Source organism: Ostrea edulis, chromosome 8, assembly GCF_947568905.1.
Source record: "Ostrea edulis chromosome 8, xbOstEdul1.1, whole genome shotgun sequence".
NCBI lineage: Eukaryota > Metazoa > Mollusca > Bivalvia > Ostreida > Ostreidae > Ostrea > Ostrea edulis.
In genome coordinates this window covers 51,129,857-51,201,945 of record NC_079171.1, presented here as the reverse complement: position 1 = coordinate 51,201,945, position 72,089 = coordinate 51,129,857, and the positions used below count along the sequence as shown (strand labels likewise).

At 35.4% G+C, this 72,089-nt stretch overlaps 3 protein-coding genes across 3 annotated transcripts; all 3 read right to left on the bottom strand.

Moving 5' to 3' along the window:
- Positions 1 to 17,265: 17,265 nt before the first annotated feature.
- LOC125661452 (eppin-like) lies at positions 17,266 to 25,777 on the bottom strand. The gene is made up of 4 exons (XM_048893460.2): positions 25,644 to 25,777; positions 23,816 to 23,957; positions 21,115 to 21,186; positions 17,266 to 18,218 (listed from the first exon to the last, which is right to left on the bottom strand). Exons 1-4 carry the CDS (start codon positions 25,677 to 25,679, stop codon positions 18,043 to 18,045), a joined length of 426 nt encoding a protein of 141 aa, XP_048749417.1. The 5' UTR covers positions 25,680 to 25,777; the 3' UTR covers positions 17,266 to 18,042.
- A 7,015-nt stretch (positions 25,778 to 32,792) lies between these two features.
- LOC125663312 (papilin-like) lies at positions 32,793 to 50,873 on the bottom strand. Its single transcript, XM_056147687.1, has 11 exons — positions 50,762 to 50,873; positions 50,346 to 50,487; positions 49,929 to 49,994; positions 49,628 to 49,750; positions 48,375 to 48,557; positions 36,875 to 36,939; positions 36,464 to 36,605; positions 35,776 to 35,847; positions 34,722 to 34,844; positions 33,540 to 33,736; positions 32,793 to 32,954 (listed from the first exon to the last, which is right to left on the bottom strand). Exons 1-11 carry the CDS (start codon positions 50,798 to 50,800, stop codon positions 32,793 to 32,795), a joined length of 1,314 nt encoding a protein of 437 aa, XP_056003662.1. The 5' UTR covers positions 50,801 to 50,873.
- Positions 50,874 to 60,877: 10,004 nt separating this feature from the next.
- LOC125661447 (perlwapin-like protein) lies at positions 60,878 to 65,808 on the bottom strand. The gene is made up of 5 exons (XM_056146422.1): positions 65,562 to 65,808; positions 64,982 to 65,102; positions 64,510 to 64,575; positions 64,230 to 64,352; positions 60,878 to 61,147 (listed from the first exon to the last, which is right to left on the bottom strand). Exons 1-5 carry the CDS (start codon positions 65,598 to 65,600, stop codon positions 61,110 to 61,112), a joined length of 387 nt encoding a protein of 128 aa, XP_056002397.1. The 5' UTR covers positions 65,601 to 65,808; the 3' UTR covers positions 60,878 to 61,109.
- Between the last annotated feature and the right edge of the window lie 6,281 nt (positions 65,809 to 72,089).

Genomic DNA, 72,089 nt, shown 5'->3' with positions numbered 1-72,089 from the left:
GGATTATCTTTCACAAAAGGGACGATATCTTTTAGCCAATCAAAATGAAGTATCGCTAAGTGGTATCATACGGGGTTCTGTATTGGTAAATAATTGAGGTTCACCATGGGTAAACAATCATATGGTACGTACAGTTGTCAGCATAAAATCATTTATTACATAAATTGCATTTACGGTAAATCATTGGTACCGTTTTTCATGGGGTTTAGAAGGGAGTATGTTTATGTTAAAGATCTATACATGCTATTTACACTTCAGGTACTTGTTTCATAGTCAAGCAAACAAATGAAAGGTAATGTTAACAAATCATGCAGATCTTCATATCAAACATAATTTACATTCAACCTATTTACTAATGAACACCAATACAATTAGCAAATCTTATGTGTACAGTTTACAAGCATATGACAGGAACAGCAACCTCCACCCATAGACATTCCTGATCCTTCTGCAGTACAATGGCCAGTCAGTGGATATAGACAGCTTATCCCTGAACATCGCCAGATAGACCCTTGTGCATAATATAACTTTTTTCAGTTTCATGTCATTTATGATCAAATATTTTTTGCAGTAATTATACTTTGTTTTTACTAAAACCAATTACATGAGCAAAATATTGTAAACTCTATCATCGACTGTGAAATCTTCATTTCATATTCATTATAGACATGTTCAGTGGGGATCCGGTTTAGAGTAGTTCCTCGGTACCCATCGTTTGTCATAATAGGCGATTAAATGGGGCGGTCCTTCGGAGGAGACCGCAAAAACCATACCAAGGTCCCGTGTCACAGGAGGTGTGGCACGATAAAGATCCCTCCCTGCTCAATAGCCATAAGTGTCGAGCATAGGCCTAAATTTTGCAGCCCTTCACCGGCAATGGTGACGTCTACATATGAGTGAAATATTCTCGAGAGGGACTTTAAACAATATTCAATCAATCAGTATGAATATAAATTCATTAACATGTCATGTAATTGGATATTTATTTGCTTCAGGGGTTAAGCAGGTGAATGGGGATATCGAGGCTTTGCAGTAAGGCAGGTAATTCTAGGATAGCAAAAGGGTTCGTCCTTGTTCCCTTTTTATACAAGATGTATATCTTAGTGGCAGCCATGAAAAAACGTCTACTATGTGCATGTTGATGTTTTAGATTTTTTTTTTCATTGAAGTAATAATCGTACATCGCAAGTCTTTTAACTGAATACAAGCCAAGTCGACCTTTACGGTCAGAATCGAAGTCGCGACTTGTAATACCAAAGATCAGAACACAACAATACGGACAAATTCAACTCAGCTGGGCTGCAGCACTTCTCTGGAATGACCTTCCAGATGACATCAAGAAGTCGACATATCTTGAAATCTCGTTTTTATAAATTAGCTTTTAAGGTTCAGACCATTTTAACATGTTTCAAACTGTGATTGGTTTAGTGATCAACAAATTCTGCCTGACCTTTGCAACGTCTAGGTTTGCTTGTTTTAACAGAAAGCTGCTTGCAGTGAAAAATTGGGATCAGTGGGATCTGATGCTATGAGATTTGTGCAATCCGTAATCTAATGTCGTTGGTACTCCTGTGAGAATGGGTTTCTTTTGTTCACTTGTTCTCCTCAAAATTTCCTCCTCAACAACGTAGAAAACTTTTGTCTTTCACTGTGTCAGTAATGAGGCGTTGTGTTGACTTTTCGTATAAACACTCAGATGTACGCGTATCTTTTAACAAGAGGCCCAAGGGCCTAGAATCGCTCTTCTGATAAATTGTACAACCCCACAATTTCTATTCTTAGCCTCTTAGTATTCTAAATCTTTAGTTAAATCCTAAGAATTCTTAAAAAAAAAAAAAGTAGGTCAATGTGACCTACTTTTTGGTTTATATATTTTGAGAACCCAAGAAATATCAACTGACAAAGTTTGATGCTTTTAAGCCAATTAGTATCTGAATATTGAAATATAGCTGTCAAATTCCAAAAGTAGGTCATGGTGACCTACTTTTTGGTCAGCGAACTCCGAACATGCAAGACTCATCAACTGACAAAGTTTGATGACTGTAGATCAAATAGTATCTGAAATATATAAATATAGCCGTCAAATTCCAAAAGTAGGTCAAGGTGACCTACTTTTTCGTCAACACTCTTCAAACATGCAAGACCCAACAACTGACAAAGTTTGATGACTGTAGGTCAAATAGTATCTGAATTATATAGATATAGCCGTCCAATTCCAAAAGTAGGTGAAGGTGACCTAATTTTTGGTTGACACCCTTTGAACATGCAAGACGCATCAACTGACAAAGTTTGATGACTGTAGGTCAAATAGTATCTGAAATATATAAATATAGCCGTCCAATTCCAAAAGTAGGTCAAGTTGACCTACTTTTTGGTCGAAACCCTTCGAACATGCAAGACCCAACAACTGACAAAGTTTGATGACTGTAGGTCAAATAGTATCTGAAAATATATAAATATAGCCGTCCAATTCCAAAAGTAGGTCAAGGTAACCTACTTTTTGGTGAAAACCCTTCGAACATGCAAGACCCATCAACTGACAAAGTTTGATGACTGTAGGTCAAATCGTATCTGAAATATATAAATATAGCCGTCAAATTCCAAAAGTAGGTCAAGGTGACCTACTTTTTAGTCGACACACTCCGTAGACTCAAGATGCATCAACTGTCAAAGTTTGATGATTGTAGGTCAATTAGTGTCTGAAATATATAAATATAACTGTCAAATGCCAAAAGTAGCTCACAGTGACCTACTTTTTGTTTGATACACTCCGAAGACTCAAGATGCATCAACTGACAAAGTTTGATGATTGTAGGTCAAATAGTGTCTGAAATATAGTAATTTAGCTGTTAAATACCAAAAGTAGGTCACGGTGACCTACTTTTTGGTCGACACAAACCGCAGACTGAAGACGCATCAACTGACAAAGTTTGATGATCCTAGGTTTTACAGTGCCCAAAATATGCATCTAAAATTGAAAATGTGAAATTTGAATATCTGCAAAATTCAGAAAGTAGGTCACTGTGACTTATTTTTTTATAAATATGTTTCAAGGCCTCAAGATGCATCAACTTACAAGATTTGATGATTCTAAACCTCTCGGTATTTGAAATAACAAGTTAAAATATATCTATAAATGATAAGCCATAAAATTCAGAAAGTAGGTCACGGTGACCTATTTTTCAGTTGACGCATTTTAAGGTCCCATGATCCACCAACTGACAAATTTTGATGATCATAGGCTTCAAAGTGTGCAAGATATGCATCAAAATTAATTTTAAAATAAATACCTGCAAAATTCAAAAAGTAGGTCACCGTGACCTATTTTTGAGACAACTTGACACAAAGTCCTAAGATGCATCAACTGTCAAAATTTGATGATCCTAGTCCTTATAATGACTAAAATATCAAAGATTTAAGGAAATATAAATTTAGGTCAACTTTGAAGTGACCTTGAGACCACGCCCTTTGCCCCAGGGTAATGCCTTGAACAATTTTTAATCTACAACATATCCTCATCCTTATGTGTAAGTTTGGTGATAATCTGCCCAGTGGTTCTTGAGAAGAAGATTTTTTAGCAACCACTACTTTTGTATTTTCCTGATTATCTCCCCCTTGTTAAAGGGTCACATCCCTCTATCTAGTATGTATGAAAGCCCTTGGACCAATGATACCCTGTAACAAATTTGAAAAAAGTTGGCCAAGGGGTTCTTGAGTTATAGCCCTTTTTCTAAAAAGTTTACGCACACCGCACAAATGGCCATAGCATTAGCTCTTTGAGCCTTCGGCTCAGAAGAGCTAAAAAGTCATTGAGTTCCTTAGAAGTTTGGTCATATTTAGATGCCTCATTTTCAAAGTCTATTTTTATGTTTCGCAAGGCATGAAAGCTAATATTTACAGGAAAGCTTTCTGACATAGTGCAAATTTGAGTTTGTTTAAATCATGACCCTCGGGGGTAGGATGGGGGCCACAAGGGGGGATCAAAGTTTTGTATATAAATATATAGGGAAAATCTTCTCAAGAACCACTGGGCCAGAAAAGCTGAGATTTACATGAAATCTTCCTAACACAGTACAAATTTAAGTTTGAATCATGACCCCCGGGAGGATGGATGGGGCCACAATATGGGATCAAAGTTTTGCATACAAATTTATAGAAAACATCTCAAGAACCACTGAGACAGGAAAACTGATATTTACATGAAAGCTTTCTGACGTAGTGCAGATTTTTTGAGTTTGGTAAAATCATGACCCCCGGGGGTAGGATGGGGCCACAAGGGGGGGGGTCAAAGTATTGCATACAAATATATAGGGAAAATCTTCTCAAAAACTACTGGGCCAGGAAAGTTGAAATTTACATGAAAGCTTTCTGACTTAGTGCAGACTCAAGTGTGCTAAAATCATAACCCCCGGGGGTAAGATGAGGCGACAATAGGGGATCAATTTTTACGTACAAAAATATATAGGGAAAATCATTAAAAATCTTCTGATGAAAAATCACTGGGCCAGAAAAGTTTACATTCACATGAAAGCTTCCTGACATAGTCCAGATTCAATTTTGGAGAAAAAGCATGGAGTAGGTTGGGGTCACAATAGGGATCAAAGTTTTACATGCAAATATATAGGAAAAATCTTTAAATATGAGCTCAGGCGAACTATGTGGCCCATGGGCCTCTTGTTTGTATTCTTTATAGCTTTTTACCACATTTACCTTTGTTGCATTTCCCGGGAATATGTTTTGCTTTGAACAAGATATTCTTACATAAAAAAACTAAGACTTGTCTGCGGACCATGGCCATTAACGTTTTATCTTTGCTTGACTGCTTATTGATAATGTATACAACAGAAATGTTATCAGAAAAAAGAATTCTCCTATTTTGTAAACACGAGCCCAAGATTTCCAGAGCAAGATCTGTGGGATAAAGCTCTTTGAATGCAATCTGACAATGTTGCATGTGTTCTAGCCAAGTCTGAGCAAACCAAGAGGCGCCTAATGTAGCAGCATATCCCTTAGTTCCCGATGCATCAGTGTATAACTGTAAACAGTCAGACGAATCCCAATCCAATGGCAGGAAAACAGATTTGCCATTAAAATGGGAAAGAAAAAGTAACCATGTACCATATCCGCCCTTGCTTCCTTAGTAAGGCGGATCCAATGAAAGGGTTTTAACATCCTCCACCAGATCAATCAGACGTCTAAGAAATGCCCTACCAGGTACTACTACAGAACAAGTAAAATTAAGTAATCCAATGAGTTATTGCAAATCACGAAGTTGAACTTTTTTCCTATGAGCAAAATTTTGTACACGCTGCGTCTTTTTTGTTATTTTGTCAGGAGGAAGCCTGCATTCCATGGCTACTGAATCTACCTCAATGCCATAAATTGTAACTGTTGTTGTTGGCACTATTGTCTTGACCATGTTGATGGGAATACCTGTTTTCTTGCACAGGTACAAAAAATTTGTAAGATCATCTTTGTACTGGAATATTTTGCATGTGGTATGAAAAAGAAGTCATCGACAATGTGAGAGATGCCAGATGCATTATACTTGGTATACATAATCCACTGCAAGGCATTGCTTAATTGTTCAAATATTTGACATGAACTGCTTACCCCCATAGGTAGACATTTTTCATAATAATACGCAGAATTCCAAACAAAACCTAATATATGATAATCTAAGGGATTGACAGGCATGATCCTAAAGGCATCCTTAATGTCAGATTTAGCCATAAGTGCATGTTTCCCGAATTTTTGAACAATTGAGATAATTGTGTCAATGGAGTCATAAGTAACTGCAGCGGTCTCTGGGGGATAAGGGAATTTATAGAATGACCATGTGGATAAGAAAGGTCATGGATTATCCGGAATTTTCCAGGGTGCGACTTAGAGACCACCCCCAAGGGAGAGGTTTTAAATTTAGTAACATGAGGAGAGGGAAATGGACTATGTATTCTCTGAGTGTCTAAACCTTTTTAAATATATTCCTCTATCACTTCCGGTTGTTGTAATGCAGATTTATGATTATGAGGTTCATACGTGTCTGGCGAGCCAATGCAGCCTAAACGAAAACCATGGGTAACCCCATGTATCAAAAATTCTACTTTATCAATGGGGTATCCTTGGAGCTCACTTTGCAGGTTTGTTGGGTGTATAGGCGTTGGCAGATTGTTTTTGCCTGTTGCCTCCTTTGAAATGTTGCTTTTCCCTTTGAAAACATTTAGATTTTGGGTGTTTGCCGGTACACTCTTGACAAAGGTGAGCATATTTACAGGGGTTTGATGGGCATTGTTGCCCTCTGTGATATGCGAAGCAGACTTTACCCGAGAAGGGGTGAAAAGGATTATGTTTCCCATAAGTCTGGTTAGCTGGTTTTCCAGAAACCTTAAACCCCATAGAGGCTGCCTTGAGTCTTAATTCTGGGACATAATTTCCCCAAGGCAGTGTGTGAGATTCTCTGAGCCGCCTAAAACTCTCATCATAGCCCCTCCAGGCTGAATCAACGTACATGCTGCTCATCTCCCTCACTGAAAAACAGTACTTAGCAGATTCCCGGCCTCCTGGAGATTTTTCTGTAAGTAAATGGTGGAGAAAATCAAAAAAAAGCATCAGTCCGCTGAGTAATGCTGAGGGGTGATTTGTTTTTAGATGTTTGCTCCACATCAATTTTACCAGCTTTGATGGTGATAGAGAGTGGTTCTTCAGATTGATCAGGACAAAGTGAGCGCAAATCAACAACTCATTTGACCAAATCTTATTTTTCAATTTAACCGAAATTGTAGCACCTAAAGGTACCGCATCTAACATCTTGATTGGTGGAGACCTTACTGACTCACCTGAGAAAACTACATCTAAAATCGAACCCACATTAGAAATATTGGGGGTATCCATGGGAGAAACAGACTGTGGCCCAGGTAGGACATTGGTAGCCCCCGCACTATGGGTTCCACCGGATAATGTTGTTGATGTCATTGTGGGTGTTGCAGCTTCTGACTGGCTCCCCTGTACATTGTTTTCGGTAACCAACTGTTGTTCCGACTGTCCTTGGATTGCTTGTTGCACACAATGTATCTTGCCAGCTCCACATAGTCAATCATTGGCACCACACTGGACAACGGATGATGGTCTCGTTCTGTAGAAGGTCCAGGAACATCATTGTTTTTCCTTGCTCTAAGACGTTTTCGTTTTGCAGGGGACTTTGACATTTTCCCTACAATACATATGCATGAAGTATTTGCTCTCAACATGTTCAACTATATTTGCATTATCATCAACTGATTTTGAAAATACTATTTCAATAAATATCAGAATGAGATGATTGATCTTCGCAAAATTGTAAGCTGCACTGACTATAACTAGATGTGCTGTAGAAGAGGAATGGGTGTTATCAACCATCTTCACAGTTTGTAGTATCATATACATAATGTAATGTAAAAAGGAACTAACATCATCCATAGATGAGAGTCAGCTGCTGTGCTAACAAATATGTACACCTTTTTAGACATACACACTAGCCTCATCAGCAATGAACACCGAGACTTGCGTCCAAGGTAGAAATGTGAAGGGACATAAATAAACAGCAGCATCATACAAAATGTTGCATTAAAGCGACTTCATTAAGAAGAAGCTGAATATACCACTGATTAGCTATATAGCTATATTATATATACCCTCACCAATGCACACCAGCATGAATTCACTTCTAGTGATGAAAAATACTGTAAATGTATTACATTTGGCTGTGTATTCTATTTAGCGCCTTTGGTGGAACGCAGCTTCCGCAAAATCAAGTACATCGCTAAATGCCATCCGTAAATCTAGATGTTTAAAGTAATTCAGGAATGCGCTAAATCAAATCTACGCTAACTTGTTGAAAAAATGATTTCCGCCAAATATCGTACACGCTAAATATAATACGTTTACAGTATCTTGCTGAACAATAGAACAATTTATAAAATGTTCCCTTAGCATGTCTTAAATTTGCAGGTTATGTTATAAAACTTCATTGTTATTTCGGATTTCAAACATTTCGGTTGAGCATCACTGAAGAGACATTATTTGTCGAAATGCGCATCTGGTGCATCAAAATTGGTACCGTATAAGTTTTACAGGGGATGCTTACTCCTCCTAAGCACCTGATCCCACCTCTGGTGTGTCCAGGGGTCCGTGTTTGCCCAACTATCTATTTTGTATTGCTTGTAGGAGTTATGAGATTGATCACTGTTCGTTATCTTCACCTTGCATGTATAACATATATCATACATATATGAAAAACCAGGTCGTGCTACCCAAAGGAACTCAAATGTAATGGGTCCAGTTTCAGCAAAATTATACTGAAAGTTACCATAGAGGGAATAATATCCTTAACCATTGACCTGCCTCTTAAATGTGTAGTAGTTCCATGACAAGTAGTCTGGTATCCTAGAACATTAAAGCCTTAATGTTTCTAAACACTACTAAATATCCATCATGTAATGTATTCACCAGCATTAATGCACACTTTGTATGTTAGCTGTCTGCTACAGAATTTATACCAGATTTTAAGGCAAGCATGCAGTATATATTTAGGTAAACATTATACTGAATGTTTACCAGCTAAAATGCAATGCTAGTAGAAGGATAGCAACAGAGCAAGGGAGATGAGAATACTTATAGATGTATACATTATACTCGAAGTTTCAAATGACCTTCAAGTACACACGTACTGACTATTCACAAAGCAGTATACCTCAGTGATACACATGACATGTAAACATACTTAATGTTTAATAGGTGATGTAAGTACACATTATACTAAATGTCTAACACTTAAATGCACTGCTCGGTTGAGGATAGTACCAGGGTAACATATCAACAGTATAATGCATTTACTAGTAAACATGACACTGAATGTTTACTATAGTGTAGCACCAGATGACAGACTTATAAAATTTAGAAATTCATTTCAAAATTAAGGATTATCTCCCTCAAGCATAGCTCTTATCCTTAGACGAATTTGGCTCCACGTTTTTGGCACGCTGTTTTTTGACTATATTTAGCTCTAAAACTTCATTGTTATTTCGGATTTCAAACATTTCGATTGAGCATCACTGAAGAGACATTATTTGTCGAAATGCGCATCTGGTGCATCAAAATTGGTATCGTATAACTTTTACATATATAACTACCTGTAAACACACTGAATGCTTCAGTGTGAGATTGAAGTCAACATTATACTGAATGCCTCCAATGAGATTCAGGTGAACAAACTGAAATACACTGAATGTTTCAATAATCTATGAGATTCAAGTGAACATTATACTGAATGCTTCAATATAGGATTTAAGTGAACATTATACTGAATGTTTCAAAATGAGATTCCGATGAACATTATACTGAATGTTTCAATAATCTTCGAGATTCAAGTGAACATTATACTGAATGGTTCAGTATAGGATTTAAGTGAGCATTATACTAAATGCTTCAAATTAGATTCCCATGAACATTATACTGAATGTTTCAATAATCTATGAGATTCAAGTGAATATTATACTGAATGGTTCAGTATGAGGTTTAAGTCGAACATTACATGAATGTTTCAGATATATATCATCAGCTGATATATTTAAATAGGTCCTTAGAAGTAATGTCAACAATTGCTTCCGACCCTGACCTATTGAAATTTGAGTTAATGCTGCAAATTTTAATATGATGATACTGGCCGTTGTTTTTTAGCTGTTATTATAACAGCATTCCTGATGCTTCTCAAGAACTTTCTCATAGGTTGGCAATTGGAGGGCGTTGATAATAAGTGAACTCCGTCAGGTCCGAGGAAAGACCGATCCTGCCAAAATCCTCGATGGGGCCAAAATATCAACCTATGTAAATTATCTGTCATTGCACGTAGATGGCTATTAATGGCGATGACTTGGGAATTGAAGCGCTGACCCGCAACGTATGGTAAACGACGCAGCAGTTGACCAATTAACACATGTTTAACTCCAACTCCTTCGTGTAAAAATTTTGTACCAGCGACAATGTCCGTGGCAATCTCAAGAGGGTCTGAATTCATTTTAATGTCATTTTCCCCGATTTGAATAAAGCAAATATCTGGGATGGCGGAGGGGAAACTAAGTACTGTAGCATCCTGGGATAGATGTGATAAACGTAGACCTCCTTTACCCCTCATTGTTACGGAATATGCACCCGCATCCAAATTCAGATTAGAAATTTTATTTCTGATTGTGAATTCATCCAGTCGCCTGATGAAGGAATGTTCCAAAATCACAACATCCATAATATGACCATTAGACATTGTTTACAAAACGCACGCCACTCCAACGCCAACACTATAGGAAAGTTCACCGAAAATACCAGCTCAAACCGAGCGAATAGATACGTAACTGGGTTTAACGAATCCGCACAGTCATTCAACTTACTTGTTGTTATAGAAATTAAATTTGGATCCTTCGATTTGAACAAAATGAAAAAAACTTTGATCCGCTTTGCAATTTGTATTCACTGAATCCCATGTATATGAAAAGGCTAACGTGTGCAAAACACAAGCTATCGCGTGCCTATCCAAGCCATTGATTGGCTACCAAACTTGAGGCCCCCAACGGGGTAAAGTTATACGAGGTCCCCAATAGGGTAAATGACACATATATACGCTTTAAACATAAATGTTATTATGTTCCATAATATTGATTTATCATGTTTGTCAGAAACGATATTAAAGGTGCAAGAGCAGTAACTCTGGAGGAATCGGCTCCGAGGTTATTGACAAAATTTGTGAATTTTTAAGTATAGATGTAGCTAGATTGAAATTGCTATACATTCAAAATAGAGACGAATATTGTTTAAAGCTGTATGGTCCGAATTACAATATCTTTTTCCATCTCGTAAAAACGCTATTAAATCATCGCACGTGTGTAGTTATGAGACTGTACGGCCTATCATAAATTATTTCACCTGTTTTAACCCAAATAATTTGATTTTAAATCGATGTTTACAAATAACCGCGTCACTCTGTCATTTCAAGTGACAGTCACGTGACCAGCTCAAACTTTCAGATCATCGGTGGTCTTATCTGTGTAAAGCTGTGTATTTTGTTATAACAGTACCGTACCATAAGTTTAATAGAAATAAAAATATCAAATACCTCCTAGTAATTCGTTTTTACGCTCTTTCAGCTTAAACAGTTGCGTATGAGTTAATACATCATGTTGGGATTCCCCTGACGCGCGTGGGTCTATTTATAGACGTCTATTATGGGATGATTTATATATATGTAGCCACTATGTTTACTTTCTAAATAATATTCGCACTGTTTTCATTTACATGCAGATGTTTTCAAGCATTTAATTAAGGGAAAGTTAATAACTTTATAAAGTAATTAATCTGCTTTAAAGTTATTATGTACTAAAATAATACAGATTTAAGGGTTTTATACAACATTTGGTGTTCATTTATTATCATGATTTAAAGATACGCTTACTAATACATGTCTATACGTGTGTACAAAAGGCAACTTGATTTTTTTTTTGTCTACCACGTTGCGTTAATTTTACAACAAATTTTCATATAGGATCGCAAAACTCGGATTCTTTTATCTAAGCGAATTTGCATCAATAATTTATCAGATCAAAATTAATCGAGAGAAGCTGTTCTGTACTTTTGTCACGTACATTTACTTTGCCTTTTCCTACTCACAAATATAAGTGCATTTTAATTGGATTTGTTTAACATTTTGATTGGAAAACAATTCAGTTTGAAATTCATTTTATTGACCAGAATATAGAGAAAAAGATAAAATCGTTTATATGATGAAGAAATTTAGGAAACCATCTTTCTAATAGTATTAGAAAATTTCTTTCCTCAAGACTCAGGCCGATCTTTTCTTTTACAATTTTACGTAACTCCTCTTTCAAATTTTCTCCCCTGCGTTCTTGCCAGTTCAGTATCTTGATGTTAGTCTTTTGAGAGTACTGCTGGTTAAAGTTGGCCATACTGATTGCTCGATTTGCCAGATAAGATGTATCCTTGAGTTGTTTTTCAAGTGATGAAATTTGTTTTTTCAAGTTTGCAATGTTTGTATCGTCATCCATCACCAATGCATCAACTTTATCTGAAATTTGCTGTCTCATTTTTGAAATCTCACTGGTGTGCTCTTTCTTCTGTTTTGTGAGTTCTTGTCGGATGTCCTCCTTCATGTCAACTAACAGCTCCTCCTTTCCTGAATCTTTTATTTCTTGCCCGATTTCTTCTTTGATCTCTTTAAATTCTGTCACAACACTTTTCACTATATCCCTGATGTCATCTTTTGTCACAAGGTCTTCCAGTTTATCCCGTATAGCAATCAAGACACTCTTTATGTTCTCCATATCATCCACATCGGAGGAGCTGGAAGTAACTCTTTTCTGTTTCTGTTCTGGACTGTTTGAAACTGCCAAGCCCTTGACCTCTCTAGATATTGCTGACATATTCAACGCAGTCTGGTTGTGGAATCTTTGTCATTCCTTGTCGTACTTGATCTGGTTCCTCGTTTCTTAGCTCCTTCACTGTCCTTTGTTGCTTTATCTGCCATTGTCAGACTGAACAGGTACACACTACACACACTGACACAGGTTGACTGCTTTCCCTGGGTGTTCACTGAACACTATTCAGTCTTATCCAGGTTAAGAAATCAAATCAAATCAAAAATTCCAAATCAAGAAATTTTACAGAAATAATGTTACACAGTGGTAGATAATCCATAGAATGACAACATTCACACTTTTTTAAGGACAAAAACACATTATAAATGACTTAAAATTAACTTAACCCCTTCTCAACCGTACCGGTCAATTTGACCGGTGGCGCGTAAAAACAGGGCCACGCAAAAGGAGTGCCTCTAAATCTTTGAAACTACGGTCATAAGATATATGATCTATATATCATATTTTTGGAAATTTCCTCTATTTTTTGACTATCTAAAAATCAATAAAGTAAGTAAAGCCATTAAATTAAAAAAAAGCATTTAAAGTGAAGGATGGCTTCGTCTAAATATGACGTAACGCTTTTTCGCAAGGTCATTTTCCCCCTCGATATGATTTTTTTTATTTTCCTTATGAATTCAATATTTTTTATATTTTTGAAAAGCATATATTCCCTGCTTTCAGAAGATATAAAGATTATTTTTAATGCCTGGCAAAGTTATAAGAAAATAGCAATTTTTTGCACATGTACGTTTTCTTACGATTTTATTTCTCAATGTTTAAACATATCGGCGTTTTACCTATATTTATATATGGAAATAGGGAAAAGTAAATACAGCCTGTAAAAGTAAAGGACATTTCCATTTTGATGGGCCCTTATTCGTGTTATAATTCTCGGTAGTTTTTATATTACGATAAAATGAAATTGGGACATGCTGCGCGGTTTTCTTTAAAATTAGCGACAAAACGTCGTCGCTAAAAGCGATCGACGCGCGTCGCACAATAAAGTGGTGAAAACTATTGTCATCTTTTAGTAAATTCAATACCTCTTGATACACTAAAGCAATATACACATATGTATGAAATAATCAGCCAGGTATTTTCTGCTTTTTTTTAAAGCATAAAACGAATATTGGTATATAACAGTTACACAACCTACATGTAACTTCATAAAACACCTATTGACGATGTTACATCGGCAGAGTAAATTTAAATTTCAGATATAAACGTTATATTTGTTCGGAGTAGTAATAATTTTCCCCGTGCCAAACAAATAAAACTAAAAAGAAGTTCGCATATAGCCTATAGGCCTATAGTTTTATTTTTCCGTGATCGAGATCGCGGGTCCCGCGGGGTTTTCGGAAAGTGTGCACTGGCAACACACGTGTTTCCGTTTCAACGAAAACAACAACATAGTTTCACTGTCACAGGGAAGGCTTGTATTTTACATCTTTAAAACGACCTGATGTCAGAAGAAGATGCCCTGGAATTCCTGTTGCAGGATGACCCAAACGATCATGCATTCAGTATAAACATGTACATGTAAGTTGATGTAGCCACATAGGCCGACTAGAAAAAAAATTGCAGATTTGTTATGAAAAATTCACGATTAATCAACGCGATTTGATGCCATAATTTGTAGTTTCATGAAAGAAAATATTTATATTTTATGATATCTAAACCAAGTGAATAACACCCAATTGTTTATTAAGAGCTGACATCATTTAATCTGTCCTGGTCCGGCATCAATCCGTCTGATTAACACCCCCCCCCCCTTTCCAGAATTCTCTCCTTACCTGACGCGCGAGTGTAAGAAGTGGGTGGATTTAGTGTACAATGAGATGGGGGAGGGTGTGGTTTTAATCAGACTGGGCATTCATGGCCGCTGGTTAGAGGGCTATTTTCCAGGATTTTTCCATGTTTATTAAAAATTATCTTTCTATGAAAAGAAAACACAATCTGTTAGGAAAACACATATTACGTCATTATAATGATAGAATTTATTATCATAATTTGAATTATTTTCTTCATATTGTAACAGAAATATAAACGAAATGTGTGTTTGGGCCGAAATGGGGGTGGGGGGGGGGGTACGTAACATCAAAGTCTGATTATGACAGGCTAATGAAAAATCATATAGATTTCTCTTTTATCCAAATGCATGTATTTTATATACACTGAGTAGCTTATGACCATAAATTACATGTGATCCATACATGCTGGTACTGGTATACTATGAGCTATGATGCGTTTGTAGTATTTTCAAAGGCACATCAGCTCATACATTTAGAATTTCCTATTTTTGACTCTAATCTAGTGAGAGGTGTCGTAATATATATATTTTTCAGACAAAAAAAATTGCAAAAATATGCACATATATGACCTTTGACCCCGTAGATCTCTTTGAGGTCATGGGATACCTTGACAAACTTTATAAGAAATTATTCCCTGTCCAATTCCTAACAAAATTATATGTCATATCCCTATCCCAAATCGTGATACATGCAGATTTTATTCGATGTAAAAATATTGTCATGTAGTCTTTAAAAATCTCTAAAATGTGCCGGTAGAGAAAGGGTTAAACTGGAGAACCTACAATGTTGCTACTAGTCACTGAGCATGTCCTTGACCTTCCTTTTCAGAAAATTTATTTCAATATTTAGCTCTTCTGAGCCGAAGACTCAAAGAGCTAATAATATGGTCATTTGTCTGGCGTGCGGTGTGTAGTGTGCGTCAACCTTTTGGAAAAAAGGCTATATCTCAAGAACCCCTTGACCAATTTTTGTCAAATTTGTCACAGTGTATCCTTGTCCCAAGGGCTTTCATTTGTACTCAAACTAGGGTTGTGACCCTTTAACAAGGGGAGATAATTAAGAAAATGCAAACAAAAGTAGTGGTTGCTAAAAAATCTTCTCAAGAACCACTAGGCAAATTACCACCAAACTTATGCATAAGGATGGGGATAGGTTGTAGATAAAAAAAAATTGTTCAAGGCATCATCCTTGGGCAAAGGGTGTGGTCTCAAGGTCACTTCAAAGTTGACCTTAAATTTTGTTTTGTTAAAACTTTGATATTTTGCTTAGTATAAGGACTAGGATCATCAAATTTTGTCAGTTGATGCATCTTAGGACGTAATATCTTTTTTTTTTTCAAAAGTAGGTCATGGTGACCTACTTTTTGAATTTCGCAGCTAATTAATATTAAACGGATTTTGATGCATATCTTGGACACTTTTGAGCCTATGATCATCAACCGTTGTCAGTTGATGGATCATGGGACTTTGAAATGCATCATGGGAAAATTATGTCACCATGACCTACTTTCTGAATTTTATGGCTAGTCATTTATGAATACATTTTAGGTGTTATTTCAGATACCGAGAAGTTTAGAATTATCAAACCTTGTAAGTTGATGCGTCTAGAGGCCTCGAAACATTTATTTTTTAAAACGTAGGTCATAGTGACCTACTTTTTAATTTTTGCAGACATTCAGATGTCACATTTTCAATTCTGGATGCATATTTTGGACACTATGAAAGCTAGGATCATCAAACTTTGTCAGTTGATGCATGTTGAGTCTTCAGAGTGTGTTGACTAAAAAGTAGGTCACCGTGACCTATTTTTGGATTTTGACGGCTATATTTGAATACTTCATAAATCATCAAACTTTGTCAGTTGATGGGTCTTGAGTCTTCAGAGTGTGTCGACCAAAACGTAGGTCACTGTGGCCTTCTTTTGGAATTTGACGGCTATATTTGAATACTATTTGACTTTTCGGTTGATGCATATTGAGTCTTCAGTGTGTCAACCAAAGGTAGGTCAACGTGACCTACTTTTGGACAGTTACATTTAAATTTTCAGGTACTATTTGACTTAAAATCATCAAACTTTGTTAATTGATGAATCTTGCCAAGTGAGAATTTTTGCCTGTTCTACAATGTATCAGAAGAGCGATTCTAGGTCCATGGGCCTCTTGTTTATTAATCAAACCAATGTTATTTCGCGATAATAAACGGTTTAGAAAATGTAATATCTTTGCTTGCAAGAATTAAATCAATTTCAGATGAGAAAAGGTAAAAGAAATTTCCTGAAACAGTGATGTGTACAAAAAACATTGATATTTAATCTGTGAATAGATCCCGTGAGAATCCGGGTTAGAATAGGTCCTTAATACCCCTTACTTGTAAGAGGAGACTAAATGGGGCGGTCCTTCGGATGAGACCGCAAAACTCGAGGTCCCGTGTCACGTCTGATGTGGCACTATAAAGACCCCTCCTCGCTCAAAGGCCGGGCATAGACCTATATTTTGCAGCCCTTCACCGGCAATGATGACGTCTCCATATGAGTGAATTATTCTCGAGCGGGACGTTAAACAATACACAATCAATCAGCTGTAAATTGAAGTACGTGGTAACGCCTGAAAGTTACAGTGTCTCGCATTAGCTGTATCTGTCATGTTGACCGAGACAACAGAGATGTTAAGAGAATTTCGAAATCTTTATTATTTACATACAAACATTCACAAAACATTTACAAATGTTTTTCATACATCAACAAATCTACAACTTTTCTTTTCAACTTTGCACCGCTGGTTACAAATCAGAATTTCGGTATTTTTAGTGAATCTGGGAAAATGTTATAAAACGATGCACAGGACAGTGATAATTGCACATGTTTGATTGTATATACCATTCAGTTAGTGACCTGTACATCATTTAGTTTCCACGCTGTCACATTTGGATTTTTGATTGTTGTCACGAATAGCTGAGCTATTGGTGGTTTACGTGGAGACAACCCAAAGAGAACAAAAATTTGTAACACTTTACATATTTAATGGAATTAATAATCAAGATATAAGTATGCAAATAAGATGTTGATTGGTATGGTTTGTCACTACTGGTTTGTCTTTCCTGTGACGTGTTCCACAAGAAACGGTCCCTGGTTTGTCACTGTTTTGTGCTTTATACACTCCGTCCTTGCTACAAGACGTGTTCTACGAAGAAACGATCCCTTCAAACACACACGTCTTACGGGTCCACAGGTCGGACACCACACATAACCGAGCTCCTCGGGATAGCAGGTTGTTGGTAAATCACAAGAAGGAATACACAGGCGGACATGACCTCAGAAAAGCAGGACCATATAGCTAAAAATTGTCATCACAGTGCCAGCCATGTAGATAGAAAATTCAAAGGTGATACAATTTAGATGTAACTAGAGAATTATGTTGACGTCCTTCTCCCTGGACTACCGTGTCCAATATGATTTGTAGCACGGACTGGCGGTTTAAAGGTCCAGTGAACTGAGGTTACAAATGGGATATTTACAGTGATAAAAACTGAACTGACAGGGGCTCAGTACGGGTTATATGATACTAAGACTAAAATATATCTACAGAACACATTTTAATGTGACAATTGTGATTGACAGCTCGTTCGCCCCCAGCGCTTAAAAGTACACAATAATCAAGAAAAAACTCTTTATTTATGAATCAGAGGGAAGGGCAGGTTCTCTGTACAGAATTTACATGTGCATTTTGAATTTAAACACCAAAGAATGCAAACTGCGTTAAGCAGCTTCGTTCTCCTTCAGGGACAGCGTTGTCGGCATGCTTTCCTTGTTGTGAAATTATTTTTATTTCCTCTGCATCCTCCGTAGGTGAATCTCTCACAGCGGTTGGTCGCTTTGTTGAACCACCATCTACGCATATTTGCTTTACAAGGACCCGTTACTTTTGGCAAGGAGCAAACACGTTTTGATGGTCCTACAAGTAAAAAAAAATCGAGGTTATATATCATTTTCATCTGCTAGGTTACCTACATGGTACTTTTCCATTCATGTTGTTAATCTAGTGGGAAGACCTAATGTGACTTTGACCAAATACCTCAGGAGCAAAAGAAAGAAATAGATGTATTCCTTTAATGATGTATGGAATAGCTCTTTGGAATGTTTGAGAACCCACATTTCATTGCATGTGTTGTGGAGTTCAGATCTTTTCTTGCTAACCCAGTGCATGGTTTATTTAATGTATAAGCACGATGACAATGTTTACAACTCTAAGCAACTTTTATATATAACATGGAAGACGTGCAAGTTTGGATCAACGAGGGGTGTAAGCTGCATTTCGAAAATTTGTAAGTGACATTACAGAATATAATTTAAATTACTTGGTTCGAGTACAGTGGGGCCTCGTTAATCCGGACACTTTGGTTCCCAGCAAAATCGTCCGGATAAATGAAGCGTCCGGATAATTGAATCGCATATTTTCTAGCTTTGCATAAGTAGCCAATATGTGCCTACTTTATTGATGCATAGTGAATTAAACACATTCTATCATTGGATTTAACCATTTGCATTAGTAAATAAATTATGATAATGTTAACATTTACATGTATTTCAAAGCACTAAAATTTGATGTACGTGTTCAGTGTATTTGCCTGTGCTTACATTGTACATACATATGATCCCTACAAAAAAATATTCAAAACTATGTACTGTGCCGGTAATTTCCATCTGTCACGATTCACGGGTTCGGCGGTCTGTTAAAACAATCTTCATCGTCCAAAGTTGATATAAGAATTTCGTGATTATCATGTCAGTTGACAACATTCTTTAACCAAAATCCAATCTGCCAGACTTTATATTTCTTATTTCATAATTTTCCAAGACAATATCAGGAGAACAAAATCATTTAAGCTCGTAATATCAAGACCTACTACTGCTTTGATCTAGTCACGCGCACCTATTATTTTCATGATGCAATAATAACGGAACAAAACTCGGGTGAAAATAACATTACAGGTACATACAGAATTTAATTGTCATTTTCCTTAAAATGGTAATTTTCTCACTTCTACCCAGAGTTTAAAAATTCAAAAGCAATAAAGCTTTACAACATCGTAACAAGAATCAATCGTACACAAGTACATTCTACATGTACATGCGCGACATTCTAAACGTTAAAAACTTATACTATATATACATGTGCATGAACATACATGTATATTTCACGCCAATCAACAGAATAAAATCCAGAATCTAGAAGTATAATCTACACTCTTTAGATTTGAATAAGCCGATATCAATTTACCAATCAGTACAACTGATACGTGTAGCAGTTAAAAAATTATCATTACGGCATGATGTTTAATTTATTAATACTATTAGGGTATTGATCAAGACTATAAAATAATATGCTACAGATTTATTTACAAAATTCAACACAAAACACAATAAAGATCTTATGTGCGAAAATTGGCACTACAATGTCTCGATCGGCACGTGCTGTATAACTGACATATCACACACCACCTAATTAAAGGGAGGTGTTGACAGGGTACAGGTAATCGCTTCAATTAGACAGTTTGGGTTGTTTTCTTTATAATTTACGCCTTGCTAAAATTGTCCTAAACAAAATTACCGTCCGGATTAACGGTACAATTTTCAATGCATTATAACGTTTTGTAGTAAAAAGTGACCGTCCGGATCCGGAACGCGAATTTCCGGATTAATGATGCAAAATAATGTATAAAAATTCCGTTCCCTAGAAAAATCGTCCGGAAGGTGAAGCGTCCGGATTACCGAGGCTCCACTGTAATTGGTTTATTTGACTATTGGTAGGTACATATACTTCATTTTACAACAAAATTGGATTTTTCAGTGACATAGATTTTGGGAAAAAACATAAAACACCACTTTTTGTCGTTTAAAACGTGAACAAATTCTTTGTCATTAGTACAATATACACGTAATACACTAGTAATATGTTCATTCATAAAGTTTTCTACAACGCCCTTGCTGACTATCAGTTTCATAGTTTAAAAGAATATTCACAGAATACAAAATTATGGTAGCCATGTCATTGGAAAGTCCCTATGCAATTCGCGGCAAAGCCAAGATGCTTAAAAAAGGGGCGTAACTCTTCTTCCGTAATCTCCCGGCATTTGAATTGAACGCCAGAAGAAACCTTAACGAACAGAGGATGATATGGATGAATCAATAAAATATTCGTCTGTTGAGGCTTTGAATACCAAGCGTAGGTCTAAATCTTCTTACATTAACGTCAGCTTGTGACGTTCCTATTTGAAAGGCGAAGATGACGAATAGTGATCAATTTCATAAATCGCAACAAAAATACAAAATATTGAGTTGGGTAAACACAGACTCACACAGGTGGGGTCAGGTGCCTAGGAGGAGTAAGCACCCCCTGTCGACCGGTCAGACCCGCCAGGTGCCAGGAACGGCCTAACAATCAGTATGAAACACGTCAGACAGCATTTGATCCAATGATAGGTTGTATTGACGAACTAGATCGTTATTACGACCATATATTTTGCAAAATGTTGGCTTTAAACGAGTCTGTTGAAACCCCTGTAACATCAACTTGTTTGTCCGTAGCCTGCCTCGATTTAAAAACTGATCATACACAGAACAAGCTCTTGTGTATCGAATCAGTAGAGATATCAACACCATATACAGATGATAATGCAATATTGCTACATAAATATGGGAAGTTAATGATTGAGGAGCTGAAATCACGTGACAACGTTTGGAATGAATCGTGAACCAGGAAAACAATACTGCCTATTGTTACATACTAACAACATCAGCTTTACCTTTCCGTGGGGTCTATCGTTACATACTGTCAACGTCAGCTTTACCTTTCTGTGGGGCCTTCTTTGGCTTCACACAGTGTCTTCTACAACCGCAACCATAGGAACAGCACTTCTTATCTACAACACAAACACTTCTCTTTAGTCACGTAAGACAAGCACCGCTGTAGTCATTTAACCAACTTGTCAGCTCACTATCCATAATCATTTCCACAATTCAATTGCCTATTATTGAAAAATATTTTTTAACATTATTTGTCTGAATTCAGTTCGGCGGTAAACCAGCATCGGAACTTTCTGAACTTTACATAGACTTACTGCGAGTTAGTAAATTTTTTTCTTTGACATTTTTTCTATAAATTAATGGATAAATCTGAATTGCTTGTGATTAATGTTTGCTGGTAATGTTAAGGGTTATGCTGACTTATAACATTGGCTTGTCTCCAATTACAAAATCACTTAATCTTTAGACATTGTATTGTGTGTCAAAGTCTTATTGATGGTGAAACTGTTGGGACAAAATTAATTTCACATTTTCATCGGATAGTAATCTTGGATCCGCTCAAATATCAAGCATATATACTCCTAGATCAATTAAGATAGCCCGTATATATATATATATATATATATATATATATATATATATATATATATATATATATATATATATATCGATAATAGGTATGGAGGTTCCGAATTTATTATTTCGTCCAGTGTTCAATAAGAATTGTCCCTTCCTCTCGTATTTTTAATGTTCTAGGTAAATTTACATTTCATTCTCTTAGCGAGGAAGCAGTTTGTCGTCTAGCAATCCAATTCTCGCAATGTTTTACTTGCTCGCCTAAACTTGTTCGTGCAAGACCTACAATTGGAACACCGCTCGGCTTTCTCCATTTTATCTGTACTTGACGGAAAAGTCTTTGTGGATGTTCAGATTGCAAGACTTGTTTGATAGTAATTAGAGACGCGAATATTCATTGGACGACCACAAAAATAAAAACCTATTGTATCTTCTTTTTTTCTTTTTCAATCACTTTGATACGTAAATAATAATAATAATCCTTATTGTCAAAGTCAGATATGCAAACAATGTACATTAATTATATGCTAGTTACTTACCGACTTGCGCGGATGTTGATTTAGCCTGGATGATGTTAGAGATATCAAATGTTATAATCACCTCGAATGCCCATGCAGGTGAATATAACCTACTTTCCCCCTAGTTTATGAGTTTTCAGCCTATCATAGAGCTCAAAATTATTCGATCATATGATAAGTTGAATTATGTAATACTTAAGATTAACATACATACAGATAAACTTATCACAGAGATTAACATAAATACGGATAAACTTATCACAGAGATTAACATACATATAGGTAGCCTTATCACAGAGATTATGTTAGATATGTACATTAGATATGTAAATATACAATAAACTCTCATTAGGTATGTAAATGTATAAATTCTCAATAGGTATGTAAATATATAAACTCTCATTAGGTATGTAAATGTACAACAAACTCTCATTAAGTATGTAAATGTACAACAAACTCTCATTAGGGATGTAAATGTACAAACTCTCATTAGGGATGTAAATGTATAAACTCTCATTAGGTATGTAAATGTATAAATTCTCATTAGGTATGTAAATGTACAACAAACTCTCATTAGGGATGTAAATATACAAACTCTCATTAAGTATGTAAATATATAAACTCTCATTAGGTATGTAAATGTATAAACTCTCATTAGGTATGTAAATCTACAAACTCCCATTAGGTATGTAAATATACATATCTTATTACAGAGATTAACATACAGATAGCCTTATCACAGAGATTAACATGCATACAGATAAACTTATCACAGAGATTAACATGCATACAGATAAACTTAACACAGAGATTAACATACAGATAAACTTATCACAGAGATTAACATACAGATAAACTTATCACAGAGATTAACATGCATACAGATAAACTTAACACAGAGATTAACATACAGATAAACTTATCACAGAGATTAACATACAGATAAACTTATCACAGAGATTAACATGCATACAGATAAACTTATCACAAAAATTAACATACATAAACTCATCATATAAATTAACATACAGATAAACTTATCACAGAGATTAACATACAGATAAACTTATCACAGAGATTGACATATATACAGATAAACTTATCACAGAGATTAACATACATACAGATAAACTTATCACAGAGATTAACATACATACAGATAAACTTAACACAGAGATTAACATACAGATAAACTTATCACAGAGATTAACATACATACAGATAAACTTATCACAGAGATTAACATACAGATAAACTTATCACAGAGATTAACATACATACAGATAAACTTATCACAGAGATTAACATACAGATAAAGGTATCACAGAGATTAACATACATATAGATAAGCTTATCACACAAATTAACATACAGATAAACTTATCACAGAGATTAACATACAGATAAACTTATTACAGGGATTAACATACAGATAAACCTATCTCAGAGATTAACATACACATAATCTTATTGCAGAGATTATCATACATACAGATAAACTTATCACAGAGATTAACATACATACAAATAGACTTATCACAGAGATTAACAGACATACAAATAGACTTATCACAGAGATTAACATACAGGCAGTTGAATACGCTCTCACACATCAGTAAAGCAATAGGTATTAGTATCATAATCAGCTTACTTCCGGGGCATTCCTGATCTCCGTCACACTCCAGATATTCAGGTCTACAATCACAAGCCGTGACGATTGTTGACACCGGACATTGACCAGGTTTCCTCACAGGGCGTTTCCGTCCAGTTACTACATCAACCTGCACGCATGCCTAGTAAGAATTTTAAAGTAGTTATACAAAATAAATTCATTACTTATTAATTGAAAACGAAAGTGCAGTGGGGGTAACTGTTGTTTCTTATTCATAAATTTTGCGTCAGATTAAATCTACACTACATTCTACAATTATATTGTTCTGGTGATAAATTCTACACTGTAATACACTCATTGTTTTAAATTCTGCACTTACCATAATGGATTCTACATTTATTCTTTTGTTATATATTTACAGTTATTGTGATATATTTACAGTCATTGTTATATATTTAACAGTTATTATATATTTTACAGTTATTGTGATATATTTTACAGTTATTGTGATATATTTACAGTCATTGTTATATATTTACAGTCATTGTTATATATTTAACAGTTATTATATATTTTACAGTTATTGGGATATATTTCACAGTTATTATGATAAATTGTATATTCAGTGCAATTAACGGAAAATAGAAAAACAAAACTGATGGACGGAAGGAGCAACTTTTGAATATCACCACGCTTCGCAGGCAACATTATAAATATCACCACGCTTCGCAGGCAACACAATATCACTATGCTTCGCAGGCAACATGATAAATATTATTATTATACTTTCATGTAAAATACTCGAATCTGATTGGTCGAGAAGCATTTGAAAAAACATATTGTTACCCTCTGAGAACAGAAAACACGCGCCCCAGGGTGATAGTATTTAGCAACGGGTAACAGTACTTGACAACAGGTGATATTATAAAAAATTATCACATGCGTCATGCGCGCATGGTTAGCCGTAGATTGCTAGACGACGTCGTTTGAGCGTTTGTAATAAACGCGAGTACCCGAATCGAAATACGAAATATCGCATGACAGTGATTGATCAAATGTCAACAGACGTAAGTTATAGGAATGAGAGTACCAAACCCCCGTATGCGTAACCCGGACGGAGTTTACCCAAGATTATAAGTGTCTAGGTGTTGCGTGATTGGCTAATATCAAGAGTGAAATTATTTGGAATTGAAAGAAATATCATAGAGGTTCAAATTAATTGTCAGGATGAAAAATTATCGCACAAAATCGAGAAATGACTGAGGAAATTACCATGGTACGGGTGTGCTTAAAATGAAGTGTGTAATTTACTGTAAATTGTTATGTGTTGTAAAAAAGTACAAATATGGCCTATAAAAGGCACGGGACCCTATATAATTTTTGTCATTTTTTATCAGCACTTGGAATGAACTTAGAAATGTTTGCGGTCATTTGTTTAAAATCGATATAGTTAATTAGTGAGAGGGCCAAAGGTTAACATTGAGGTCTATGGGAAATGAATTGGTAATATTTCCCCTTTTCTGCTTTCCAGTTTACATAACATTCAGTATAATAAAACAAATATTGCATGTATTTGAGAGTAACATTGAAATTTTCACCCCTCGAGAAACCATTGTCAACCTCGGCTACGCCTCGATTGACAATGATTTTCTCGGGGTGAAAAATTTTCAATGTTACCCTCAAATACATGCAATATTTATAGACTATGCTTCGCAGGCAACATAATAAATATCACTAGGCCTCGCAGGCAACATAATAGATATCAGCATGTTCCACAAGCAACATAATAAATATCACCAAGCTTCGCATGCAACATAATAAATATCAGCATGTTTCGCAAGAAACATAATGAATAAATGATACTCACAAAGACAACCAAAAGAAGAAGAATTTTTAATTCCATTTTACACAACTAATCTGGACATTAACCTAGTCCAAGTAAATGAAATTTAACTGTTCCCTGCGCTGCATGCCTTTTTATATGAACACTGATTATGCAACGCTGTGGAAACAGGATGTACATGTATATACATAATTTGGGGAATTTTCCAAAATTCTTCAATGTTTCATTCACCCCTACGTAATTTGTACCTTGCAGTACCGGTCGAAGTATGTCATCAAGTCTAAAAAATTAATAACAGTTTCATTTTTAAGGACGAAACAAACGAATTAATGATATCATGTCTTGGATGATCAACATTCTTGTATATTTATACTCACTAAATCCTTTCTCTTGTATTTCTTTTAAAATTAGCATTGCTTTCATCTGCAACAATGAATGTATGTTTTTTTTCGCAAACTAGTTCAATCCAGGTTTAATCCCACCTGTCCGTGTAATCATTGCCAAATATGGAGCGTCATCAAGATCAAATGTTGCATTGCCTGTTTCGTTTAACGTAACGAAAAGGTCAACCATATGATATTTAAGTATTTAAATCTAGTTTATATTTATATTTGAAAACAATGCATAACAATATAAATACAAACAATAAAATGTCTTTGTTGTTTCATCGGGTGATGAAGTTAGCAATCCTTGCAGAAATTTTTGTTACATAAGTCGCCTACGCGGGTTATGATTTTTTTTTTCTGCAAAGCTAGCTACATTCATCACCCAATGAAACAACAAAAAAGCATTGTATTGTTTTAATGACTATCAGAAAGATGTGTATATACAATTCTCATAAAAACTACCTTTCTTTTTAAAAAAAAGTTCATCTAGTATTTAAGACGCGCCTTGTTTTCGTTAGTAAATCTCGGCTTGTGTTTGTCCTGTCATCCCTCGTTGTGTAACAGTGATATATATGATTAATGTCTCTGTGTGCCATGTACATGTATAGTTTTGACAACTCAAATATGTTACGTATAAATCTGTTTCATTCTGAAATGTATCTGACACCTGTTTCATGCTTATGTAACACCTAAGAATAATAATCATGTGCGGTTTTCAAACATTACCTTCAGGTCATGCCAATTTGTAATCTAGTTCGTCGGATTCGCCGTTTCTATTTGTAACAAATCCAAATTATAATATTATCAAAAAATAATATCCGCCCGCGTGTTGAAAAATATCCGTAAATATTTTTTTTAGTTTTTACAATAAGCGCACAAATAACTTTGATGTATATGCTGACAAATGACAGAAGCGCGGGCTCTCGAGAAATTTCCTAACAGTGTAATTACGGTTAAGTTATTCATAATGTCTATCTTGATATGTACGATACTTCATAACACTGGATTGGAAGTTGTTCGTTATGTTGGAATCGAACTGGAAGCCGATGAAACTTTTGAAGCGCTATTCGATGCCACTATTTAGAGAGCATTGATAGCATATGATTGATTGTTTGATTAACCTATATATTGACTGAAGTCTCTCTTGAGAATATTTCATTCACATGAAGACGTTACCATTACCAGTGAAGGGCTGCAAAATTTAGACCTATGCTCAGCGCTTATGGCCCAGAGGGATCTTTATCGTGCCAAACCTGCTGTGACAAGGATCTCAGTTTTTGCAGTCCTATCTGAAGGACCGCCCCATTTATTCGCCTCTTACAACAAGCAAGGGGTACTGATCGATGACTATTTTAAACCGGACCGACAGTTAACGACAAATTCATAAAAGTTTTGGTGATGTCATATCAAAATTCAAGAAAATGCTCAAAGCGATGCAATGGATATTGCATTTGCAATGAATGTCAAAACTGGATGTGTCCCTAGCAATCTGCATATCTCTGAATCGAAAGTTTGTAGAAATGAAACTTAAAGGACACATCTCATGTTTTCAATGTACACAACATTACATGCATTTTGTCTTCTTTATGTTTATAGTAATTAATTCTAATAATTCGATCGCCGAAATTTTGCGATATTTAACCACAATACAGACTTAAATCTAAGCCCCGATTTCAAAAAGTCAAGTTAATTAGGTAGGTAGTCACGTGGTACAGTGACGTCACATGCGCCCTTCGGATTGTGAAAGTTCTGCGAGATATTATTAAAAACTCAACTTTTAGGGGCCTAATTAATTTACCATGGGCAACATTTAAATCGATGTTGATAAATTGTCCGAGTTTTATATGTGTTCGCCACCAATGCACACATATAACGATGTAAATACCCAAATATAGCGAGTAAAGCGTGTATGAAATCGGCAAAATTGTGAGTAAATAATGTTTATATGGGCCGCTGTCTACAAACTGTTTGGGGATGTTTTTCCTTTATACATCTGTAATTGGCGCTGTTTTTCTAAAATAAACAGTGCAACCATTATTTATTTTTGGATTAGACAAATTATGATACGTTAAATTGTTGACAACTAGGCCCTATGCCAAGCTATTGTCACGCGTGCATTTCGCAAAGAAAGAAAAAGACAACACACACACAAATCAATGAAAGTATTCAAATTTAAAGTGGTAATCACATTATTTTATTTTGATAAAGCAATCTTATTACTATTTTTGAATTGTGATCTGCACGTCTTTAGGAAGTACGAAGTGGGAGCACGGCGTTATAACCTACTGACGCAATCAAGATGCTACGAGTTCAATAAAGAAATAATTTCATAATTCAATTTAAAGTTAGGAAATACAATATTCTATTATTTGTATAATTAAAAGTTCAATTATTTTGTATCTTTATTTTTTGTCGTTGTAAATCTACCAGTTGGTAGAAGTTACATGTACATTGTATCGTCGATATATGTTGTTACAAGGTGAAGGTCAGTTGATCCGAGTTGAAGAGCAAAACAATGTATGCTATAGGCCTACCAGTGCTTATAGCTTCGATATATCCATTTTCTCGCAGTTTATCAGGGTCTCTGTCCAAGCGATCTTTGAAAAGGTGACTGGGTGTGTTCTTTAAGGTAAAGTTCTTGCTCCAACAAAAAAATTATCCACGTCTTTTTTCTCGTACCTTCCTTCGAAAAATTGAAAAATACTCAGTCTAAATCCTTTCTACCGACAACTAGTACACCCGAGCACGGCACAAAACATCTTAATGCATTATCATTTACAAGCCGTTAACGTGACAATTGGTTTCTTGTCGATTAAATCTAATCTGTTTATGAAATGGCTAATAGATGTTTTCAAACCCGAGGGCGCATATGACGTCACACAAAATGGCGCGTAAACTAGCGAAAGAAAATATGCATATCGCAAGATTTGAATTTCATCGCTTTCAAACTCGAAAACTACGCAAAATATTTCATTTAAAACACATTTAAAGTAGTTTTAGGCATAAAAAGAGTTAATTTTGCTGAAAAAATGAAAAAGTTTAGAAACATGCGTTGTGTCCTTTAAATAAGATGCTTCAAAAAGACCTTATCAGTTAATGTTGCAAAGTACATGTATTAAGTATAAAGAAAATAAGTATTTGAAACCTGAAATACTTCTTATTTATTGTAAACTATATCAACAAAGTTGAAAAATATTGAGTTTATGTGGTAAACAAATGATATCTGATGATTTTAGATCTTTATTTTTAGGCGCCCGCTTTTTAAAATCACACTTAATTCAATTAAAAATATTTATATTTCTTGTATTCGCTCGCCTCATAATTTTTATCTCCAAAATTAAAAATAATATTTGTAAAATAATTTCGCCCTCTCGCCTCACTTTTTTTGTTTGAAAATCCGAAGAACTATTTTATAAATTGATGTGGCCTCACGGACATTTTCATTGCCGCCTCAGAATCCAAGGACATTTGTTAAAAGTACAATGTAATTCCATGTGATCATCATAATGTGGTTCCTATGGTCTGGTTCCTTTACCAGCGTTTACCTCGTCATCACGATGTTAGACAGACAAGCAGGTATAACATGCTTTAAGTTAATTTTCGTTTAGTTCCATCTGCCACTTTTCCCCGGCTTTGTAATTTTCTGACAGCCCTCCACGATGTGACGTTACATTAATTCACAAATAAAAAAGATAACATAGATATACTGAAACACTTATGATTTAACCTTTAAGGATGTATGCTACACCAGAGAAATTTGATGTAGATGAAAAGTGGAGGATATGTACAACAATATTTTGAAGTTGAAATTTTTCAAATTTACTTTATTTTGTCAAAAAATACAGTTTTAGTAGAAGGTAATCTGAAAAAAATTTAAAACCCCAGCTGGACTCGAACCTGCGACCTACAGTTCAGCAGTCGGTATTCTAAACTACTGAGCTACTCGGCTAGGTATTTAAATGAAAAAGGAAAAGTCAAATATTGCTGATATCGATTTTTTCATCCATGTTTTTAAAGGAAGTCAGCCATTATGACGATGTAGAGTACAACCTTAATTTATTCCAATATTCTGGCTGCCGCACTGAGAAACGATTTTATGAGCCTATCTAATGAATAAGAGGTTTTTACAGACCCCCACCCCGAATATCACATTGAAAGAGATTTTCTCAAGTATTTCCCCAAACATAGCCCGTTTAAATCGATCAAGATATAATTAAAGATAATTGAACTTAAATATGAATTTATTTATACACCTTGTATAACATACATGTATGCATCACATCGAATTTTAATGTGAACGAGTCCGGTGAGTTTAATGGGAACGAGTCCGGTGAGTTTAATGGGAACGAGTCCGGTGAGTTTAATGGGAACGAGTCCGGTGAGTTTAATGGGAACGAGTCCGGTGATTTTAATGGGAACGAGTCCGGTGAGTTTACTGTGAACGAGTCCGGTGAGTTTAATGTGAACGAGTTCGGTGAGTTTAATGTGAACGAGTCCGGTGAGTTTAATGTGAACGAGTTCGGTGAGTTTAAGAGGTTTGCCTCATTTGTGATCAATGTAAAGTGGAAATTCGTACACGTGCGGATTAGTGTTGAACCTAAAGAGATACAGTCTGGTTAAAATCAATTGGATTGATGAAAAGGTCATTTCGTTGTGAGTCTAAATGAGAAGATAACAGTATACAAAAATGACTTCTATATATCTCCACAATAAGAGACTATAGAAGTTACGTATTATTTAGGTAGTATTCAACGCGCACAAGGATTTATAGAGTAACCTGAAGGGAAAGATACCTTGTTGGAAAATAAACACGAAGTCGGAAGTGCATTACTTTCTTTTCAAATGATATTTTGAGACCGGGAGGGGTGTTACACTTCAAACAATAAAGAAAACATAAACCTACATGTATTACACATGACATCAAGATGTAAAATGTCCAATATTCCCCTTCACTTTAGCAGTTTTTGCAATAGAGTCCTTGAAAGTTAACCCCGTCGACTGTGGTAAAAAGTGTCAAATAATACTTGTATTTTCTAACGTTCTGGGATCTGCACCTGTCCTCTATAATTACGAAATGTTTCAACCAGGAGTATCTGGATTTTAAATAAGTTTTAGTATAGGGCACTCGATCATATGCTATAATAATACATGTATACATTACAGAAACATCGATGTGCTCGACACTGTACAAACTTGTGTAAAACGATTAGTGCTTAACCCGTTAACAAACCTGGACGTCCATGTTTTTCTCTTTCCTGACTATTTACTTGAAGTTGACGCGCATGGGCAAGAGTTCTGAATGCCCCCCCCCCCCTCCAAAACGCATTTTGGTTGTTACCTAACTATGTTACTTTTATAAAATTTAGTAATCTTTTCACTATATCCGTTTTAAAAGGCTCATACTTGAGATTTGGAGTCATGTCGATTTTTTGATAAGTGTATTTTTTATCTCTATCTTGAAGGATTATTACTGTAAAAGTGGTAGTTTATGCTGGGAGTTAAGAAAGTTAGCTCCTTGGCTTTTGAGCACAACTGCGCAGGATGCTACAACTAAGTATTTACTGGTTCAATACTGATAAAATTGCCGCAAACATATTACACATCTATTGCTGAACCCTATCCAGTGGAAATATTTTGTGTTAATTCAAATTTTGAAAGGGTTTGGTAGGGACTATATTTTGTGGCGGAGAGATTGATTAATCAAAAAATTCAAAATCTACATGATATTACAGTTTCTGTTTCATCCAATATATCTTCTATTTTTATACTCCTATACGTGTATTTCAGTTTTATAATTTATGATACAAGTAGTTGAGACTTAAAATTAGTTCGAATGTTGTAATTTATTAAATTTGGTTGATATATTTTTCCAAACGCAACACCAATTCTTTATAAAATGTCAATTAATTAACTCGAAATGGGGGGGGGGGGGGGGGAGAGAGAATTCAGTATTTTCACCAACAATTAATTTTTTCTTTAACTCCAACCCTCACTTTTTTTAGTTTCATTTCAAATTTTAAGGCAAGATCTTGAAAATTATGTATTATTTTAGAAATTGACATTACTCACAATATGTCTTTTTAAACTCTCAAATTTTATATCATGATTTTTTTTTTCGTATATCAAGTGCAAAAGGTCATACATTCATTTCCATTACTTGTACTATTATGTTTATCTCTGTATCGTTAGAAGACATGATTATGTATCTGTTTTACGTAATGATTGATTTGTGTTGCATATGTTGTGTTCACACCAACAGACAAATCAAGTTTACTTGAATAAATCCTGAGTCAATTTTAAGTGCAAAAAGGTCATGTTTAGAACATTGTAGCTCAATAACAAGTATTGCGACCCCAGTGTTTCGTCTTGATTTCCCAATTCTTCTTCAATGTAGAAGTCAAAGATACACTTTCTAAAAAACTTGACATTACTCCAAATCTCAGTGGCAAACCTCTTTAAGTGCATGTTTTCACCGATATGATTTATAGAAAGTTGAAAAATTTCTGAAATTAATTCAGGTGTATTAGAATAATTATTTATGCTGTGGAAAATAAAAAATTACAGCTTTAGAAAGATTTTCAATTAAATGACGAACTCTTTACTAGTATGGAGATCCTTCAGAGAGAACAAAACGAAAGTTTGTAACAAACAAAATATATTTACTCTGGAACAATTCCTAACAATAAACATACACATTCGTATCTTTCTACGCAGTCAACCAATACAGCCACTCATCATGTAACAATAACTAAAGTAATCTTTACTATTTTTAGACATACAACACATTTTAACACAATGCTTCTGGATTAGTGCACCACATTTTTGTGGCGTTTTTGGATCGTGGCGTCTCTGTGGTTCTCTGTGTGGCGTTTTGGATCGTGGCATCTCTGTGGTTCTCTGTATTATACGAAGAGGTCAATGGGGCGTCGAACAGGACGACCAGGGATATCTGTAAAATAAAATAGACAGTAATTAGCAAATAAAGTGTTACATGCCATTCACTCACTTAATTTCTCGCAATTTGCGTGGACGTATGTAAATGAACGCGGGCTGGCATTTTGCAAGGCTGTGTATTGGTCATTTATTTCCATTCTCTTTTTCGAAATAAAACTTATTATGATGATTATACGAAGAGTGGAAAATCCCCTTCTCTAACAAATCGAAAGATAAATCTACGAATATTATGTTAAGATTTAAAAATATGTAATGCAATGAATTCACTGCAAATCAATTTGGTCAAACTGACGCGGATACCGGAATCATGACATCAAAAAGATGTCATTTAGTGACCAGTAGAAGTAAACGCAGGCCTGGACTTTATATACATACGATATATTTATTTTTCCAACATAGAAATGTCAGAAAATTGTGCTGGAACTTATATTTGACATGGGTTTTTTTAAAAATGAAATACAAGAACATTTTGTGCTGTAAATCACTACATTAGTTTTTTTTTTTTTTTTTGTTTTTTTTTTAGTTTTATGGGGCTCAACAGGCTGTTATCCTGAGTAGTCCTTTCTTGACTTGACTGAACTCTGATGTACTCACATGATCTCCTCTGACAGCGTCCGCGACACGCCCACTCCGTCTTGAAATTATTTTTGTTCCCCCTGCATCCGCCGTAGGTGAATTTTTCACAGCGATTGGTCTTGCTGTTGTACCACCATCTACGGAAGGCTGCTCTGCATGGACCGGTTACTTTTGGTTGTGAGCAGACGTCCAATACGGGCGCTAGAAGAGATGTCATTCTTTCAGTCAGATGTAAGCTAAAGACACTAACAACCATTACATATCCACTTTTACCTAAGGTGTATTTCCAATGTTTTTGCCTTCAATATCTTTATCAAGTAAAATGATAGCAATTTCCTCGTGAATGTGAACAATGTGCGTATGAATTTTGGTAAAATATACTACGACTATTTCAACGACTTGGAAACATCCGACAAGTGTGAGAATAGACTATAAATAAGAAATGAATTTCGTATTTATGAAACCAACGCAAACGCGTTTCATGAAATGGCAATGCAAGCGTAGAGCGTCACAATTCCTATCCTCATGCATATTTCATAAATGAAATTTTTGTTTTGATTGGCAACAAAAGCACTTATTCTATTCGTCTAGTCATTCTAATCTTCTTGAGACTGAAATTGATGACAAATATCTTCAAGAAGTTACTACGTATACCACTACGCCGCACTTAACATGTGCATTTGTATATAATCAACAATTTCAAAATTAATGTGTCCACTTTTTTTCTACTGAGGCACTCGAATATTGGACAGGGCATCCCACTATAAAACTAAAGAGGATGGATCTGTGGTTTTGGAATACTTTACTAGTTCACATTACAATTGGTTTCAGAATATTTTCCTTCTTAACATTACTGTAGATTTCAGAATGTCCACCAGTTCTCGTTACAATTGATTTCAGAGTTTCACCAGTTTTCTTTACGATTCAATTCTTAATTTCACCAGCTCTCTTTACAATACATTGCAGAATGTTTTACCAGTTAGTCTATGTATTCATTACTTATCCCACGTTCGCTGTGTGCTATACAGAAGTTTATACACAAGACATGTACATGTGTATATTAGATTGACAACCACTCATGTTACAGTGCAGGAGGAAATGACAACCTTAATCGCGTGATGTATAACACTAAAACAAACAAAGCGTATGATTTCTGTGCTGTGGGTTTGACTTTTTTGCTACTTACGTTTAATACAGGCCCTTTTAGTACAACTGACAAATCCATTAGATCCGCACGTGCACCTGTTACATCCATCGCTGGAGGGGAAACCTTGTCCAGGCTTGTACAGCTTGCCGTTATATTTACAGACTACAAAAAATAAGTAAATGGATAAAAAAGGAAAGAAAACAATTTGATGATTATAAAGAAAATACATAAACCCGGGAAAGTGTTATCTTCTGTGCGTGTTTCACCGCGTAGTCTGTGAAGTGACTATATTTACTCTATATTTTTATATTTACAAACTACAAAAAAATAAGTAAATGGATAAAAAGGGAAAGAAAACAATTTAATGATTATAAAGAAAATAAATAAACCCGGGAAAGTGTTATCTTCTGTGCGTGTTTCACCGCGTAGTCTATGAAGTGACTCTAACCCCACAACATATTGGTTCGAGTTAACTTGCTCTTATAGCTACACACTAGAAAAAAAACAGGTGCGCGTTATCTTCAGTACATGACTATGAAATTCAGGAAGTCGTGCCACTACAGCGTGAATAAGTTCCCCTGTAGTGTAACTACAAGAATCTAATTCACAATAATATTTAGCTTTTCGTTACTTTTCATGTATATATGTATTCAAGTTAAAAAGATGACAGTGAAATTTTCGCCACGCTGTGATGCAGGCATTGGGAAAGAAAATAAGAGTTACCTATTAAAATTGAGTGAAAATCATGGAATGGATGTAAAATAAATTCACGAACTCGAGATACAAACAGCATTTATAATAGTCTATCAACCACATATATGATGGCGATATATTTTAAACCAACATTGCTGTCCTATATAAAGAAATGTTGAATACATGCCTTCTCTTTGTCCGCAACTTATAACTTTACAATTATACACAATTTGCCAATTTACGTTTTAACTGACGTTTTAATTAACAAACATATCTGAAGTTTTAACACAGAGACCTAGCGTTTCCTTAACACTATGTAGTCATTAACATTATAGGAATATTTAGAACCTTACCCCGTGTTAACGTTCCATTAACATTATAGGAACATTTAGAACCTTACCCCGTGTTAACGTTCCCTCTGGTGCTACACATCTCCTTCTACAGCCACACCCGTAAGAACAGCATTTCTGGTCTACAAAGAAAGACTTCCAATAACTTATAAGCATCATCATTTACAATTATTCAAAGGATCGGTGTTGTCACCGAATAGTGCTGTTAAATGATGTTATAATCTCCATACCATGCACCTAAAACCCGACCAATGATTGAGTGTAAGCCAACAAGCTACTTAAACATATTCCAACGTACCCCCCCCCCCCCCACCCCCCCACCCCCAATTACCTAGCGCTTGAATTCAATTTTTAAATATATAACTTGTTTGAATTATAGTAATGTATACGGATTTTAGTAATACAATAGAACACGACTCCTAACTGACCCCTGACCCTTGACAGACTCCTGACAGAATCCTACTCCTGACAGACCCCTGACAGACTCGAGCAACGGATTCCATAAAATTATAGTTGATACTTTATAAAACAGTGTATGATATTCAGTTCGAACTTTTGATGAATATAAAAATGCCACTATCATTGCTTCTTATTGTTCCAGTCCTAACTTGGCTGACAAAACTTAAGAAAGGTACATGTATCATGCTCTGTATAACAGCCCTATAACTATTCAATATCCAATCAAAGTCTTTTAGCTGGTTGCGTTTTTCTTCTATATTTCATTGTATTCATATTTACCTCCTGGGCATTCTCCATCTCCATTGCATTTTATATTCCTTGGATCACATTCACAGGTTGTGATGATATCGGACTTCGGACAGCTTCCAGGTTTCTCCAGGGATGGAGGGTGGGGGCGTGGCGGATCATACTGCGCGCATGCCTGTTAGCGTATAATTTCCAAGTGATTAACAATATACATGTACTTGAAATGTTTTAAATTCAGTGTGTTATAAATGAAAATTTATCGCTGATTCAAGTCTGTAAAATTCTTTTGATAGGGCTCCGAAATTCAATTCGTATATCTTAGTTCTTACATTGATATTGACGTACTTTTTTCTAATTTAATTTCCCGGTCGAATGATAATAATATGATAAATCAAATAACAAATTTGAAATGGAATTAAATTAATTAAATAAATGCCTCCTTACGCTCGCAACGAAGAACAGGACGATGATTTTCCCAAGCATTGTCGACGATAACTGATTGAACGAAACTTACAATGTGTGTTAATCTTGTGAGAGTACCGTGCTTATATACATGTAACATCTGCTTAAAAACAAAATAACATTGATTTGTGATCCACATTCTACGTCAGTCATTACTCCATATACGACTTTGAAAAAAACGTTCTTGGGGGAAATATTTGGGAATATTTTCTTTGTTATGTTTTTACAAGTTTCAGAAAATGTTTTGTGACATGCAGGGTGTGTAAACGGTGAGGATGGTCATGAAGTTTAAAACTTCGTGAATTTTCCCAGACGTAATGTTTCAACGTAAACAACACAACCGCAATTAAAAGTAATCACATCGTACAATGTCGCCACTCCGAAAACATCCGTAAACGACAGTTCAAAACCCATGTCAGGAATACCATAACATTAACATTAAATAGGTCACATTTTAATGTCCAGTATAATGTGCATCAGGTCGTGACGATCTATATTACTAAACAACTGACGTGTATAATCCTGCATGTTATACGGCGCTTTCAGAATTCCCTCAGTGATCAACACATTATACACTATGTGATAATGTACCTCTTAAAGGCATTGCAGGTGACAAATCCTATACCAGTAATTGACAAATGATTAATTAAAAACCACATTTTTTTCTGATCTCGGATGTGAAGTAAGACAATCCGGACACGGATCACAGACATTATCTACAACGAAATATGTTTTATCAGAGAGCAGACTTAAGTGATGCATGGAGTGTCCTTATTTCCCCTAGATTTTTATGTATATAGTCGTGGTTGAAAGGCGCGTTTAGTACACATGTACTTAAAATCTTGTCTACGAGAAAACCATGCAAAAGTATTAATGTTGGTCGTCAATAACATTTCTTATCACTTATAGTATTTGAGTAAATAGTTGGAATATTTATAACTTTATTTCAAATTATTGATCGGTCGTTTCTAGTTTTAGTAACAACGCATCCTGTATTTACATGTGGATTAGCCTTTGAACACAAGAAAAATCCTTAGATATTAGGGTTGGTTTTTTTTTTAAAATCCAAAATCCAAATCAATTTTTAAGACATGTGTAAAGAATTTATTGTAAAGGTATTTTCAGGTAAACCGTTTATGTTTATCATCATTAGTGTCCATATAGAGATTACATGGAGCCTGTGTTTTAATATTGTGTTATGTTTTGTATATTGTGAATTTTCAAATTGGTACGGCCTCTCTGCAAAAGTAGTGATTAAAATACTCTAAACGTGCGAAATACTTAAAGAACAAATATAGCTGTGTAAAATTATACAGGCATTAAAAAATTTCTATTTTGGACTTTCGGCCATTCATTAACAACAAAAGCAGAGTGAAATCATGTGATTATATAAATATATTTACATTCACTGATTCTTTTCTCTTATATTTCTTTTGAGTTTGCCATTGCTTTCATTACACATTGAATACATGTCTCTTGCAAACTATTTCGAACCGGTTTTTTAGTACCACTTGTCTGTGTAATCATTACCAAATATGGAGCGTCATCAAGGTCAAAGAGTATATTGGCTTTTCCGTTTAATGTAAAGAATGGGTCAACCATGTTATTTTATTACTTAAATATGGTTTATATTTTTACAAATACATAAAAATATAAATATAAGCAATAAAATATTTTTTTCTGAAGTTTCTCCGGGTGATGAAGACAACAATCACTGCAGGAAACATGACACAACACGCGTAGAAAGCACGTTTTTAAAAAGGCAAAAATGCATTCTAGGTAGTTCAAATTATCTTTTAAAAGGTTAAAAGCTTAATCTTTGTGATATTAGATACATTAATTGCTTAGAATTTTAAGCTTATTGATATATCAAACATTTTCTAATAAACCCAGCAATCTAATGTTTTATATGGAAAAGGGATTCTTTATGGAATAGACCTGTTGGTAAAATTACATCCCCTCTACTGCACTCTTCATACGTATAAGATCAAAAAATAACACCAATGTTATGAAATGTGAAATCTTCCAACCTGAAATATGATTTGAGAGGTTCGACATTATGTACATTGAAATCAGTAAAAGACATAGCACCTAGAAATTTCTAAATATTTTCATGGTCTAAGAAATATCTGAATATTTTGTCCTGTTGTAGTATAAACTAATAATGGGCAACCCGATCAGGTAAACGGAACAATGCGTAATCAGAATCAGTGTACCAAGAACGGCATAACAATCGGTATGAAACGAGTCAGAAGGCGTTTGACCCAATGACACGTTGCATGGACAAACTAGATGTAACACTTTCACATGCTGGATGTTTAACCATAGGTTAGAATCCAACATAACAAAATTAACATCTTTCACTATTTTGCCACGAGATCTGGATATTTCATGATTTGACTGATGGTATTATATGTTAATGCAGTTTCCTAAAGTCATTGACGTTGGTAGAGTTTGAATTGTCACTGCATTTTCATCAATGATTAGAAATTGAACAGTCATTTATCTGACAGGGAAACCGAATATCTTTTTGTCTAAATCACCCCTCCCCCCCCCCCCCCCACACACATACACTGGACGTTTTTGGCAATCATTAAAAGGTAACTTTGAACTGATGAATTGAATGCATTAACACAACCTTATTAAGGATTTTGAGTTTAGGGTTGGGTTAAACCATTTTGTATTTTGGGGGCATTCTAAAATAAGAAACTATATGTTACATGTTATTTATAACAGGTGACGATAAGGAACTGTGTGATCAATCTCATAGCTACTACAAGCAATACACAATAGATAGTTGGGCAAACACGCCCCCTGGATATACCAGAGGGGGATCAGGTGTCTAGGAGGAGTAAGCATCCCTTGTGGACCGGTCACATCCGCCATGAGCCCTATATCTTGATCAGGTAGACGGAATTATCCGTAGGCAAAACCAGTGTGCCAAGAACGGCCTTACAATCGGTATGAAACACGTCAGACAGCATTTGACCCAATGATAGGTTGTATTAACGAACTAGATTGTTTTGACGAACTAGATTGTTATAACGACCACAACATTTGCGAAATGCTGACTTTAGACAAGACAGTTGAAACACTTGCACCATCAAGTTGTTTGTCAGTAATATGAAATGCGTACATGGATTTAGTTAGAGAATAACCCAAGGAAAATAAAGATTAAGTCCGAATTACTTTATTTTACTTTCCAATGATAATTAACCGCCGCACTGGTCTAAAGGTTAGAGCGTTCGCCCCGCATACGGAAGGCCTTTGGCTCGATTCCCGACTGCGACAGATCGAATTCGTTAAAACAGGTAGTTACAGTTCCATCGCCAAACACTCGGCATCAGGTGTGAATGTCATGGGTCTTCGGAGATGAACTTTAAAACGGATGTCCCGTGTTACAGTAGATGTGGCATGCTAAAGGACTCTCTCTGCCCAATGGCCATAAGCGCCGAGCATAGGCCTAAATTTGAAGCCCTTTACCGGTCTTGGTGGCATCTCCATATCAAGTGAGACGTTAAACAAGATCAATCAATCAATTCAATGATAGTTTAAGGTCAAGGGTGGAGTATGGGGTATTCTTTAACAACAATGATAAATGGAGTAATCCGCAGTCAAAATCAACATGAGGCAAACACAGATCCCTGAAAACAGTAAAGGTGGAAGCAGGTGTCTAAAAGGAGTAAACGTCCCCTGTTGACCGGCCACACCTGCCGTGACCTACCAGTAACTATATACTTTTATAAAATAATCTTTTCACTATTTTCGTTTAAATGCAAATGTAGATTAATTCTTATGCTTTGGAAGTCAAAAATTACAGCTTCAGAAAGATTGCCAATAACCAACTTGTTACTAGTATGGGGATCCTTCAAAGAGAACAAAACAAAAGTTTGTAACAAACAAAATATATTTACTCTGGAACAATTCCTCCTATTAATAAACACACATTTTTGTATCTTTCTACACGGTCAACCAATACAGTCAGTCATCGTGTAACAATAACTAAAGTAATCCTGACTATTTTTACACATACAAACATTTCTAACAAATTGTAGTAAATCCCTTAGAGTATATCTAGTGCAGTACATCTTTGATGTTGGATCGTGGCTTCTCTGGAATTTTCTGTATTAGGCATGGACGTCACGTGGGCTGCGGGGGCCAGGAACATCTGTCAAAAATAGACAAATAATAAACATAATGAAATGGCTCATGTTATTCTCTTCACATTTAGCTTTTCTTACCATTCGTTTCTCGAATTTACGTGAACGTGTATGAATAAAGTAAGGCTGTGGAATTGTCATGTGAAACAAAATATTAACTGTTATGCTCTTTTCCGAAATAAAAATAATAGGATGACTATTCCAATCTAATTAAAATCAGATCCTCTGATCCGCTCATGTAGATTGCTACACAAGGATCTGAAGTAACCCGATAGAGGGTCATGTCCGCATGACCTTTCGTTAAGCCAATCAAATACAGGCTACACACTTGTCAAAACATGCAATGTAAATAATATCTGCATTCTCTGCGGTTTTTTTTTTTTAATTCAGCCTGTTAAAAATCCCGTTGGAGAGGAAACAATAAAAATTCTTGGATTGAAAATTGAAATTGACTGACAAAAGAAAACAGTTGATTAAAGCTGACATGAATTAATAAATACGTACACCCTTCTCATCTTATCCGCCATATTTCTCTCATGTAGCCTAATTTACTCTACCCGTATATACCCCAAATGTGATTGTCACACCTGAGTGATTTTTCTAGGTGGACTCGACCAGTGCACATCTCCGATAGTAATATATAGGGCATGTGAAACAAATAAAAATCACATTTTAAAACTTTGCTCAAAATTACAAAATATTTATTGTATACCAATGCAACATTACGAAAGTTTAGATAATTTAGGAAAAAAATTGCAAAAAAAAAGGCTTTTCTTGCATACTTGCAAGTGCATGCAAGTATTTGCAGTTTCTTATGAAATAAATGCGGAGAATTCATTTACTAATTACATACTGATAGAATGGAATAAGTAAAGAGCATAGAATATATTATTTATATCAATTCTTGCAAAATACAGGTCCATGTCATATGTATAATATGTAATGCACATGGCATATTCGCCCCAAAAAACCCGTATCAAATACGGACGTCTATTCAACAGGTATCGGAGATGTGCACTTACCGAAAATATTAGATTATTTTTATTCTGATAAATCCACGAAACAAAATGATAAACTCCATTTGTATCTCGTTAGAACTTACAACACGTTGTCATTCCATTATACAGACTGCGACACACTTCACCCGTGCCAAACAGTGTCTTCAATCAGGGGAGATGTCAGAGTCGAATATTTTTCCTGTATTGATGCTTTTGCAGTTTATAGAAATCGGGAATCTAATCATATACACTGAGCATTTGGTTGGATATATTGCGTGCTCAATTCAAAATTTATCGATGATCATATACAAATTTGGATATACAAATAAGGGAAAAATGATTGAAAATATACATTTGTTTAAAAATGCGGGTATTACATTTGCGATCCATAATAAAACTGATAAACAGTTGATTACACAAAGACACATATACTGTAAAAGGAAATGTATAAACGAAAATATAGTTTTATTGTTTCTTTGGGAACCACATAATTATTTACGGTCTCTGTATGTCCATATTCATTGATTGTACAGGAGAGAGAGAGAGAGAGAGAGAGAGAGAGAGAGAGAGAGAGACTGTCTTACTTCGATGTACAATATATCATTTCACAGAAGGAAAGAAAATTGATCACTGATATAATGGTAAGCTTACAAGCAATAAAAAATTCCTGCTATTTAAAAATTTGTTATTGACAATATGTTAAAAACTTACAGCAGTTGATGCTTATAATTGAATTCATTACAAATTTTAAAAAAGATATAAATCAGTTTAAACTGTGCATGTAGAAAATACTGACTTTGTATGTTAGAATAACGGAAAAAAGTAAATTGTCAAAAAAGTGGGGAGAGCAGACCAGCCCAGCCTCCCTGCCCACCCCAACCCCCTGTATACGTGCCTGAAACAACATATCAATTCGTGTTGAAAGAAAGGTGTATATCTGCATTTCATTAAATTCCAAAGGAGCTCGAATTTATGTCTTCCCCTATTAATTATTTTGTATGCAAGATTCGTTCCCGAATTTATAATAATGCTTTCAGTCAGAGCAGAAATGAATTCATTTTGAAGTACATCTAGTTTGAATGCAAATGTGGGGTTCCTTCTTTAAATTTCATCAGACTCATTAGAACCCCCTCCCCCAAACTATGCAGCTTTGTTTTTATTGATATCTAAATCGGCATATGAATCCGGATATAAATTATATGTTTTTTCGTGATCATATAGATATCGATACTAGAAAATGTTTATACTCTTGCCTTTTGCATATCCTACTAATGCATTACAGTAGAGTGACACTGTATCATATCAAATAAAACTTCAAAACGAATTTTACTGATTTACAAACTAAAACTAACATCTTATCGAATACATTTGAATTTGACGGTCTATTTTCAGAATATATCCATTGCGTCAGATCTACGAAATGAAAATAATCATTATGGCATGTTATAGAAACGTTAAAACTCACATATGCTATAGTCCTGCAATGCATGCATGCGATTTTTCTAAATATTCGTGAATGAAGTTCCTACGCTTAAAACTATCTTGGCCTTTATGCATTTTGTTTTGTGATTTTGGTTTACCATTCCTTACACTGTGTAAATGAAGGGAAACTTGGTAAAGGGTGCCATTCTACACCATACAATTAGTATGCATGCATGTGTTGAAAAGCAAAATGTACATGTAATAAGCAGACATGTATCGTCATTTTTCATTGGGGGGGGGGGGGGGGGTACAACAGGAAGGGAAAAAATGGAAAATTGAATTCTTCAAAATTTCTTGCCATTCAAATTAATAATTAAAAACGATGAACGAAAACAGCAATAAAATAAAATAAAACACCCAAAACAAACCAAGATATTTTATCCGATGTTCAAAGTCCTAATGTGGGGGTGAAGGGTTAAAAGAGTCTTTTACTTTGACTGCCTCAATAATTTCCCCCTACACTTCATTGTCTTCCATCGTTGGGGGTGGGATGGGTGGTTAGAATCCTCTAGCATGAGTGCCTCATGATATCTTAATTTTCTTAATTGGTGGTGGTGTGTGTTTTCTACTATTATATCAGAACTTTCAAGCTGGGGTCAAGTTTTTTTTTTTGGGGGGGGGGTGTCACCGAATATAATTTTTACTTGCATTACAAAATATCGGCCTCTCACTTCTGGGTTCGAAACCCGCTCGCGCCGGTAAGTGAGAAAGTTTCACAGTTTACTTTCGGAAGGTCGGTGGTCTCTTCCCTGGTACATTGTATCTGGTTTCTCTCTTCCACCAAAAAAAAAAAAACTGGGCGCCACCAGATAACTGACAAATTGTTGAGTGTGGCGGAAAACATCAAAAAACAAATAAACAAAATGACCAAAAAATGGATATTGTTATCAAAGGTGGGGGACAGACACTCTTACCCCCTCCCCTTGATTCTATGTACCTTTGTACTTGACCTTTGTATTTGGGAGAGGGCCTACATAGGCTATGTCTGTTGCCCAATCCTGTTGAGTTTTTCAATAACATATGTTTAAATAAAAAAAATTCTATGTGCTTGATAACTACTCATATGATAAACTCAATTATTACATTTTGCATTACTACAATATGCGTCGAGTTCAACGCCGAATGTAATAAAGCAAAATGGCATAGATATATAAGATCTATTGAGCGCGGAATTAGCATAAAATGAAGTAATTGAAAATAACATTATTTAAAGATATGTTTAATTTTTAATTATTGCGTGCTTTAAATGAATCAAATAAATCTGTATTATCAATTAATGAGAGCAATATTGAGTTACTGTTCTCTTATATTGAATTAACGATATCATTTGTCTTAATAAGAGCGCGATTATTACAAGATCATCGTTTGAATTCTCTCTCTCTCTCTCTCTCTCTCTCTCTCTCTCTCTCTCTCATCCCATACATTCGTGCAGTGTTGTATATGCAAATTATATATGCACAAACAATTTATGTACCTAAATGATTTCCTGATTTATAAATCTGAAATACTCTGACAAGTAAATCATATGGTATAAGGATTCATGCACAATACAGGGTAAATATTCTACTCTGACACTTCCCCTGATTGAAGATAGGTGATCGGCACGGGCTAAGTGTGTCGCAGTCTGTACAATGGACAATGTTGTTTACTGTTGGAATACAAATGGAGTGTATCGTTTTGTTTCATGTATTATGCTAATAAAGGGAGTTTTACTACTACTTTGAGTATTTTCGACAAGTGTACACGTACATCTTCGGTCCTCTACAGATATTGCGAGTAGACCCGGGTAAATAGTCGTCCGCATTCGATGCTTTTTCATGGCGAGCATACATGACCATGTCTTTTTTATACGTACAGTATACATGTATTTGCATTTTGCTTGAAGTAATTGTGAATGGTATATATTTTATACCCTTTGCTTATTCCATTTCATCAATAGATCTAGATAATAGATGAAATATTTCTCCGCGTTTTTGTATAGTTTTGACATTTATTGCAAATGTACGGACATTCACGTATAGAAAAGGCATTCTATATTTATTTATCCAAAGCTTTTAGAATGATTTACTATTGTACGATATGTTTATTGTAATTTTGAGCCCTGCATGGTGTTTCAAAACGTGATTTCATTCTTCTTGATGTCCTATAAATTAGTATCGGAGATGTACGTGTTACCTGTCGAAGCTACCCGCACAGGTAAATCGAAGACACTGATGTGAAGTGAAGCGTAGCAAAACTCGTCCCCTTATATACCATGCGAACCCTGATACATATAACAATAGAATATCCAACTAATATGGCGGATTAGCAAAGAAATATGGCGGACATATAGAATTTTACTATATTTATTAATTCATGTCAGCTTTAACAGCGCTTTAAACCTCGCGACTCGATATCGTTCAAAGTACTGGTACAGGTATGTGCCAGAAATGTTGTGATTTTAAGATCGGTACAAAAGATTAAAGGATCCTTAGAGACCGGGTAAAATCATGCAACTATTCATATATGAAAATTTACCAAAATGGGTGTATTTTATCTCGTACGTTTTGTTGTTCATGTGAGTCGAATAAATTAAGAATGGTTGCGAAAGTTTTGAAAATCCTTATGCGAGCACAAATATCTTTATAGTGTGGAATAAACTTCATGGGAGAGAGATAATGTGATTTGTTCACGAATTAACTAGGACGTCATTATCTGTATGGCGTAATCTGATTCTCTGATAACGAAGGGTTATGCGGATGTGACTCTGTATTAGGTTACGTCAGATCCTTCTGTAGAGAGTTATGTGAGCGGATCAAAGGATCTGATTTTAATCAGATTGATAACTATGGAAAAAAAACCATGAAAAATTCCTTCTCCCACAAAATGGAGGATACGCGCACTATATCAATCCACTGGCATGCCTTGTTTGGGTTGTGTAACAAATTAAGGTGCACCGACAAAGGACTATGTACGATAACAGATCTATTTGCCCCCCCTTCCCCATCTTTTTAAAAATTTAAAAGTCTTTAGTGCAATAATTCCGATGAAAATCAGTTGCAATTTTCATTGTAATCAAAATGACGCGGGAGTCTGAATTATGACATCAATAACATGATGCTTAGTCGCTCTTTGCAGTATTTTGACATTATATGGTAGTTTTCCACGCAAATTTTATTTTAGTAAACATTGGGTTTGTTCAAAACTGCGTCGGAATTAGCACTGTACCATAATTTGAAATATGAATGAGAAAATGCGTCACCTCTGATGTTGTGTTTCCTACGTGACTTTAAATAAGACGCACAACGTGAAACCATATTTAGCATGGTTTCTCTTGTTAAATACCAGGCTTTGAGGTTATAAATCTTTTTGAGTACGATTTTATTGTCAAACTGAAACCCCATGCTCTACATCGTACTCATAATCAAAAGTGAAGGTTATAAAACTTTTATAAAAGCATTCTCATACTCAAATGGAGTACATGCTCAAGATTTGTTAGTATGCTTCAGAGCGTGCTCAGAGTTGTACTCAAAACAAACATGGCTGAGTTTGAGTGCGAGTATGGTGAAAGTTTTAGAACTTCCAGACCAGAAGATTTAGTTTTGCGTTAAAGCTCTACATTTTTTTTTTTTAGCTTTATGTGGCCCAGATATATAGAATATCACACTCTAATGTTGATCTCGGACCTGAGATCACTCGAGGGGCAATCCCAGGTCCGAGATCAACATTAGAGTGTGATATTGTTTATATCATATACCTAAAACACAACAAGTTGATAAACATTTTTTTTTAAATTGGGTGGGTGGGGGGGGGGGGGGGGGGTGGGGGGGGGGGGGTCATTGACCCAAACATAAATACATGGTATACTGTACAACGATATTTGACTATTTCATTCCTTCAGAGAGTTTACTTTAATGGTTACGTTTCCAGTACTATTGACATTGTGAAACATGCTAAAGTCTGGGTTTTGTAGCTTTATTCCATTGCTGATTTTTATTTATTTTTTCGGATTTACCAAACTCGCCCGTTTTCAATATTTCATATAATTTGTAAGAGTTGTAGAACTTTGTTTACGTGGCGTCATCGTATGAACGGGAATGTTTACAGCTCTGATGCTGCTATTTCTTTGCTTAAGGAATGTTACCTTATACTGAAGTAAGTTTTTTTTTTACCGTTTCCCATCTGTTTAGCATCTATAAGTCGTTGAAATACGTCGGAAGATAATGGTTCTACTTTTCTCGTTTTATTGCCAAGTCCTCGGGATTTTAGATTTCAGAAATCGTTTTAAAACAGTTTTCTACATCAAAATTGCTGTAAATTAACATTTTATCTCCATTAGGACCGGGGATTTCTGAAAATGCTTCAGTATCACCCTCCATAATCCTCCTACTGTTTTATGTCACCTAGAACGTTGATTGTTTTGAAATGAAGTTAAACGTGTTATTGTTCTAAATAAACAATTGTTACTTGGGTTACCCCCCTTTGCTTAGATACTCGCTACAATTTAGCGCTGTTTTCAAAAACGTTTTTATTTAATTTTTCTGCTTAAATTAAATTTTGTCGTGAAAGAAAGTATTATATATGAAAAAAATTGTGTCTAACATCATTTTTTCATGTAGTTATGTTAGATTTCAAAAGATTAAAGAAGAAATAGCCATTTGAAATTTGAGGGCGAGACAGCCCCTTGACAACGGGCCGAGACAGAGATATCTCGGCCCTTAGGGCGAGACAGCCCTACCTACTTGCAGCTGTCTCACCCTAGCCAAGATAGGTGTATCAGGGCTGATACACTACTAGGTATATGATATAGACTGTTATCCTGAATAGTCCTTTCTTGGCCTAACTGAACTCTGATGTACTCACATGAGTTCCGCTGACAGCGTCCGCGACACGCCCACCTCGTCTCGAAATTATTTTCGTTTCCCTGACATCCGCCGTAGGTGAATTTTTCACAGCGATTAGTCTTGCTGTTGTACCACCATCTACGGACGGATGCTCTGCATGGACCGGTTACTTGTGGTTGTGAGCAGACGTCCAATACGGGCGCTAGAAAAGGAGATGTCATTATTTCAGTCAGATGTACGCTTAATGTATTAGTAATAATTATATATCTATTTCTCGCCAAGGATATTAATAATTGACTGAAACCAATTGTAATGTTTATGTTGTTAAATTGTTTACTTTTATGTTATATTATTATTTTTGCCTTCGATATTTCAACCAATTGAAATATATCTCTACCATTTGACGTGATAGACATTCCCTCATACATGCGAAGTGTGTATGAATCTTGGTAAATATAGTACCTAACTATTTTAACGGATGTAAGTTCTTCTACAGACATAAAAATAGAATGTAAATATAAGGAACAAATTTTATCTTTTTAATAAAAATACTTGAGGGTATGGACAGCAACGCTTCACTTCGGCATAGCTTTCATAGAGCAATAATGACGTCATGAAGTTTGAAGGTGTCAAGCGTCGCAGTTCATACCCTCATGTATATTTCAAAAATGAAAAGTATGTTTTAAATGGATTCAAAAGTACTTATATTATTCTTACACTCATTTTAATCTTATTGAGACTGAAAGTGGTGACAAATATAACCAAGGGGTTGTCTCGTATGTAACAATATGCCGTATATAATATATATAAATTTGTAGATCAGCGTATGTAGAAATTAATATGTACAAATTCACAGTCAGGCACCCCTATATTGGACGCAGCATTCCAATGTAGGACTAAAGTTGGTGGGTATATTGTTTCAGAATATTTTGTTACAAAATATAGTTCACATTACATATTTCAGAATATTTTACTGCTTCACGTCACAAGTGGTTTCACGATATTTTACTACTTCGGATTACGATTGGATTTTGAATATTTTACTATGTCACATTATAGCTGGTTTCAGTATATTTCACTAGTTCACATTACATTTGGTTTCAAAATATTTTACTACTTCAGTTTGTAATTACTTTATTCTATGTGTATTTATTACTTATATCACATTCGTTATATGCTATACAAGAGTGAATGACAACTACACGACAGAAAATGTACATTCTAATCTAAAATAATAAAGCTTGTGATTTCTTTAGATTTTCTTTTACTTACGTTCATTACAGGTCATGCGAGTACACGTGACATGTCCATTAGATCTGCACGTGCACGTGTTACACCCGTCAGTGGAGGGGAAGCTCTGTCCAGGTGTGTACACCTTGCCGTTATATGTACAGACTACAAAAAACAACAACACAAACACGTGCCATCTTCAATCCTTTCTCACTCACATAGTAAAGGTCGTTTTGCCAATGCTGAACTTAACCAAGATCAGAGGCACGCTATATCACAGAGACTCGACGTCTCCTTAACTTTATTCAGCTATTAACGTTATAGGAACATTTCGGAGCCTTACCCCGTTTCTTCTCTGGGGATACACATCTCGTTCTACAGCCACATCCGTAAGAACAGCATTTCTGATCTACAAAGACAACAAGGACTTCCATAAATTTACAAGCATTATCATTTAAAACTATCCATAGCAGCATTTTTTTCTCCGAATAAGGCTGTTACGTTTCCATCAGGAGGATGTTGTAATCCCCATCCCATGCACCTAGAACTGGACCAATGGCTGAGTATACGCTTCCAAACTATCCTCCAATTACCCAGAACTTGAATTTATATCATTTTTTTAAATTTTGTTTTTCTAATTCTTGAAAGTACCTGTCTTATATTATGTATTACAGTCCTATAACAAATTAGGCGTAGGTTGTGCTTTGTTCCTACTTTCAGTACTTTGATTTCCTACTACCTGTTACATTGCATTAGTTACCTCCTGGGCATTCTCCATCTACATTACACTGTATATTCCTTCGATCACAATCACAGGTTGTGATGATATCGGACTTCGGACAGCTTCCGGGTTTCTCCTGGGAGGGAGGGCGGGGGCGTGGCGGATCATACTGTGCGCATGCCTGTTAGGATATAGTTTCCAAGTGATTAACAATATACATGTACTTGAAATGTTTTAAATTCAGTGTGTTATAAATAAAGATATCCAATTGATTCAAGTTTGTAAAATTCTTTTTATAGGGCCCCGAAATTCAATTCGTATATCTTAATTCTTACAGTTAAATTGACGTACATTCTTTTCTAATTTAATTTTCCGGTCGAATAATGATAATATGATTGACCAAGTAACAAAGATTTGAAAACGAATTGAATTAATTGAATAAAATGCCGCCTTACGCTCGCAACGAAAAACAGGACGATGACTTTCCCAAGCATTGTCGATGATAACTGATTGAACGAAACTTACAATGTGTGTTAATATTGTGAGAGTACCGTGTTTATATACAGGCACTGTCTGCTTAAAAAACATAATAACATTGATTATACGTCAGTCATTGCACGATATACGACTGGGAAAAAACGTTCTGGGGAAAGATTGGGAATATTTTCTTAAATCTTTATTTACAGATTTCAGAAATTGTTTTTGGGATAACCAAGGTGTGCTAGAGGTGACGAGCGTCATCAATTTGGAAATTCTCCCGGGCGTAGTATTTTAATTTAATGTAAACAGCACAATCGCAATTAACGACACCGTATATTAATTATATCCGCCAATGACAGTTGAAATCCCAAGTCAGGATTAACATTTCATTACCATTGAATGGATAATATTTCAATGCCCGGTGTATTGTGCATCAGATCATGAAGCATCTTCCACGTTATTGCATTTGATTCATTCCCTGGGAGATTAACACATTACAAATCATGTATATCAAGATACCTTAGTGTCACTAGGTGACAAATTCCTACAATTTATCAAATGATTAATGATAAACCACAGGTGTTTTTTTCTGATTTAGGTTGTGACATCGTAAAACAGACAGCAAGAGCACGGATCAAAGAAAAATCTGCAATGTAATTGTAACACATGGAAAACCATTTTTATTTAATTGTCGACGTTTTTTGCATACATAAATTTTTGGTGGAAGTCCAAAAAATTCTTTAAAAAAAATGGACACCAAGTTGAAATGTACTTTTTGTACACTTGTACTTATGTAAAACGAATCTAAAGGGCATGGTTGAAGACGACATACAGAAACGGAGTAAAAAGTATCTCGTTTTGAATATTTCACCATTTGCATCAAAAACACGTTTCACTAAGGGGTGATAGTTTAACACCCCTCTCTCTCTCTCCCCCCCTCTCTCTCTCTCTCAATCTCAAAATCCACTTCCCTTTTCCCCTCTTTCAATGAATCAAAGAAACGGGGTTGTAATTCCCTATTCGTGTAGATCCGCCGATCGGGTGTACATCTGCTGAATATACTTGCTTTAATTTATACATACATGTACATGCATCGGGAGCAAATCAAAGGGAGGGCGCGAACTAGCCAGGGGGGAGGGGGTAACTAAATTTGTTTATTAATGAAAAGTAGGGAAGGTGGGTAACGCAGGCAATGAAATGCAAAATCAAAAAGAATCTAAGCTCTTTAACAATAGCTCCTCAATACCCCTTTGAGAGTCGTAACAGGCGACTAAATGGGGCGATCCTTCGAATGAGACCGCAAAAACCGAGGTCCCGTGTCACAGCAGGTGTGGCACGATAAAGAATTAGATCCCTCCCTGCGCAAAGGCCATAAGCGGCGAGCATAGGCCTAAATCTTACAGGCCTTCACTGGCAATTGTGATGTACACACTATAGAACCAACCCTAAACAATCACCCACTCCAATTTCCCGCGCTTAGACTGTGGGTCTTCATCTAGTCCATTATTGATTACAGCAGGTCTTGGGTAAATTTAAAGGAACCGGGGAGTATGGTGAACGTCGAATCCTCGTCAGAAGATAAATTTTATGTATATGATGAATAAGTCGTTAAAGAATAAGCATTGGATATATGGCTTCTGTGACAGATTTTGAGAGGAAGTGTGTCAAGGACTGAAGGAAGTGTGTCAAGGACTGAAGGAAGATTAAAGGAGTATGGACAGGATTTGAGCTGAAAATTATCAAATTTTATAATTCCATTTTTATTGTTTACAATGCATCACTAAAGTATTTCTAATGACCAACCAATATTTTGATATCAGTTGTTGAGTTACAAGTGAGATACGGAGCTCATAATTCATTGCCATGTGTACAAGGCTCATGACATGTTTTTGTTTACATATGGATTGCTTAATAGAAAATAACATGTGTAAAACAAAATGATTTGAACTAAACACTAGAAACTGTTTAACTGTGTTCATAATGAACTTGTAAATTGAAAAAAAGGCATTAAACAAAACTTTTACTAGTTTATTTAACCTATGTAAACAAAATTATGGCACGAACCTTGAATTGCGAGCTCTGTATATCTTGTGTAAATCGACAACCGATATTCAAGTATTTACTGATCATTAAAGATACCATATGAACATTTTCAGCTGAAATCGTGTTCCTCCCCTTTCAGGACATTCGCTACAGAACAAACTTGTTTTTCAAAAATGATCATTTTTTTTTTTTTTTTATTTAACATATAGAATGTAATTTATTTCCATGATAAAATTCAAAAGAATAGAACAGTGGGAACTGTTGTATAGATTTATACAAGGGAATGTAATATACTCCAAATTTTGAAGGTCGTAGAAAATGTTCAAATCCCTTATCTTTTTTTTTTATTTAGGAATTTTGGAGTTGTCCTTATTACAACCAGATTTAGCCATTTTCCCTTCTTTGTTTGTATCAAGTCTTCCTTTTTCATGTTTTATGACACTGCAAAGAGAAAATGGACATGCCGTAAAGCGTGAACGGTCACGGTGAATTTGTTTGCACTATTATATTTCAATAAGTGACACGGAGATTCATTGCATGTCGAAAGTGTATTCCAAAAATAATGATTTATTACGCAAACACGTTATTCCTTCTGAGATCTGAATTAACAAATTGTTCATGTAATTATGCAAATAAACCTTTCAATATGAATATAATATTTAAGGAAAAACCCCTGTGGTCATATAAATCAAAATTCAATGTTTTCACCTTGTAAGCTATTTATTAAGTCCGCAAAACGTTCTTTTTTAATATGATATTTACAATGATTGTATTAATTTTCATATTTAATATTTATACGTTATAAATGGAGGTGTCCTTCTGTCCGTCCGTCTGAGGTGATGTTTTCCGGACCTTTTCCGTTGTTTATTATACCGAAACAAAGCAAGACTACAAAAGTGCATTTGAAATTGGAGTCCGCTCATCTATACATTAGCTTAAATCACCCTAACGGTAACACCGCGCCGCCAACATATTAGAAGGTACAAACAACGAAATACAGTGATATGATAACCAGTTTTTGTATTTCCATTCTCTTTTAAGGCTGATTTTTACTTGCTTGTTTTTGTATCAACCAAAACCATGCGATTCAACTGTGTTATCAAAAACCCCGCATATTTTGTACCTTACAAACTATGAAAGTAGAATGATTCGGACTTATTGTGACGTCACAATACACTTCGTCTACCTTGACGTTAAATTTATGGAAAATACACGAGGATGCCCAATGGGTAAATACAATCGGATCACGCGCTCGTCCTTTTCCGTAACCGGTAAGAAGACTCGGACGTGGATCGGCGCAAGAATTGCATCAAATCGATGCATTTCTTCGCCGGAAGCGCGCCCGTGGATGAATGTTAAAAGGCCAGAACCGAATCCCTGAATAATATGTTATTTGTTATTTATATTTTCACCACAGATTCAGTTTTGGTATCATTAACGTCTTATTCACTCTAATACATAACATGTAAGTGGAAATTGATAGTGGTACAATACCTTAGATGTGTATAATATCTTAGATGCATTTGAAAGTTCACGTTTCATAGTTTAACGTACGACTGTGAAGTCATGGTTACGTTTATGTATACGTAGCAACCAACTCTGATGGCGTCGATCCACATACGAGGTTCATTTGCGGTTACGGAAATAGCCGAGTAGTTACGATTGGGGTAAATATTATGAGGATTATTATGTCTGAGAGGGAGATATGAAGTTTTATCATCCCTGGCACGTGACTGTCTAAACCAATCAGATTACGCGTTGCATAGAATTCTCATACTGAGGTACAATAATATCATTTATACAAAATATCTATAACATTGCTTTGGCGTTGTAATTTATAGACTATTTGTATTTATAGACTATGCCTGTTGTCTAATCATATTAAATTATTTATTGAATACAGTGTTTTTAAAACTGAAACACGGTATACAGTACAGGAGCAAGTTTTAGAATACTGGTGAATAAGAGTCACTGTTTGATATCTTCACTAGTCATTGTCCTGGAAGTTCACTATGTTGTTTGTGAATCGTAGTCAATGTTTACAGACCTACCAAAAAATGTGTTACACTCTTTGTGGATTTCATCAAGAAGTCAACAGTGCCCCGCCCGTTTAATGTAAAGGTGTGGAAAATGTACCGCCTTAGGATTTTTCTAACGCTATTGAACAGGGAGTAAATATAACTAATATGTATCGAACTTCCAAACAAATAAAAAATATTGTTAAGGAAATCATAACTTTGCTTATCATGCTAAATAATGTTTAAAAAAGAAGAAGTAAAATATTCGATGCTGCCCCGCCCTCTCACTGTAAGGGTTTCACCCTTAGCATGTATAACGGTAAGGTTACAGTATGTAATAGACCAATTCAGCGATGTTGCTTTGAAGATACAGATGTAAATTTCCAGCAGACTGAACACCATCGTTATTGCACATGTTTATAGATGTGAACGTACATAAACAATGTTGCACATTTCTTCAAATTTACACCTGTTATCAATATCTATGATAATGCTTTTATGATATTGATGAAAATTTCCTAATTCTGTGTATCCATGTCAGTGAACTCTCTCCATTGTTTTCATGTGGTCAGTAAATACTGTGTATCGTACATCCGGACCGGCGGGCTCCTACACTGACCTTTGTAGAAGTGTTTCTGAAGAGTTAGTTGCTGTCAATATTCTTAATTATTGCGGGATATGATGGGCATTGAATTACAAAATTAGACAGCACGTGCACATGTATGTACAATTTTAGAAGTAAAGTTATATGAAGCTGTGACAAAATTAGTGATGTTCGGTTAACTATATAAACTTGTTATTTTACTAAACTTTATTTTACTAAACTTTTTATTTCATTAAACTTTTCGGTGACCTGATAAGACTCCATCTCGTACAATCCTGAATTTTAGCCATGGTTGAGTTGACCTCAACATGTGACCATGCTTTGCCATTGATCATTAGATATATCGAGCAAGAAGTATCTCTTTTTTCACTTTAAATAATCTTTACAATCCGTATTATGAATACTGATTAGTGATACTAACAATCTGACAATCAGTATTATGAATACTGATTAGTGATACTAACAATCTGACAATCCGTATTATGAATACTGATTAGTCATACTAACATTGGAATTTTCAAGATGTGCTCTGTTCAGTTCGAACCTACATTTTTGTGTGTGTATCATCAGTGGCTGTAGTACCAGCTGTCTCAAGGTTACGCCTATAAGTCAAACGGGCTTTATTACATCTGTAAAGGTTACGCCTATACGTCAAACAGGCTTTATTACATCTGTAAAGGTTACGCCTATAAGTCAAACGGGCTTTATTACATCTGTAAAGGTTACGCCTATAAGTCAAACGGGCTTTATTACATCTGTAAAGGTTACGCCTATAAGTCAAACGGGTTTTATTACATCTGTGAAGGTTACGCCTATAAGTCAAACAGGTTTTATTACATCTGTAACGGTTACGCCTATAAGTCAAACAGGCTTTATTACATCTGTAAATGTTACGCCTATAAGTCAAACAGGCTTTATTACATCTGTATTTTGTAGCCCTGTTCCCAACCATCTGCAACATGTCAGCATACTAGTGTGAAAAAAAATCCCTAAAGTATTATAGTGTGAAAACAACAACAACAACAAACAAACAAATAAAATTAATGCTGTAGCTTTTTACTCGTGTCTTAAAGCGTACAGAAAACTCGACTTCACCGACATTTGGGCATTGTTTTCATTAAAAAATATTTACATTTGCAACTGTTTTCTCCTACATAACACTATTACGAGCAAACGTATTTATCCCTGCATAAATCCATTACGGGATCAACAGAGGTCACGGCTGTGCGTATGAACATTTGTTAAAAGTAGGTAACAGGTACTACTTTTACTAAGGCAATACACATCTAGCATCTACACATCTAGCAATCGCTCTCACTTACTACAAAAATCAATCAATAGATGAAATCAACATCACAAAATGTATTTACGGTTTTATTTGTATTCCAAGCAGTGGACTTTCATCCATAATTGATAAAAGCATTTCTGTAAACAATATTTTACTATTGTATGTCTAAAATTTCGTCTGCTACAACTTCACCCTGGTCATCGGTGATGCGGAATTGTACCTACTGCTAGACGATGACATATACTTTAGCAAAAAGGTCATTCACATGATGTATGGCCACACCTATACTGCTTCCGTGCCACTGCAGCCATAGGTGATTGATGTTGATTTCCAAGTTTATGTCGGGACATCGAAGCAAGGCGTCGTTAAAAACCTATACAGAAATTTATCGAGTCAAAAGAAGCGTTCAATGAGCTCATGTTTGTCAACAATTACATATCCAAATCCAAACCGTCCCTTACCTTCGTGCAGTTCCACATTCTCTGCGATGTTCATTTCTTTCTGGAGATTCATCTAAGCTGCGTCCTCTGTCCTATCTATAAATGATATGCCTACACCTGACGACTGCCCCCTGTTCTTCATGTTCCTCCATCTCAGTCTTCTGTTAACTCCGTAATATTCACAGAATATCTTTCAAAGTCGGTCTTCAACGTCTTTCACTTTTCAAAAGTGAAAGCGCATCACAACTGTAAGTGTAACATTGCGCACCCCCGTTTAAATTATAATCCCCCACCCCCTAAAATTAGACATATGGAAAAATTTCCCATTATATACTCCCGAGTTAATGTATAAGTATATGTTGATACACTTGCTTTCTAGCGTCTTAATAATTAAGACAGTTCTTCATTTTATGGAACTTTGTTTTGTGTTGTCGTCATTTTGAACATCTATGACGCTTCGTTGCGTCAACAATTTGAAATGTATGGAAACGTGTTGTTAACACAATTCAGCAATGTTACCGACCAAAAAGTGTAAATATAAGTAATAAGGTATCATTTTAAAATATTTATCGGGATATAAATACGGGTTGGTACATGATCAACTTTTCCATAAAGCCCTTCGGGCTTTATGGAATTTGATCACGAGACCAAACCGCATTTATATCCCGATAAATATTTTAAAATGATACCTTATTTCTTAAATAACAGCCATTGACTACACAGGCACCCAATGTGTGGATAGCGTGTATAGATGGGGTCTACATAACCCCCTCTATACCAATGGAAAAAAATAAAGAACCAAAAAAATTATCTATAAAATCCCACCTCTGGCGTGTCCAGGGGTCCGTGTTTGCCCAACTATCTATTTTGTATTGTTTATAGGAGTACTAGTTATGGGATTGATCACTGTTCGTTATCTTCACCTTTCATTATTAAATGTATATATGTAATATACCCATGCCTTTCATCTTCATAACTCATTCTGCATTGTCAGTTTCTACTTTCTGTAAGCTTTTGAGATTACCACTCGTGAGATACTAATATAAGTACTTCATAAGTCGTTCTGCATAGTCAGTATAGTAGTACCTCACAAGTGGTAATCTTAAAGGGACATTAGTTGTGATGGCAACCTTACCCTCCCAAAATCTCTCGGTGGCATCGGAATATATATCAATGACTAAAAAAAACATTTTGTACAAAACGCTTTTGATGTAAAGAGAATTATTGTCTTGCAAGACAATAATTATTTAATCACCAAAATCACATATTCATGTGCTTGTTTAGAAGTCAAAACGTGTTTGAAATGATTAAATACTGGTGTTACTACTGAAATATATAATATAGAGTAATTTTCATTTAGTTAAATTTCGGGTGACAAAATGACAGCTAATGCCACTTTGAATACTTATAGAAAGTAGAAACTGACGATGCAAAACGACTCTTGAAAGTGATCGGCTGGGAAATCAAATATTCTGGATAAATTATTGGTTTTTTCATTAGGTAGAGGGGGTAGGTGTACATACACGCTAACCACATTTCAGGTGCCTGTGGTTGACTGACTAGAGCGTTAGTGTCGGGACCTTTGATAACTATTATTCACAACTTTAATTTAAACCGTTAGCGAGACAATGTACTAAAGAATCACAATCGATGTATTCAATATTTTCAAGTATTTCCATCAAGGATTACGTCTTCTCACCAGCCTGCCTCTATGCACTAAACATGGGTCGTAATCTGGGCACGCCTCTGACAGTTTAGTAGTTTAGAGTTACCTCTCTTTGACTGCTTTATTAGACTTTTCCACGTCACGTGTTAGTCTTTTAGGAGGAATAAAACAACGTCATAATGGATGACTTCCCTTTCATTATTTTCCTTTCAAGGGGGAATTCCGGCTATGTCGGATTTCTCTGGTGTGTAGTTCCTCCTTAACGGATTAGACATTGGAATATATGTAAATTACTTAGATGTGCTAGTCTATTGCCAGAATCATTGTAATAAGAAACAGTCGGTCTAGTAAAACTGTGTTAGTGGCGGATCCAGTTGGGGGTTGGGGTTGGAACCCCCCCCCCCCCTTTTCGATGACAATTAACTCCCAAAATATTCCGGTAAGGAATGAATGTCCGTGTATGTGTTTTCAGTTTAATGCTGGATAAGAGGGCACAGATTTTCAAAATGATACTATGCATCTCTTCTTTGTGGTCTCGAACACACCAATCACGATCTGAACATAACGCTGATATCTGTATAATACAATCATGTTCTCAACATAACGCTGATATCTGTATAATACAGTCACGTTCTCAATATAATCCAGATATCTGTATAATACAATCACGTTCTCAACATAATCCAGATATCTGTATAATACAGTCACGTTCTCAACATAACGCTGATATCTGTATAATACAATCACGTTCTCAACATAACACTGGTATCTGTATAATACAATCACGTTCTCAACATAACGTAGATATCTGTATAATACAATCACGTTCTCAACATAACGTAGATATCTGTATAATACAATCACGTTCTCAACATAACGCTGATATATGTATAATACAGTCACGTTCTCAACATAATCCAGATATCTGTATAATACAGTCACGTTCTCAACATAATCCAGATATCTGTATAATACAGTCACGTTCTCAACATAATCCAGATATCTGTATAATACAGTCACGTTCTCAACATAACGCTGATATCTGTATAATACAATCACGTTCTCAACATAACGCAGATATCTGTATAATACAATCACGTTCTCAACATAACGCTGATATCTGTATAATACAGTCACATTCTCAACATAACGCTGATATCTGTATAATACAATCACGTTCTCAACATAATCCAGATATCTGTATAATACAGTCACGTTCTCAACATAACGCTGATATCTGTATAATACAGTCACGTTCTCAACATAACGCTGATATCTGTATAATACAATCACGTTCTCAACATAATCCAGATATCTGTATAATACAATCACGTTCTCAACATAACGCAGATATCTGTATAATATAATCACGTTCTCAACATAACGTAGATATCTGTATAATACAGTCACGATCTCAACATAACGCTGATATCTGTATAATACAATCACGTTCTCAACATAACGCAGATATCTGTATAATACAATCACGTTCTCAACATAATCCAGATATCTGTATAATACAATCAGGTTCTCAACATAACGCAGATATCTGTATAATACAATCACGTTCTCAACATAATCAAGATATCTATGTTTTACAATCACAATCTCAGCATAATCCAGATATCTATATAATACAGGATATAGGGCTCACGGCGGGTGTGACGTGTCGACAGGGGATGCTTACTCCTCCTAGGCACCTGATCCCACCTCTGGAGTGTACAGGGATCCGTGTTTGCCCAACTATCTATTTTGTATTGCTTATAGGAGTGATGAGATTGATCACTGTTCGTTATCTTCACCTTGCATACAACAGATATCTGTATCATGTAACCACAATCTCAACAAAATACAGGTACCTATGACGCTATAATGAAAGGTGTTTTCCGCTATCTATTTAGACAAAGTTCAAAACCGAATTCAGCTGCATTATAACAATCTTTTATGCTTTGGAAAAAAAATAATACTGCTTTAAAAAGATTTCCAATTAAATAACTAGTATGGAGATCCTTCAAAGAGAACACAAAGAAAGTTTGTAACAAACAAATTATATTTACTCGGGAATAATTCCTACAATGAATATAAACATTATCGTACATTTCTACAAAGTCAATCAATACAACCAGTCAAGCTACATAATAACAACTAACGCAATCTTTACTATTTTTACGCATACAACACAATTTCACAGAGTGCAGTAAGTCTCACAGAGTAGTGCATTACATATGTGGTGTTGGATCGTGACGGCTCTGGAGTTTTCTGTATTATCCGAGGAAGTCAAATGAGCGGCGGCGAGGAAGACCTGTCAAAATAAACAATAATTAGCATATTAAGTATCTCATCTTGTTCCATTCACTATTAGCTTTTCTTACCATTAATTTCTCGCGCGTGGACGTGTGTTAATGAACGCGGGCCGACATTTTACAAAGCTGTGGAATAGCCACATGAAACAAGATGTGAACTTTAATGCCCCCCCCCCCCGAAATAAAACTTATTTAGATAACTATTCAAAAAATGGAATAATGAAAGATACGTGTACCTATATTAACCCACTACCATTCCCTGCGTGGTTTGTGTAACTAGGTGCACGGACAAAGGACTATGTACTATAAAGGCTCTGTTTGTCCTCCCAAATCCACAGCCTTGTGTAGGTTTATAATCTAACAATCTTTAGTGCAATAATTCCGATGCAAATCAGTTGTAATTTTCAATTTGATCAAAATGATGCGGGAACCGGAATCAGGGTGCCATTTAGTTGCCATCTACAATATTTCGACATAATATATAACAATTTTTCACGCAAAATTTCTTCTAGCAAACATCGAGTGTAGGTGCGGACTTTATATTTATACAATATACTTGTATTAATTTTTCCAATATACAAATGAAAGGTGAAGATAACGAACAGTGATCAATCTCATAACTCCTATAATGTAAAACTTATACGGTACCAATTTTGATGCACCAGATGTGCATTTCGACAAATAATGTCTCTTCAGTGATGCTCAACCGAAATGTTTGAAATCCGAAATAACAATGGAGTTTTAGAGCTATTATAGGGAAAAACAGTGTGTCAAAAAAGTGGAGTCAAATTCGTCTAAGGATAAGAGCTATACACAAAATAGATAGTTGGGCAATCCCCTGTCGAGCGATCACACCCGCCGTGAGCCCTATATCCTGATCAGGTAAACGGAGCTATCCGTAATGTGACAGAAAAATTGTGTTTGCCCAAAACTCCATAAAAATTAGCATTGTAACTGAATTTGAAATATAAATTAGAAAAAGTGTCGCTTTTGGTGCTGTGTACTTCACGTGACTGTAAATATCAAAGATACACAATGTGAAACTGTATTTAGAATGGTTTCTTTTGTGAAATACCAGACGATTTACTTTTACGTTAAAGCTCTACATGGTTTTTTCGTTAGTTTTACGTGGCCCAGGCAGACTGTTCTCCTGAATAGTCCTTTTGTGACTTGATTGAACTCTGGAAATGATACTCACATTATCTCCACTGACAGTTTCCGCGACATGAAATTATTTTTCGTTACCCCTGCATCCGCCGTAAGTGAATTGTACTAGTAATAATTACATATCCACTTTTCGCTAAGGATATTAGCTTTATTGGCTGAATAATAATTGACAGAAACCAATTGTAATGTTTATCTTGTTACATTGTTGACTTTTATGTTATATCATTATTTTTATCTTCGATATCTCAACCAATTGAGCCCTGTGGGAATTCGGCTTAGAATAGCTCCTCAGTACCCCTTGCTTGTTGTAGAAGGCGACTAAATGTGGCGGTCCTTCGGATGAGACCACAAAAACCGAGGCCCCGTGTCACAGCAGGTGTGGCACGATAATGATCCCTCCCTGCTCAAATGCCATAAACGCCGAGCATAGGCCGAAATTTTGCAGCCCCTTACCGGCAGTGGTGACGTTTCCATATGAGTAAAATATTCTCGAGAGGGACGTTAAACAATATTCAATCAATCTATCAATCTGAACCAATTGATATGATAACCATTTCCTCATGAATGCGAACGACGTCTGTATGCATCTTGATAAATATAGTACGACTATTTCAACGACTGTGAGTTCTCCGACAGAAATGAAAATAGAATGTAAACATAAGAAATAAATTTCATTTTAAAAATACTTGAGGGTATGGACAGCAACGCTTCACGTCGGCGTACTTTTCATAGAGCAATAATGCGCGTCGTGAAGTAAGAAGGCGTAAAGTGTCGCAGTTCATACCCTCGTGTACATTTTAATAATGAAAAGTATGTTTTAACTGTATTCAGAAGCACTTGTACTTTTGTTTGAATTTGGTAGCAAATATGCTCAATGGGTTATTTATATACCAATATGCCGTATATAACATATACATGATTTGTATGATCAACGTACGTGAAATTCAATCTATCCACTGAACTCTTAAATCGGACCTTATCGGCCCACTGTCAGAGGATGTACTTTACTGGTTCACATTACTAATGGTTTCAGAATATTTTACTTATTCAGATTACTAATGGTTTCAGAATATTTTACTTATTCAGATTACTAATGGTTTCAGAATATTTTACTTATTCAGATTACTAATGGTTTCAGAATATTTTACTTATTCAGATTACTAATGGTTTCAGAATATTTTACTTATTCAGATTACTAATGGTTTCAGAATATTTTACTGGTTCACATTACTAATGGTTTCAGAATATTTTACTAGTTCACATTACAACTGCTTTCAAAATATTTTGACTTATTCACATTACAATTGTGAATTACAATTATTTTGTGTCTATATTACGTTCATTATATGTGTTGTACAAGGGTTTGTATGTGAGCCATGTCTTTAATTAACGTGCTCAAGTCGAGGAGAAAATGTACACCTTGATAGTAATGTCTGACAGTAAAAAAAATAAATTTTATGTCTGAACTAAAACAATAAATTTTATGTCTGACACTACAACAATAAAGCTTATGATGTCGGGCACTAAAACAATAAAGTTTATGATATCGGATACTAAAGCAATAAGGCTTATGATATCTGACACTAAAACAATAAAGCTTATGTCTGACACTAAAACAATAAAGCTTATGTCTGACACTAAAACAATAAAGCTTATGTCTGACACTAAAACAATAAAGCTTATGATAGATGACACTAAAACAATAAAGTTTATAATGTCTGACACTAAAACAATAAAGCTTATGATGTCTGACACTAAAATGATAAAGCTTATGATGTCTGACACTAAAACAATAAAGCTTATGATGTCTGACACTAAAACAATAAATTTTATGTCTGACACTAAATCAATAAATTTTATGTCTGACATTAAAACAATAAAGCTCGTAATTTCTTTACACTCTCTGATACTTACGTTGATTACAGATCATATAAGTACACGTGACCAATCCATCAAATCTGCACGTGCACGTGTTACAACCGTCAGTGGAGGGGAAGCTATGTCCGGATTTGTACACCTTGCCGTTATATTTACAGACTACAAAATACACAGACACGGGTCATTTTCATTTATCCCGATGAAATTTGCCAATGCTGAACTTAACCAAGATCAAAGGCACGCTACACCACAGAGACTCGACGTTTCCTTAACTTTATTCAGCCATTAACATTATAGGAACATTTCGGAACCTTACCCCGTTTCTTCTCTGGTGCTACACATCCCACTCTGCAGCCACATCCGTAAGAACAGCATTTCTCATCTACAAAGAAAACAAGGACTTCCATAAACTTATAAGCATCATCATTTAAAGTTATCCATAAAAGCAGCTAAGTCCCCGAATAGCGCCGTTAAGTCTCCGTCAGAATGATGTTGTTATCTCAACCCCATGCACCAAAAAAACCCAGATCAATGACTGAGTGTAAACCAACAATGTACTTCTACATATCCCTGCGTCCCCCCCCCCCCCCCCCCCCCCCCCCGAATTACCCATCGGTTGAATTTCAGATTTAAAATTTAATGTTTCCTACTTTTTAAAAGTACATATATCATACTCTATGTTACAGTCCAATAACTATTCAATCCAATCAAATTATACACGTAGATTGTTTTTTTCCCCTACTTTTAGTACTTTGATTTCCTACTACCTGTTATATTGCATTAGTTACCTCCTGGGCATTCGTCGTCTCCACTGCACCCTACATGCATATCCCATGGATCACATTCACAGGTTGTGATAATACCAGGCTTCGGACAGCTTCCAGGTTTCTTATCTAGCTGTGCGCATGCCTGTTAGCATATACATGTAGTTCGAATGATTTAAATTCAATGCGTTATTGATAAACATTTCCAGCTGATTTAAGTTTGTAAAATTCTTTTTTATAGGGCTCCGAAATTCAATTCGTATATTTCGACTTTTACAGTGAAATTGTCGTTTAGTTATTTTCGAATTTAATTTTCCGGTAGAATACTGTACAAGCGGTTATTTACGTGTGGGGGAAATTTACACTAATTACGCCGTCACATAATAAGCGTGTAAATTCCCCCACGCATATTACATTTATAAATATCTGATATATTATTAAATTCAGTTACCGCGTATTTCCCACCACGTGTATTATTGGACGTGGAAAAACCAGCGTACTTAACCCCCAGCGTAAATAACCATTTAAAATTACAGTAATATGATGATGAATCAAATAACAGATTTGAAAACGAAATAGATGAATTAAATAAATGCCTCCTTACGCTGGCAACGAAGAACAGGACGATGACTTTCCCAAGCATTTCGATGATAACTGATTCAAATAAACTTACAATGTGTGTTAATCTTGTGAGTGTACCGTGCTTATATATAGGCTACATATGCGCCGTCTACTTGGAAAACCAAATAACATTGATTAATGACATTTGCTAAGCCATTACATGATATACGACTGGGGAAAAAAAATTCAATCTGATTAAAATACAGATCTCTCAAATAGCTCTTTGCGCTGTGCGCTACTTGAGAGATCTGTATTTTAATTAGATTAAGGAAAAATTGGGAATATTTTCTTTAAACTTTTATTAACAAATTTCAGAAAATGGTTTGGGATATCCAAGGTGTGTTAGACTAATAGTGGCGACGAGCGTCATGAATTTGGAAATTTCGAATCGAAATTTTCCCGGGCGTAGTATCTTAATGCAAACTACACAATCGCAATTAACGACACCGTACGTTAATTATAGATACTCCGAAAACCCGTCAATGTCAGTTGAAAACCCAAGTCAGGATTAACATTTCATTACCATTGAATGGATAATATTTCAATGCCCGGTGTATTGTGTATCAGGTCGTATTACTAAAGGAATAATGTGCATAATTAATTCTCTATGCTGTATTACGTAGTTACTTCCCCGGTTGAGGCCATCTGGTACCACGTACAGGATGGTGACCACGAGTTATCTCATCTTAGGTAGGTACGAATGGTCACCAAATAGCGGTACCAAATAGCGTTAACCTAATTTCCCTGGGTGATCCACACGTTATGAATCATGTGATAAGATACCTTAATGACAAATCCCTACAATTAACAAATAATTAATTAAAATCTACACATTCTTTTTTTTTTCTCATTTCGGTTGTGACATCGCAAAAAAGGCAGCACGGGTGCGGATCTAAGAAATAATCCGCAATGAAATATGTTTTTAAGCAGCAAATTTAATCGTAATACATGGAATGCATTTTTAAAAACAAGAAATTCGAAGTTTTTTGACATATATGCAAGTCCAGAATATTCTATAACAATAAGCGCAGCTAAGCTTAGCGATTTGAAAATGAAACCAGGTTGAAATGTACTTTTAGTTCACTTGTCCTTAATGTAAAGTGAATCTTATTAGCATGTTCCTAGATACACACCCGACCACGCTTGTAGCTGCAGAACTGTGGCTCTCTGAAAAAATATTGGGACAGATCAGAGAGCTATAGATCCACTCCTTACAAAAACCTTCGATTTACGGCGCAGAAAAAAAAAAAGAGCGCACGGTTGAGGCCTTATATCGCTAAATTGTTGCATCGCCGTCTCATATATTTAATATCAATAAATTCCTAACATATTTTCCAGCTATACTTGCATTCAAACATACCTGAAAGCTCTATAAGACTCGGAAACTCGCAGCCTCTAATGATTTCGTCTGTTGACGTGGCCATATTAGGTAGCCAGCTCTCTGATCTGTCAGAGAGCTACAGTTCTGCAGCTCAGCAGCTAACGACACACACGGACACAGAGTAAAATTATACAGTTTTGAATATTTTACATTTGTATTTCGCAATAAAAACACGCTAGCATTCGTGTTTCACTGAACGAGTGATTGTTTAACCTCTCTCCCTCTCCTCTCTCTCTCTCTCTCTCTCTCAACGAATTCACAAAATAATATAATTCCCCGCCCATGTAGATCCGCCAGTTGGGTGTACGTCTGCTAAAAATATGCCTGCTTTGAAATACACATAGATCTACATGTTTGCTTCGGAGGAAGTCTTTTTAAAAAAGGGCGAACAATTAAGCGGGGAGGTGGGATGGGGGCTAACTAAAGTTAACGTAGCTAGTCAACGAAATATAAAATAAGAATTTATGTGGGCACTTTAAAACGACCACAGACAGGTTTTTCCAGACTCAGAAAACTTCATGTACAAACCCTTATAAAACCAACAGCTCCAATTTCCCGCACATGCGCAGGTCTTCCATATTGAACCGGAGAGTATGCTGGATCTCGAACTAATTCATTTCTTCGTGAGAGATTTGTGTATGTGATGAGTTATTTACTAAAACGAATATGCATGTGATACATGGTTTTTGTGACAGATGCATGTGTCAAAGATTGATGGACAATTTAAAGACAAATGCTGTGATACGAAAGAAACTTATTTTCTTCAAAATAATGAACATGAAAACTGAATTGATGTTTTTGTAAGGTAAATGAATACAATTTACCGTATGGAATATCAATTAAATCCGAAACAGTGGGGGAAATTAGTATAGAGTGATATATGGAGGGGTAATATATTTCAACTTTTGAACATCACAACACATTTGCAAGTTCCTTATTTATTTATATTTGGAAATTTATGTTGTACTTATTAGAACCAAATTGAGCCAACATATATATCAACCCATGCACACCCCATTTTTGTTTGCATCAAGTTCCCCCTAATCTTCCTGTTTCGTGTTTCTCTTAACACTGCTGAAAGCACACCATAAACTGTAACAGAAAATGCACATGCCTATAAAATGTTTGCGTGAACGGTCACAAAATGGACATGCCTATAAAATGTTTGCGTGAGTGGTCACAAAGATTGTTTTTTTTTTTTTTGGTATTTTTGTTTTTTGTTGTTTGTTTTTTTTTTTGCACTTTTATATTTTAATTAAGAGCATATCTATGAGAAAACCATGCAAAAATTAAAAAAAGGTTAATCATGACACATTAAGAAATAGGGATTTTCTATAAATATTTCAGGAGAGTATTAACTGTCACTAGCATCATTACCAGTTCATTCACCCCGCAGCCAGGAAATCCCCAATCAATTTTTAGTCCGCTGTCATTTTATAATTAGTACATTTTTGGATTCCCAAAATCAAATAGAGACCCAATGAATGGACATATCTATGTTTTCTGTGGAGAGTCTACTATTAAGAACTATCCATAAAAACAGTACTCTTAGTTTACAAGATTTTAGATGTGGGGGAAGGGGGGGGCTCCTGTAGAATTTTTACCAAAGTTCATTGAACATTTTACAGGTGGTGTGTTTGATACAACACATATAAATTAGGGACCGGTCAATATTTATTGGGGGTTGGGACCGGTGCATTCCATATTTCCATTTTTAGCTCACCTGAACCGAAGGTTCAAGTGAGCTATTCTGATCACATTTTGTCCGGCGTCCGTCTGTCTGTCTGTCCGTCTGTCTGTAAACTTTTCACATTTTCGACTTCTTCTCCAGAACCACTGGGCCAATTTCAACCTAACTTGGCCAAAAGCATCCTTGGGTAAAGGGCTTTCAAGTTTGTTCAAATGAAGGGCCATGTGCCTTTTAAAGGGGAGATAATCACAAAAATGCAAAAATAGGGTGGGGTCATTTAAAAATCTTCTTCTCAAGAACCACTGGGCCAGAAGAGCTGAAATTTACCTGAAAGCTTCCTGACATAGTGCAGATTCAAGTTTGTTCAAATCATGGCCCCCGGGGATAAGATGGGGCCACAAGGGGTGGATCAAAGTTTTACACACAAATATATAGGGAAAAACTTTAAAAATCTTCTTCTCAAGAACCACTAGGCCAGAAAAGCTGAGATTTACATGAAAGCTTCCTGACATAATGCAGATTCAAGTTTGTTCAAATCATGGGCCCCGGGGGTTGGATGGGGCCACAATAGGGGATCAAAGTTTTACATACAAATATATAGGAAAAATCTTTAAAAATCTTCTTCTCAAGAACCACTGAGCCAGAAAAGCTGATTTTTACATGAAAACTTTCTGACATAGTGCAGATTCAAATTTGTTCAAATCATGGCCCCCGGGGGTAGGATGGGGCCACAAGGGGGATCAAAGTTTTACATACAAATATATAGGGAAAAACTTTAAAAATCTTCTTCTCAATAACCACTAAGCCAGAAAAGCTGAGATTTACATGAAAGCTTCCTGACATAATGCAGATTCAAGTTTGTTCAAATCATGGGCTCCGGGGGTTGGATGGGGCCACAATAGGGGATCAAAGTTTTACATACAAATATATAGGAAAAATCTTCATCTCAAGAACCACTGAGCCAGAAAAGCTGATTTTTACATGAAAACTTTTTGACATAGTGCAGATTCAAGTTTGTTCAAATCATGGCCCCTGGGGGTAGGATGAGGCCACAAGGGGGATCAAAGTTTTACATACAAATATATAGTTAAAATCTTTTTCTCAATAACCACTGAGTCAGAAAAGCTGATATTTACAAGAAAACTTTCTGACATAGTTCAGATTCAAGTTTGTTCAAATCATGGCCCCCGGGGGTAGGATGGGGCCACAAGTGGGGGGGGGATCAAAGTTTTACATACAAATATAGGAAAAAGTTTTAAAAATCTTCTTCTCAAGAACCATTGGGCCAAAGAAGTTGACATTTACATGAAAGCTTTCTGACATAGTGTAGATTCAAGTTTGCAAAGGGTAGTTTGGGACATAATAGGGACTAAGGTTTTACATGCAAATATATAAGGAAAGTCTTCAGATATGGGCCAAAGTGACTCAGGTGAGCGATGTGGCCCATGGGCCTCTTGTTAAAAAATCCTATGTCCCATCTTCTAAAAATCCAAAAAAGTTGCTCTCCTATACCAGATGTGTAATAAAAAAGTGTGTGTCCTATCTTTTATATATATATATATATATATATATATATATATATATATGAGTAAACAACATTTTTACTTTATTTTAAAAATCTCTGGAGTTCTTCATAATTATCACTTGAAATATTACATCAGCTGAGGGACTCAAGTTCCTAAGAAACTTTTGTTCACATTGTCAAGTTTGTTCGGTAATTTGTCTTAGTGAAGTTAAAAATCTCATTATTTTCATTTTATTTTTTTCCCTTGTGTTAAATTGTTGTTTTAAAGTGCTACATTTTGCATATGTTTTAATTACTGTTTTACTGTACTTTTTTTCATGTACTTACAAGTATTTTTCACATCTCAGTATTCTCTATGAAAGGTGAAGATAACGAAAAGTAATCAATCTCATAACTCCTATATGCAATACAAAATAGAGAGTTGAGCAAATACGGACCCATGGACACACCAGAGGTGGAATCAGGTGCCTGGGAGGAGTAAGCATCCAATGTCGACCCGTCATACCCTCTGTGAGTCCTATTACTTGATCAGGTAAACGGAGTTATCCGTAGTCAAAATCAGTGTGCCAAGAACGGCTTAACAATCGGTATGCAACAAGTCAGACAGCATATGACCCAATGAAAAATTATTAAGGATGTGTTTAGACTTTAGTTAAATTCTGGTCTGTATCCTTCAAGTTATGAAAAACATGATACACCATTTTTATTTTCTAGGATTGAAACCCATTCTCCATGCAAAACGTACATGTAATTTTTGCAATTTTATTCACAGCTAAATGTTTCTTTTGTGATTTTTAATTGCATGTTTTGATATTAAACATTTTCAAACGTCCGGTATTTTATTGCAAATTGTCTCTAGTATATTCAACTTGGGCAAAAAATAAAGCATGCTCACAATTCAGTATTGTTGTTTAAAAGATAATTGAATTAAAAGTTTGAAATACTTTATAATATATTTGTTCATTGATACATTTGCACAAAAAATATAGAGCTGTTATATCGGTGTTGAAAATAAAGAAAATGTTGGAGTCCTATACCAGTATGTAAGTCAAAATAAATGTTTGTCCTATTGCATTTTGCACCGGTCCCCCCCCCCCCCCCTCCCCGATAAATATTGACCGGTCCTTTAGTTTCCATTGTTGTATTGATTAAACATTATAATTTTCACAATGTCATAACGGGAATTTTATGGATTTACAGAAATAAACAAGAACTGTGCCTTTGAAATTCTAATAAAACCTGTTGTTGAGTCTTCATATATATAGAAAAATTTCAGAAAGAATTGGTTTTAATGTGTCAAATATAATATTTGGTGAAATTCCACTGTCTTTAAATAATAAAGCCATAAACTTTATAATTTTATATGCTAAACAATACATATTTATCTGTTTAATGCAGAATAAAGAACCAAATCTTGTTAGTTTACTATGTCACTTAAAGTTTAAATATCATGTAGAGAAATATGCTGCAATTCAAGCATTTAAAATACATAACTTTGATAAAATATGGATGAAGTGGGAAAATATTTTTGCAATTGATTAATTATTACTACATGTACTTGTCATTATTTTTAGTACATGTATTATTGTTATTATTATTACTTTCACTATTGTACAGCAAGTAACCTAAACCACAGGGAGATGTATGCATGTATGAAAGGTATGTTTGTGTAAGTGTTTGATGTATTGTATGAAACCAAAAAAATAAATAAATTATAAAAAAAAACAAAAAACCTGTTGTTGAATTGCCTCCCTTTATAAAGGCGAACTCTTTTGTAAGTATTGGAGGGGAAATGACATATTCGTTATCAGGTGGCTATGATCTTGGTACAAACTGCGACTTAAATTCGATTTAGTGTTCCGAAAACCGAATTCCACATTTTACCACGTCCGATATCTTAATGAGAACTGTAGAG

Coding starts and splice junctions, on each gene's coding strand:
- LOC125661452 (XM_048893460.2), bottom strand. CDS start 25,679: ATGGAATTAAAAATTCTTCTTCTTTTGGTTGTCTTT. Junction 21,187..23,815: donor AGATCAGGAATGCCCCGGAA/GTAAGCTGATTA, acceptor TTTGTGTTGTAG/ATAAGAAGTGCTGTTCCTAT. Junction 18,219..21,114: donor AAAGAAGGCCCCACAGAAAG/GTAAAGCTGACG, acceptor TTTTACTTGTAG/GACCATCAAAACGTGTTTGC.
- LOC125661447 (XM_056146422.1), bottom strand. CDS start 65,600: ATGCTTGGGAAAGTCATCGTCCTGTTCTTCGTTGCCAGC. Junction 65,103..65,561: donor TCCTGTTCTTCGTTGCCAGC/GTAAGGAGGCAT, acceptor ATATGCTAACAG/GCATGCGCACAGCTAGATAA. Junction 61,148..64,229: donor TTATATGATCTGTAATCAAC/GTAAGTATCAGA, acceptor TTATTTTGACAG/GTCTTCCTCGCCGCCGCTCA.
- LOC125663312 (XM_056147687.1), bottom strand. CDS start 50,800: ATGCTTGGGAAAGTCATCGTCCTGTTTTTCGTTGCGAGC. Junction 36,606..36,874: donor TCCTGTTCTTCGTTGCGAGC/GTAAGGAGGCAT, acceptor ATACGCTAACAG/GCATGCGCGCAGTATGATCC. Junction 32,955..33,539: donor GATCATGTGAGTACATCAGA/GTTCAGTCAAGT, acceptor TTTATTTTACAG/ATATCCCTGGTCGTCCTGTT.